Source organism: Astyanax mexicanus, chromosome 12, assembly GCF_023375975.1.
Source record: "Astyanax mexicanus isolate ESR-SI-001 chromosome 12, AstMex3_surface, whole genome shotgun sequence".
NCBI lineage: Eukaryota > Metazoa > Chordata > Actinopteri > Characiformes > Acestrorhamphidae > Astyanax > Astyanax mexicanus.
The window spans coordinates 22,478,446-22,529,836 of NC_064419.1; the positions used below are offsets into that span (position 1 = coordinate 22,478,446).

Sequence of the window (51,391 nt, forward strand, 5' to 3'; positions counted from 1 at the left end):
GCTGTATGGTATAATTTGTGCTGCTTAAAATGCTTGTCCTTAAAGTGTTATTGAAGAACCCCTGGCACAATATTTACACGGGGGGATTTAGCTTAATGCATTACATCTCATTCAGACTCACACTGGGGGGGCTTCCTGACACACGCTGCTGAATCTGTGTGATTTATAACTTTTTCAAACTTTAGTTATTTTTATATACTTTCTTTATTTAATGTATTGTAGATTCATATTAAATACATTAGAAACAATTAAGGGACACATATAGAATTACATAGGGGAAAAAAAAGTGTTTGTCCTCCACATTAATCCCCTGATCTAAACCTGATTAACTGAGATGGTGATTTGAGGTGATTTGGGATGAGCTGGAGCTTCACAGCTTCACAGCTATTGTTCAGCAGCTCCAGAAACTCTTTTCTTCAAGACGCTGAGAAAACTATTTCAGGTGATTCTCCCTCATGAAGAAACTGAGATTAAAATACCAAGAGTGTGCAGATCTGCCCTCAAAGATAAATGTGGTACTTAGAAAAATCTAAAACATATAAAATATATTCCTGTTACTGTATAGCTTTAATGTTGCCAATATTAAATTTACAATGTCAAAAATCTTAAAAAGAAAACAAAAAACACATTGAATGAGAAGAGGTCCAAGCTTATGACTGGTACTGTTTATAAGTATATACAGTTCTGGAAAACAAATAAGAGACCACTTAAAAATAATGAGTGTCTTTGATTTGATTAAACTGAAAACCTCTGGAATATAGTAAAGAGGAAGATGGATGATCACAAGCCATCAAACCAAACTGAACTGCTTGCATTTTGCACCAGGAATGGCATAAAGTTATCCAAAAGCAGTGTGTAAGACTGGTGGAGGAGAACATGCCAGTATGCATAAAAACTGTGATTAAAAAACAGGGCTATTTTAAAAAAAAATATTTCTGAACCATTAAAACATTATGAAAATGAACTTGTTTGTCAGTTGTTGTCAGTGGTTTACAGGATAAAACAACAATGTTAATTTTACTCAAACATAAACCTATAAATAGCAAAATCAGAGAAACTAATAAAAAAAAAATAATAATGTTTTTCCAGAGCTGGTTATGATACATTTAGCATAACATCTACACACTGTGATTATATAAATATTCTAATAATATTCTATACAGCTAATAAGTTAATTTATACTTAATTCCTAATTAAACATCCCTTATTTAATAAAATAATATTGAGAGTTTAAGTAAATTTGAACAACCACACCCTTTTCTAATATCAACATGGTAAAGACTGCAGTTTCAGGAAATGTCCTATTTTTTTCTTTACCTTTTATTTGACAAAGATAAAAGTTTTTGTTTCAGAATAAGGGTTCATCTAAAAATAATTATTATTTTTTAAGTTACTACATCTGCTGATACTTCAGTTATACTACTAATGATAATAACACAGATACAAGCAACATTTTGTACTTTTTTTTTATAAAGAAGACTTGCACATAACATAAATAACTAATCAATTTCACCCGATTTTCACACGGTTTTCTTTGTTACAAAGAGCTGAGATGTAATTATGATACAGGACGCTTTCACACGTTACAAATACGGGCTTTCATGCCAAACCGTGTGAAAATCGGTGTTGTGATTACTACACTTATGTGAAACACCTTCCACTAGGCGCCGGCTGCTACATCAAGAGGCAGGCTATGCAGAGTCTATGTACATATGTCTGTCATTATCAGTACAATGACGGCGGCTCCCTGAATTAAAGCTAGCACTATAAGATGTAAACAGTGTTTTTTTTTAAGATATTAATGGCTTGTTTTAAATGTCTGGGCTCTCGGAATTCTACAAAGGAAGTGTGGAGCTACTTTGAGCCTGGATAACGGTGTAAAAAGCAATTTAGCGGGACGAAATATACGCCCCAAAGCGGCCGTTGTAAAGAGTGCTGGGCAAAAAACACAAAATGTCTGGATCTTAGAAAGCTGCAGGAGAACGGCGTTGGGCTATTCAACAAAGATAAGGTACTTTTCATCACGTTTTACTACAACAAAAGTTCTCCTTTAAAGTAACTGACTGGCTGTGCTACTGTCCCTGCATACTTTAGGACATTAAGGGTCAGCTCATCTGATGTTATATTAACTAATGGTAGCAATTTATTTAAGCTCTATTTATTTATTCATGTTGTTGTAAATGCTTACGTTTTACAGATAATTAGCTTTACACTTTTACATTTACTCACAATACAGTTTCTGCACAGCACTGTATTGATAGTATTATATAAGAACTGTACACCTTCCTACTGAGCTCTTAAATGATGTTATTATATGGAATAAAGCAGAAAAGAAGAAGCAGGAGAGCATCAGATAGAATCAATGCTGGTAATTATCTGCTCTGCGTGACATCAGTCAGGTTCACAGTTGAGACGTCAGAGCCAGATGAATGGACTCGGCCACGTAGTCGAGATTACGACCGTTGACGGCACTTATGTTCAGGCAGCCCTCCGGCAGCAGGTAAACGTGTCTCCTCTTCACCAGAAATTGGACCTGTTGAGCTAATAGAAAAAATGAATTAAATGCTGACTAACATCCATTCAGCTGTCGACCACCCGTGAACTCATTTTCTAATTGCCATCGTCCCACATGATGGGCCACTGATGTGCGTCCGCGGTCATGATTTGGGAATATTAGGTCACAGCTTTCGCAACGATGTGTGTGTGTATTACAAAGCCAGATAGCGAGAGAGAGAGAAAGAGAGAGAGAGAGAGAAAATGAATTCAGTTCAATTATGTTTTCATTTTACGCTCAGTTACCCGAGTCAGATAGATACAATTTCCACACTCTTGCACGGAAGGGAACGTGACTGCTTTCAGACTCGTCCATTAGCAGAAGATCAAGATGTAAATCAGAAGTCAAGTGACATTTCATGTGGGGCCAAGTTCCGAGTAATAGGCAAGACTGAGAGGGTTATAAGAGGAATTTACTGAAGATGATGACAAGCTTTTAAAGGGCACTAATAGCCTGAGAACATAACCGGAGTTGTGCACATTCCAAAAATGTGCACAAAGTGTGTTTTTCCCCCTTTATAATGAAAGATATGGTATAAATAGTGAGCACAAAGCTGACCTCAGAGAGTGCATTAAAATGCCACAAACAACTCAGAACGCAAACAGGAATACATTACTATGTGTTATTACTATTTGTTATGTGATTTATTCTAAAAATAATACAATAGTGCATTACAGACTGTTCTGTCATTACAAATGTTCAGTTTCGCTAGCCACCCTACAAAGCCTTTCTACACAGATCAGAGTGAAATATTATTAGTGCTGTCTACATTTATGAGGTAACCAAGCTGATTGATCTGGAAACTTTAATGAATTCATTTGTTTTACAAAACTGAATAATTTTACCATGTTTGGCCAAACATCCTCCCATAATTCACTCTTTTCACAGATCCTAGTGACGTTTTATTTAGTGCTGTAAACACAGCGCCGCCACTGTTGAGTTTTAACTCCCACTCTTTTAGGCTTAATCCCATTTCTCGTTTGTACCCTTCCCCCGTTTTTTTTTTAGTACAACCCATTTCCTTTGGAACAGAGTTACAACCCCATAAAAACTGAATATGACGATTTGCAAATCCTTTTCAACCCACATTCAATTGAAAACACTACAAAGACAAGATAGTTAATATTTGTTGTTTAAACCGATCAACGTTTTTGTTTTTTTGCAAATATTAACTTGAAATTGATACTGCAACCCATTCTAAAGAAGTTGGAACAGGGGAATGTTTACCACTGTGTTACATCACCTTTTCTTTTAACAACACTCATTAAGCATTTAGGAACTGAGGACACTAACTGTTGAAGCTTTGTAGGTGGAATCCATTTTTGCTTGATGTACAACTTGCTCAACAGTCCGGGCTCTCCTTTGTTGTACAATGCGCCACACATTTTCAAAGGGAAACAGGTCTGCACTGCAGTCAGTCAGGCCAGTGTAGTATCAGCACTATTTTAACACGTGCAGAATGTGGCTCGGCATTGTCTTGCCAAAATTAGCAGGACGTCCCTGAAAAAGATGTTGCTTGGATTGCAGCATATGCTGGTTTTAGCATTAATGGTGCCTTCACAGATGTGTAAAATACCATGCCTATACCATCAGAGATGCTGCTTTGAACTTTGCTCTTGTAACAATCTGGACAGTCCTTTTCCTCTTTGGGCTGGAGGACACAACGTCCATGATTTCCAAAAACAATTTAAATTGTGGACTTGTCAGAACACAGAACAGAGGACCACAATGGAAATAAGCTTTAGTGCTTTATTGTGTTTTAAACCGCAATTATTTGAAGTGCATAATGTCTGTTGTCTGTGTGTACTTTTTCAATCATTAAATAAATTCAATTAATCAAAATACTTTTCCACTTTGCGTCCATCCATCTCAGATGAGCTCAGGCACAGGTACCCAGCGGAATTTCTGCAAAGCTAAAGCCAACGATATTTGGCTTTAGCTTTGCATGGCAGCGTGGAGCGTCAAATTGTAGTTTACTGATGATGGTTTCCTAAAGTCTTCTTAAGAGCCCAAGTGGTAATATCCGTTACAAAATGATGTGGATTTTTTATGCAGTTAAATTTCTTTCTGCCTTGCCGCTTCACTTGCAGATATTTCTCAAGATTCTTGACATCTTAAGATCTCATAGACTGTAGGTGATGAAATCAATAAACTCAATTGCACGTTGAGAAACGTTCTTAAACTCGCCATATCCTTGCTTGTGAACGACTGAGCCTTTCAGAGATGCTCTCCTCATACCCAATCATGACACTCACCTATTTCCAATTAACTTGTTCACCTGTGAAATGTTCCAAACAGGTGTTTTTTGAGAAATCCTCAACTTTTCCTCAGCTGTCTTTTGTTGCCTCTGTCGCAATTTCTTTGGAACATGTTGCAGCATCAGATTCGAAATGAGTGAATATTTGCAAAAAACAATAACATTTATCAGTTTAAACATTAAATATCTTGTCTTTGTAGTGTATTCAATTGAATATAGGTTGAAAAGGATTTGCAAATCATCATATTGTGTTTTAATTCATGTTTTACACAACTTCCCAACTTCATTGGAATTGGGGTTGTACAAGAAGAAGGGGTGAATTTCTCTCCATAAGATTTGGGACAACTATTCAGTTGGGAACCACTGCTATTTCAAAATGGCATTTGCCGAAGAACAATAAATAAATAACACTGCTTTATTACTAGGCTACTAGCGGTGGTCTGTACGTGACCCTGGCAGGCTGATGTGATAGCAATGGAGCATTTTAATATTTATTTTCTGTTCCAGCTTAAATGATACAGCCTCCACTGTCCGTTGTACCATTAAAGGTGGAATGGAAAATTAGCTAGTTAGCAAGCTAACTACTAAGATGATTTTTATTCTTGTTATGAAGAAAATGAACACAAATATTTAAACACCAAAAATGTTTAAATTATTCAACAGTTATAAGTGTCATGTAGCCCTAACACATCCTTCTACCCTCCAGCCAAACAAGAATCGGGACACCCTACCCCTTGACATGCACTCACAAAACAGTGGGGTAGGGCTAAATGGTAGGGCCAATGGGTGAAATGGGATTGGGCCATACTCTTTTCATTCTTTTCATTAATCTCTCTCTCACTCTCTCTCTCTTACAAACATACTCACACACACAGCTGCTGCTTCTGTGAAACATAAGATTGGCATGTTTCCTTTACTTGTTAAGGACAAGGAAGTTAAGCATTTTAACCTGTGCCATTTTTAGTTTAAGCACTAAAGCAACACAGCTAAAAAGAGGTGCAACTAATGATTATTATTGATAGCTGATTAATCTGATGATTATTTTTAGTAAATTAGTCAAAACCATTTTTTTTGCCATGCACACGCCATCGCTTTAAATTAAAAGAAACAGCTGATCATCGTATACAATGTTGTATAAAACACATAATATAGTTTACAGCTTCATAACATCTTTTGACAGCTATGACTGCATAAGCTTAATTAAGCAAGAAATGTATTTATACGATCATTTGCACAATATAGAACTCTCACCGGTCAGTCCAGTACAGCAGTAGAGTCCTCCTGGTTTAATCAAGTGCTCCCAGCTGCCTGGGCTTCCAAGCAGTCGCATCTTCTCTCTGAGTCGCTCCCGCATTAGCATGCATCTTTCCGCCATGCCCTTCAACCCCTCCTGCCTAAAAGGGCCAATTGGAAATCATGGATTTAATAAGGTATGACACCATTTCCACAAGAGAACAGATAGTGAATTAAAAAGCATGGAGTGCTACGCTGCTGAGGAGTAATATAAGCAATATACATACATTTATGTATATGTATTTATATGTATACACATGTTTGTTTCTTTAGTAGAAGCTACAATGATTTAAATAAATAGGAATTTTTACCCCAACAATGAACATAAAGAGCTACAGACCTTTACCACAGTCCCTGTGTTCTCATATCTGGCTGTTACTGGCTGTTATCTAGTACTGTTACTGAACTTGTGCCCACAGTGTTTACCAGAGTGCTTGCCAGATATTAGGCTCCCTTATATATCTTTATTGGGTTTAGCAAAGCCAACAGGAGGACAGTTATCATGCTGAATAGGGCCCCACAAATTAATAACGGCCCCAACTCTCCCCCTTTTGTCAAGTTAATGAGAGACAGTGCCACAGTAAACATACACTAATCAACTCTGAACCAGAAACATGAAAAGTGAACACATATTGATAGTTTTACACTGTATAGAACTCGTTTAAACTTCCCCAAACACATTTTAACCCTCTGAAATTTTCATAAAAGTGAAGTAGTTAGCACGTAGTGCTAGCTGAATTTTTGTTCTAGCTGAAAAGAGTCTGTTCCACCTTAAATGTTACAGTAATAAACAAAAACAAAACAAAAAACATTTTCTTTTAAAGTTAAACGAGCACTGGATGTTAATCTACACAGATTTCTCTCCTGAAAACTGTTTATTTGGGTGAGTAAAGCGCTTCCATTTACTTAGAGTAAGCTTAGATTTACAGATTTCCTCTAAGGGTAGCTACGGTTAGCGCCAGTAAATGTTGCCCGACAGCGCTACACTGAAGAACCCTGAGTTCTATGGTAAGCCAGGGCGATATACTCACCTCTGAACGGAGAAAGAGCTATCTATCACTTTGTGTGGTTTGCAGGTAATGCTAATGATGCTCCAACAGTGCTAGCCACGGTTAGCAGCAGGCTACAGGCCGATAATACTCACCTCTGAACGGCGTAAGAGCTTGCACTTAGCACGGTTAGCGGCTATAGCTAATACTGCTCCAGTCTCGAGTCTCTGTGCTGGAGAACTAAACTGAAACTCCTGTATAAAGCTGTACTTCAGCGAATTGGCAGCTACTTTCAGATGGTGAATTTCAGAGCATTTCTACGTGTTTAACACCACGTTACATCAATGAACCGACATAATAAAGAAGCCAGCATTCATTTTAAAGGAACAATTATAAATGTTCACAATGACAAGGTCACTTTCACAGGCTTGTGTACACTGTGTTGATTGAACACAAAAGCTTAAATTCAGTCCTAATTTTTGCATACACTCTCCTCAAAAATCAAACTGTTTAAAGTAATATTTGATGCAATTGTGCGTTTATAACATTTAGGGTAAAAATCACTGGCGTACCATTCAACCAGATGCGCAGGATTGGTCAGCACTGTTGTAACCACTCTGGCGCCTCCTGCTGGTGGACAGGACCAAAGCGTTCGGATTATCTTTTCTGCCTGCGACTGGAGAGCCAGAAGATTGGAATCGTCCTTAAGAACACAAAACAGGTGGCCGACTCTTTCACCTGAGGATGTTATAGGATACAGAGTGAGAAGAGGTACAGTAGATCCAGCATTATGGTACTTAAGTAATATTACAATGTACTTCAAACAGGCAAAGAACAATATAAATATTAGAGCTGGGCGATTCATCGATTTAGTTGATTAATTTACATTTACAGTTAAGGACGATGTGTTTATATGAAAAACATTTTAATTTCCACCACCTCCCCTGTGGGCTCCCGTAGTTCAGAGTGAGCATTTTCCAACTGTGTACCACGTTCTGTACGCACTACAGTTTATGATTTTTTGCATATTCAGGGAAAAAATATCATCTTATTGTTATATAAGACTGGCATTTATTCAAAAGCTTTGTTTTGCAAGTCAAGCTCAATGGGGGAACATCTTTACTTAATAGCATATTAAATTGTACTTGATTTCTATTTTGTCAGTTTTCTCAAAAAGGGCACCATTTTATTTATTTCTATTTGTTTTTTGAGGGTGGGTTTATTTATTTATGTTTTAAGTTTGAGGGTGCATTGTGTCAGTACCCAAACTATGTTGGAGAAAGCTTTTTAAAAGTTACTAGATGTTTTCACTGTTTACAATAGTTTTTTGCTTGTTTCTGGTTGCACTTTAACCACAAAGGGGAAATTCTGTGAACAAAATAAATAAAAACTTATTTTTAACCATTTCTTTTTCATCTGTAGTTTTATTTTCTAGTAGGCGAAAAAAACATTTAAAATAAAAAAATAGATTAAAAAAAAAATAATAAATAAATAAAATATTTTTTTGGGGGGCCATATCGCCCAGTTCTACTAAATATAAGAGCCAATCAACATCGAGACCCAAATTATTGGGTTTCTTTTTGACACCAAAACGAGTCTTTGCAACGAGTCTTTTACAGCACTGCTCTTCTTTATAGAATGATTGTAATTCCAACACATTGGAGGGTTTTCAAGCATGAACCTTTTTAAGGTCATGCCACAGCATCTCAATAGGATTCAGGTCAGGACTTTAACTAGACCACTCCAAATTACTCAGATCTCAGGGTGCCGGCCTCTTAGTAGATATTACATAATTTAGAATGAGTCAGCAGGAGGGAAAGCTTTCTATTTTTCAATTTTTCAAATCTGGGCTGGAAAATCATATTTTTAGTTTAGCTTTTGCTGATTATGGTTTCTCTTTAGATCAGCGTTTCTCAATTTTTGTCCTGGCAACCCAGCTGCCTTGCACATTTATTGTTCTCTGCTCTCCTAACGCACTGTTTTAAATATTCAGCACAATAACAGGCACTTTCTGAGCTGTGGGGCTATGGTACAGCAGGAAATCTGCTAAAATGTTGATAAACACTGATTTAGATAATATTTATAAATCCAGGGGTTCATGGACATTAGTAAGTGAGGTGAACTGAGATGCTGGTGCTGTCGTCCCTCTTGCTTGCTCAGATTTGTGGATGAAGGGATAGATGGATGTGTCTGTGTTACCTTCTCTTCTGTTATTCAGTCATTAGCCATACTCTGATAACGTTCCACATTCTCTGCTCTCCATAAATCCAATCAGAACTAATTTCAACTCTTTGCCTTTTTTTAGAGTTATTGACTGCACACCTGTTTGGTAAAGTAATGATGTTTTTTGACCAGCAGGGTTTCTGCTATCTGTTTCAGACCAGCTGCCCGCTATTCAGCCACTGCTACCTGCTATCTTGGACTAGCAGCTACTCTCCATTACAGACTACATTTACAAGGACTCTTGTTACATCACTGCTATGACTATATTAGGGCTCCAACAAATTATCATTTTGGTAGCTGAATAATCTTTCGATTATTTTGTTTGATTAGTCAATTAGCCAACAAATTTCTGCCATTTTCTGCCATCCCTCTACTCTGCTTTCTGTGGGTAAAGCTTCTATTCCTAGCTTCCTCTTGTAAGGGGAAAATAATTCTTAAATAATAAAATAAATCAGTCTCACTAATTAGTTAAAAATCAGTCTTGCATAAATAATCAAATCATTAATATCATTAATATCTTCATTAATATCTTTAATTTCTGATTAGAGAAAGCAATATTAATTATCTAAAGGTTCTAAAGGTTTTAATAAATGTGAATTCTTTTAGACAATTATTATATTGCCAGCAATATTTGTAGCATTTGGCTCATAAGGCACCGACACTGTGATATTTGTTGGCTTGGTATGGCTACTGCGCTTGCACATATCTCCTTGATACGCTGAATCCAGACACTCTTTCTGTTGAAGAACAAAACCTTACGCTGGGTTGAGCTGTATGACAACTTCCACCCTTAATCAAACCAGCAGCTGGTCTCCTAATTAATAAGAACTCTGGCTAGACATGGGCTAGGAGTAGAATATGTGTTGATTTAAAGCAGAAGCATAAATTGGCCTTAAGTGTGTAGAGTGTTAATGTCCAAACATGGCCCTGGAGACTTCAGATTCAACACACCTTTCTCTCTATATTCACTTCCCTATTCTAATTATTCAGAATGGCCAAGAATTGGGAGAACTTTCTGTTTTCCAACCCCAAACAATTGAGGTTATTTTCAAAACTAGGAGGCAAGAAGTTCTGGGTTGGAAAAAAAGGTCCAGTTCCCAATTGTCATAAATGCATTCTCAAATAGATTCTAGGTCTTGGTGTATATTTGATACTATATTCACAGCATGTGGCAGCTCTTACCATATAGGCTGAAGCTGTGGGAGAAAGACTGAGCACACATTATCTCCAACCCTAAAGACACACAATGTCTCAAAACCCAGGCATCCTGCTCCACGTCCCCACTGCACAAACCCAGAGCAGGGAGCAGGATGAATGGTAGGAGCTGGCGTCTCTGAGATGGAATAAAACAGAAAGAGAGAGAGGGTAAGGGGTAAAGCATCAATGATTAAAACAACTAATAAAACATTAATGGTAAAGCCTTAGGCGCTGTATTTGCCACAAGTCCTAGAGACAAGCATTACACACAGCTTTGTGTTTATCCTGCTCCAGTCAAATCTGATTCATATCATCAGCAAACAATCAAACAGCAAACAATGAAAACATTCTTTTGAGATCTGTGTCCAAGTTGACTTGCTTGTATTACCTAATGAGTTTAAAATAAATATAAAATTATTCCAAACCCACATCATCACTGCAAGATGCTCTGTACTGACGAGTCGCTTGTGTCGCCCCACGTTTGTCGCTCAACACTAGCATATATCATGGTCCAGCCTCCGACAAGAAAAAAAGCACAAAAAATGATTCGCTTGGACATTTTATTTTACAGCTATAACTCCCGAGCTAGCTAGACTCTTGGCCGTTTCTGTGATCTACCTGCGCTGGAAATGCAGCCGTTCCCACAGATCGACGTGAGTCCACCCCATTCAACAGAATGAACAGCGAAAGGAACCAAAAGTTCAGAGAGCAGAAGCTTAAGGACCTCAGACCCCCTTTTTTGTGATAGGTCTAACGAAAAGCTAGAAGCCAATCGGGTTAAAATGTCGCTTCACCGCATCCTAATTCATTTGCATAAAGTTGAGAAAATTTCAGCTCTGTGTCGCTTGTCGCTCTGCCGCTTTGTCGCGGCAACAAATCGCGCCCTGCCATAGGAAATGAATGGTCGCCTGTCGCGTTGTCGCTTTCCAGTGTGAACGCAGGGTAAGATGGAAGAACCAGAAACACCACCTTTAACACCTACAGATTGGTGGTGGTAAGGGGGAGGAAGGAGACCACCACCCCTGTAACATAGTTGGGATGGTTTTGTTTACAGAGAGCTAAGCTCACTGTTTAAGGTGCTCTGATCACTTGTTTTTACATTTTTAAAAATCTTGTGTGCTGCCTTTAGCTCTATTCGGACGGGATTAGCTTCTCAGGGGGTCATTGGGTAAGTTTTCTATTTTTTGGGGCTGTCCGGAACAACCATCTATGTGTTTTTCTCAGACATCCTCTGAGACAATTACAGGTTGAATTACCTACTGTTTTCCCTGAACTCCTTGGTCCTTTGGTAATTTTAGTACCGTCCAGATCCACATCTCTGAGTTCCTTCACTTTGTGTTTAATACAATAGCATTTTTGTCCACTGCCGTGCACCGTAATTACACTTTGGATGTGCATAAACACGTAATAACAATATTTTTCACAGACTAATAAACTAATCCCAACTGGATAGGGCTTTGACAGCTTGAGATGCTTTTACACTAGTGAGAGACCAACTAGTGACTATTTATGCCAAACTGGTTAAAATATCCTTGGACTATATGTCTTGCTGTCATTGCTGTCGATCTCTTTTGGGCTAAACTTTGTTTAGAGAGTTAGCTAATTGAAGACTTAACTTCTTACTTATAAATACTTATGTACAAACTCGTTCTTGCACATTCCTGTCCTTGTACTTCTGCTACAGCCAAAGGAACTGTGAATATTTTACATTTGAAATAATATCAACAAAAGGATATTTAAATTTGTCACTGTAATATCTACATAAAACAATACTTGTATTTTCACTTTTAGTACTTGAGTAGTACATTTTTTAAAAAACTACTTGCAATACTTAAGTACAAATGTGTTGAGTACTTTAGTATTTTCAATTAAGTGTTGTGCTTAAAGAACACTAACTTCTACCCAAGTCACTTTTTTGATAGAGTACTTGTACTTTTACTCCAGTTTGGGTCTCTAGTACTTTATACATGTCTGATGTTTGCTTTGCAACATGGAGCACCATCATGCTGGAACTAGCCACTAAGTGTCTGGCCAATTGTGACCATGAAGGGATGCACAGGGTCAGCAACAAATTCAATACTCAAACAGGACATGGCTTGATGACTTGAGCAATGATTTACTGGTATCAGTGGGTTCAAAGTGTGCCAACATTACCTATGGCATTACATCACCTAGCCTGGACTGTTGACACAAAGCAGATTGGGTTCATACTTTTGGCATCAAATTCTAACCCTATGATCTGTGTGCTTTAGTAGAAATTCATCAGAGACAGTTAACTATCAGGCTCAACCACAGAACCCAAGCCTACATGTGCTCAAGCTTATATGTCAGTGTTCTATATAGGCTTCATATGGAAATACAAAATGTATGTTCATGTTAAGTTTATCTTTTTAACAGTTTGAAAATTCAGTAATTATTTTGAATTAATGCTCTAAAATTGGCATTTAAAATCACAGAAATTCTTATGATTGACACAAAATTCTAAGCCTAGAGTGTGTGAAATTAAACAAAACAAAAGTTAACTGCTTAAAGCAATCCAACAGACATCAGTATTGAGCAGAATGCCTCGATTTTCCTGCTTCTTCCTCTCTGTGTATGTTAGACAGTGATACATTACCACCAGGACGTCAATCACTCGTCTCCAGTCCTCTTGAGAAAGATCTGCTCCAGTGGGAAAGTGTCCTGAGGCAGACAGGACCACCACGCTCTGCTCTGGAGCTTTCTCCAAGTCCTCCAGCATCTTCTCCACACACACCCCTCGAAGATCACTATCCCAGTACCGGTAGTGCTGGACATTCCCAATCCCTGCTGCTTCAAAGACGCTTGGTAATGACTCTGAGAAAAAATGACATCAGCTCTGTACCAATATACTGTATTTCACTATTTAAACTATATACTGTACCGTTTCCACAGTTACTATATAGAGACAAAAGATGAACAAATAAAGCTTGTTGTGAAGGGCACTTTACCAATGTATAAGATATATATTTCACATTCCAAATTTCAGAAGAAAATGGCATAAAATAAGAAATTTTTGTATAAATAAAGATGTATTTTTTGCGACAGAGATGCATGAAGAAGAATCGTTATGTGACAGAATAGGCTTCTATTTCGTGCTTCTCTTCCTGGTTGTCCTCCTGCTGCTGTTTTTCCCCCCTTCTTGCATTTTCCAATAAGTAAAATGGTTTCTTTCATGTTCTTATAGGCTCAGGGCCTGTAAGTGACCCAATGTCTTTTTAAAAAGGAGGCATTGGACATGCATGCACAGCTGATTTGGGTTGTCTCTAGCTACCTTAAAATCCTCTGCTGGTAATTCAAGTGTGTGAGGGATGTTAAGACAACGTTTAACATGTGGTTGGCGTGGGGCAGTGGATAACATCACCACATCACGTGGGAGATTGGGGTTCAATTCCCAGTCTGGGAATTCCCAGAACTAACCTTGTAAGTCACTCTGGATAAGAGTGTCAGTTAAATGCTGTAAATGTAATGGAATGTTTAAATTTAATGATTCAGTCAGTAGATCTAAAAGTGATGTTCCCAATTCCAATTCTGGCTACGATTAATGTATGTTTTTCTTTTTTTTATATGATCAGATCTTGGTTCCAATGCAGAGTATTTGCATTGTCTTGTGTGTGGTAGGCCCATGTGCTCAGTTTTAAGGTAAGGATCAAGTTTTTACAAACTGTTCCAAAAAATAAAAAAGAAAACTTCAAGTTCACTTCTTAAACTTTTGAAAGTTTTATCGGATATATCCAGTATGTTAGCTTGCTATGCTAACTGGCTTGTATTAGCTAGTGAGCTCTGCCAGTGTGCTTCTTTGGTGGTGCAGTTCTACACGGCTCTACAACATCTCTAACGGTAAGGTGGTATGTGAAATATGCATACCTGTTTTAATTTCCCCTTCCAATATATTAGATGAAAGGGTATACCGCCCAGCACTACTTGTAATGTGAGGCTTATTATTTAGGAGTATAGCCACACAAGTGTTTAAAACCCACCATCACATGGAGAGGAGAGAAGAACTGGGCCAGTCCAGGAGGAGCTGGTGCAGTAGCAGTGCTTTAGTAACTCTGCTCCCAAACGCACAGCTCCAGACAAGCCTACCGTCTGCACTCCTACAACCTTTAAACAGTGAAATTAAATTAATCACAACTCTCTATACACACACTCTCAGTGAATTATACATCTGCTGCGTGATGGATTAGTAACATATTGATCATTTTTCTGGAAGTTTCTAAGCTCAGCATTCAATAAAAGGTCAGATTTGGATTAAATGAAAAATGTTTCATTGATTTTCTGTCTGAATAGTGAATACCTCCTGGATTTCTATTAGGTGGACTGCAAAAGTCATAAAAATACATCTACAACCAGATACCACTAGATTTCACATTGCAACACTGATGTGAATCAATGTTAATAAATACTGTTCTAATAGAGGTACATAAAGGACGGAGTCTTACAGCTTACCCTGTCCCCAACACACCTGATCCAGCTAATCAGCCAATTATCAAGCTTTTTTGGGGGGGGGGGGGGGGGTCGAAAATGTGATAATGTGACACCTGTCTAACTGCAATATTTTCTAAGGTTTCAATGTCTTTGCATTTCTTGAGGTCTGAAAGCTCTGCATCTTTTTTGTTATTTCAGCCATTCCTTATTTTCTGCAAATAAATGCTTTAAATGACAATATTTTTATTTGGAATTTGGGAGAAATGTTCTCTGTATTTTATGGAATCTGAATCTTATTTTTTTTTCAGAGCTGTATGTAGTACCTCTTCATATGTACTCCTCTGAACTTTTCACATACTGAGTTGTGGTTCAGAGAATATTAACATCTGCATGCTTGTCTCCTGTCTCCTCAGTCTTTTTTTGGCCAGTTCTCGTTTAAAAAATAAGTCAACAGATTTCATCAGAGCTTCCTGCATAAAGAAAGATTCTAGTAAAAAATGATAACTTCACAAAAATAGGCGCAGACTTGGTGAATGGCCTGTCTGAATAGAGAGATTTAATTGCAGGTTGCTTAAACAAGCGTCTCTGACTGGCAGAAGTGAAAACCCAGGTGTTAAAACAATGTTTTGCCTGAAGCCGGCTTCAGGGCTCTCCGGCTCACCAGTAGTCATGTTGTGAATGTAAAATGCCTTGCTCAGTGCGAGACCAATATAGCATGCAAACAAAGAGATTTTCACCAAAGCTTTCTTGAATGAGGTATGCCTTTTCTCAATCTGAAAATCATGACTGACAGATGCATGACAGTTAAGCATCCATAAATTGACATGGACTTTAAAAAGAGCCTTTTTAGCAGCACTATCTGTCTTCTTTGGTGATTCAGAGTTTGGCATCATTAGGACACTTTTCCAGACATTTAACATTTCGAAAGCGACATTTCAAAGAGACATTTAACGTCAGAGGCGAAGGCGCATGACGTTCACCCCCTGTGCAAACAGACTACAGGTTATATGTGATGCATCTGCGGCGTGTTATCAGTGTGTTCAGCTGCTCAGCCACTGCCAGTGACAGGCCAGCCTGTGGATTAACAAGCAGTTTTAACAAACAAGGCGATATACACCATTCAGACAGACTGTGCCTACTGGATTACATGTGGTTACTGGAAGAAGGAATATAAAGATTCACTCTGTTCTCCACCAGGGCACGGCTCTCCCTGCCTAACGCCAGCTCCACTGCTTTCCTGGTGAATTCTGGGAGGCCTGACGTAGGTTGATACTCTGGGTAAAGGGTTGGGTCGGTGCCAATCTGCTGCTTGATTTTCCAGATTACAGGAAGCTCTGTGGTCTTCCCATCTTCCCCAACATACTCTAGACACAGAAAGAGATGGCACATGAACAAACAATATGAATGAATGTTAGTCTGGCTGGCTAATTGAGACAGCATTTTACAAAGTGTTACATATATATACACATTGACCTGCCAGATTTCAAGAAACAGGAGCTAGGATTATATCCCAGAGTTTTGCCATATTTCCCATCCACATTTAAGGAAGAAATAGACTTGGGTTGTAGTGAAACATGCTCATGCAAAGAAATCACCATTTTTACACCATTACCAACCTCAAAGCAGCTCCACACTTGAATTCTGAGGGGTAGTTATTCTGATGCCACTATCAAAGTTTAGAGCTACTTTGAGCTTGTTAATGTTTTCAAAAGAGAGATTTTGCAAGCCTGTTTGGAGCGTCAGCTAAAAGTGTTGAATGCTAAAGGAGAATTGAGATAGGCTACTCGACAAAAGTTTGTACTTGTTATCATGTTTTACTGCGCCCCAAGTCCATTTCACACTGGATTTCTCCTCATGCATTAAATGTGGATGTGATTTCTACCAACAGCGCTAGTTTGTTTTTTTCCTGACAATTTTAGTTAGATACCAAAGGTACAATCATTACCACTCACTGCACTGTCCACTGATGACTAACCACAGCTGGTAGTGCTGCTAACCGTGGCTGGCTAACACTGCTAACCTTGGCTGACTAACACTGCTAACTGGGGCTGGCTAGGACTGATAACCGGGGCTGGCTAACACTGCTAACCGTGGCTGACTAACACTGCTAACTGGGGCTGAGTAACACTGCTAACTGGGGCTGGCTAGCACTGATAACCGGGGCTGGCTAGCACTGATAACCGGGGCTGACTAACAATGCTAACTGGGGCTGGCTAGCACTGATAACCGGGGCTGGCTAGCACTCATAACCGGGGCTGACTAACAATGCTAACTGGGGCTGGCTAGCACTGATAACCGGGGCTGGTTAAGCACTGCTAAATGGGGCTGGCTAGCACTGATAACCGGGGGTGACTAACACTGATAACCGGGGCTGACTTACACTGCTAACTGGGGCTGGCTAGCACTGATAACCGGGGCTGACTAACACTGCTAACTGGGGCTGACTTACACTGCTAACTGGGGCTGGCTAGCACTGATAACCGGGGCTGACTAACACTGCTAACTGGGGCTGGCTAGCACTGATAACCGGGGCTGGCTAGCACTAATACCGGGGCTGGTTAAGCACTGCTAAATGGGGCTGGCTAGCACTGATAACCGGGGGTGACTAACACTGATAACCGGGGCTGACTTACACTGCTAACTGGGGCTGGCTAGCACTGATAACCGGGGCTGACTAACACTGCTAACTGGGGCTGGCTAGCACTGATAACCGGGGCTGGCTAGCACTAATACCGGGGCTGACTAACACTGCTAACTGGGGCTGGCTAGCACTGATAACCGGGGCTGGCTAGCACTAATACTGGGGCTGACTAACACTGCTAACTGGGGCTGGCTAGCACTGATAACCGGGGCTGACTAACAATGCTAACTGGGGCTGACTAACACTGATAACCGGGGCTGGTTAAGCGCCGCTAACTGGGGCTGGCTAGTACTGATAACCAGGGCTGTTTGAAAAAATACGGTATATTGTTTCCAGTCCTCTGAAAAATCTAAATTCACATGAATTTCTAAAATCAAAGAAACAAGTCCCTTGTTTTACGAACAATTCTCATTTAAGAATCCCCCAGCACTCGTATCATAGTGTTAATGAGTCCTTACTAGTGGGTAGGAAATTTCTCTGTGGATTAGATGAAAGGCACAATTAGTCACCCATAGAGCTCTGCTGACCTCTTCATTAATAAGTATGTGAAGTCTGTGAGTCTGATAGCTGCAGAGTAGTCTGATTATTAGTGCTGATCACTGCAGCAGATGGTGCTCTGTTTTATCTATTTGGCAGAGGGCTGCTGCTTTGATCAGTCAGACATGGCCTGATTTCCTCTAACAAGGTGTCATTTCAGAGTCTCTGGTGCTGATTGAAATTCACACCTTTTGTTATTTACTTTTTATATGACTTGGAAATCTTCTGACATTCAGATATTATAGACTCTCCTGATCTGTGCTTTGGTTTGAAAAATCTGTTTCTGAGGTCTGAAGTTTGGCAGGTGTGATGGTCCTGCATTTCATATTGTTATTTATTATCTACAGGTATGTGCTATATGCTGTATTGCCGTTTTTCTACTGAATGGCATAATGGTTACTAAGGCTTTGATGTACTGTTACAGGCTGGATCAGACTTGATAGACTGGGTTATGGTTTCTTTTTCCAAGTGCTGTGTTGCTAAATCAGGACCTGGAAGTGCACATCAATTGAATATAAGTATAGAAGGACATTAAGCTGCTCCAGAATGCTCTTTTTCTCACTATTTCTCAAACACACAGTTTCGGGCAAGGTTTGGTTGAGTGGGCCGTGACACACTGACACATTCACACTTTCTCTGTCTGTGGACCTCGGGGTGTTACTCACAGCATTAAAAAGTCTGCTCACGCTGATTTACAAATAACACCGGACATCCTTACAGTGTGCACAGGAAACCTCAATCTGCACCAGCCTTCTGAGAAGAATACCGGTTTATGTATTTAGGGATGGGAATACTTAGTGAATCTTAATTTATGTTAGCACCAAGCCAGCAGTGATTTATGTTTGTTTGTGATAGTAGTTAAAGTTCCTGCAGAAACTGCAAGTGTGGTTGCAGTGGTGTTGCTAAGGTATTACTAAGCAGTTGCTAAGTGGTTGCTAAAGTGTTGCTATGGTATCCGTGTTGGTTGCTAAGGTGTTGCTATATGGATGCTTGGTGGTTGATAAGGTGTTGCTATGTTATCATCGGTGGTTGCTTTTTGTGTGTCGATCTGTATAGCCCATTTTTGGAAAGAAAGCTCTATTGGCATATGCAAATTTTCCCCCAATTATTCCTAATGGGCAAAAAACAGGTTAACCAAGTTTTTATGAAATTCGTACGTCTGATCAAAAAGCCATACACAAGCCCATCATTACCGATAATTACACACATTTTAGAGTTGGAACGGAGTCGATATCTCGAAGTTAACTGGACAAAAAAGGAGGAATAATAATAAAAGGAAAAAGAATAAGACAATACACTTCCAAGTACCAACCAAGCACCTGCAGTTTGAATCATTGAGGGAGTCAGTTCTTTTTAATGAAGCTTTGGAACTGATTCAGGGTACACATAAGTGAATCCTAAAATCACCCCTGTTGTTGTTATGTTGCTATATGGTGTGCTAAGTGATTCACTTGGTTTAGTGAATCGGTTCGACTGAACGAATCATCTCCTTCTCGAGTCCTCGCGCGTCGCTGCTACTCACCCCTCCCCGCGAGGAACACCTTCTTCTCCCGGTGAGAATCTCTCCTAAACTCCGCCAGCAGCTTCAGCTCCGCGCTCAGAGCGCCCACAGCCCCGCTGAACACGGACATGCCTTACCTTCTTCACTTATTCACCCCCAAATTATAACAGTTCTAAAGAAAGCGCGCTGTTTTCATTCTCACGAGACTTCCGCTACCTCTCACCACTGTTTACTGCTGCTGTTGCTAAGAAGCTTCCAGACGCGCTGTCGTTTCCTGGCAACACGTGTTACTGCAGCACATCATCTTATGTATTTTAATAACATAGATTTTTATTATTTTTAAAGATATAAGATACCACTTACAAATTATACGTTTCTTTGATTTTACCAAATTATAAACCTCTGGAATATAATCAAGAGGAAGATGGATGATTACAAGCCATCAAACCAAGCTCAACCGCTTTGATTTTTGCACCAGGAGTGGTATAAAGTTATCCAAAAGCAGTGTGTAAGACTGGTGGAGGAGAATATGCCAAGATGCATAAAAACTGTGATCAAAAAACAGTTATTCCATATTGATTTCTGAACTTTTAAAACTTTAGAATATCAGCAACTTCTCATTTCTCATTCTCAAAAAAAAGTTTATTTGGAATTCAGGAGAAATGTTGTCTGTAGTTCATAGAATAAAACAACAATGTTCATTTTACTCAAACATATACCTATAAATTGCAAAATAAGTGAAACTGATGTAGCTTACACTAGAATATTTCTAGCTAAATGCCAAATTACAATTTTATTTTGTATATTTTACATAGAAAATTTGAACAACACACACGCAAATGCCTATTAGCTTTCTTTAAAGCCATTAAAGCAGAAAAAAGCAATTATGACAAATATAAAATGTAGGATGTATGATTATTTTAAATGTACAGGTGACACTAACAGTGAAATTCTACCAAATTCAATACAAGCCAGATCACATTATGGCTTGTAAAGCTCCAAATACCACACACAACCCTTTAGGGCAGTTTTTATTGTTGCAATACGTTAATTTAAAAGTTAAAAGGTAACATATACTTTTATTATTATTATTAGTTAGTCTTCATGTAGAATTAGCTTTATATACTGCAAATGCTGCAGGTAAGTAGCTTTTCCACTGAAACTTTTGCATTAGTCCTATGATTGTTACGGTACAGAGAAAACACACCTTAAATCTGACTTAGAGAGAAAATGAGACATTAAAGGTGATATTAAAATTGTTTTATTATACATGATTCTTTGATTCGTTGTACGTTTAGCTGGCAATGAATGTTATTTAACAAAGATTCTGATGTGCATTACCATTAAAATCATGAAATCAAATGCACATTTTCCCCCCACAGGAAAACAGAGTAATTATTGCATAAACAAAACAGATTACAAAACTGTTGGCTCAGATTCAGACACTGAGGCAAATCTGGTTGTTCTCATGTATTCTAACTTGTCATGGAAATCTAAATAACAAAAAAACTAGTCAGCTTTGTGAGGTTCTCATTTGCATTACATTCATTTCTGCAAACAATTATTTGACTGCATGCTTGCCATCTGAATCTGCTCAGCTGAATAGGAAGAGAGACAAATCTGATTCCAGCATTTGGGTCTGGTGGATACATACAGCCAAGAGCTTTGTTTAGACAGACAGGATTGGATTCTTCCCCTGATATGCGTTATGCATCTGATCTCAGCCTATCAAGTCTAAACAAATCCATCTATCTGGACAAAAACTGCTAATTGGAGTACTGGAGTTTACACCACAATCATACAGCCATATTACCTTAAGTAAACTATCACAAATGTAATCTCCAAAGCCACAAATCCAATCAGACAAAGAAAAACAAAGCAGATTGTTTCATTACAGACAAAGGACATGGTCTGCCTTATGCCATTGTTGATGGAAATAAACCCAGCGGGCTTCAGTCAGTCCAAGCCACCTTCTTCCTCTTCCACTGTGACTTCAGCAGGACTCACTGAAAGACAAGAGCAGGACTTGTAATCAATGACACAAAATCAGATGGGAATTTATGTGTAAAACACTGTTTTTCCTCACATGTGATGTGTTGACCTGAGATAAACACTGGTCCTTTGCCTGAACACAGCTGGAAGGTGACAGGAGGCAAGAGCTCCAAACCAGGAAAACTGACCTGCAGAAGATAAAAGTGTCTATTATTCATGTTTGATCAAGTTTCTGCTTTGTAACATACAGTATTATTATTTTAAAATGTTCTGCTTTGTAGATTAATACTAAAGTCATCCAAACTATGAAGAAATACAAAGTGTTAAACAACCCAGAATGTTTTATATTTTAGATTATTCAAAGTAGCACCTCTTGCTTAGATGACAGTTTTGCACATTTTGGCTGGATTTTCTCAGTCAGTTTTATGAAGTAGTCACCTGGAATGGCTTTCAGTTAACAGCTGTGCTGAACTCAAGAGTTCATTACTTCCTTCCATTACTTTCTTGCTATCTTAATGTGTTTAAGAGCATCAGTTGCGTTGTGAAGAGGTAGAGTTACAGGTACACAGTGAATAGTCCTATTTGAGTATGTTCTAATCCATATGACAAGAACAACTCAACTAATTAAAGAAACAAAATACTTAAGGTCAGCCAATCTGAATAATTTCGGCAACCCCTTAAAAACGCTATGATGAAACTGGCTCTCATCAGGACTGCCCCAGGAAAGGAAGAGCAAGAGTTACCTCTTTTGCACAGGATAAGTTTATCAGAATTACCAGCCACAGACACTGCAAGTTAACAGCACTCCAGATAAGAGCATCTAAATGCTTTACAGAGTATTTTGGTTTAACACTTTTACATTTACTACAATTTAACACAATGATTTCTTGTGTGTTCCTTTTTAACTTTTAATGTGTGTTCAAACTTTTGACAGGTACTGTAATTTATTATGACCAAACTTGTCTAGATCAATAAGACCAATAAAACCAATAAACTACAAGGAGGTCCTTAATGTTGTAGCTTATTCATTTTTTTAATCAATAAAAAATAAAATCAGACACCACTCATTGGAGAGTAAAAAAGAAGAAACCACTAAAGGCATTTTCTCACCTGATCTGGACCAGAGTTTGTTACATTGTACACATTTGGTTCAGTTAGTTTTGGTTTCACACTGCAATTTAGCGAGCCCATAAAAAGAACCTGTCCTGTCTTCATCACCTAATGCTGTCTATATACTAAACAACTCTGAAATATACTTAACAGACTGAAGTCTCACACCCTCTTACATCTAAAGACTGGGGAACTTGCAGGGTAACAATTTGCAAGAATGCAACTAGATTCTTTCTGAGATTATTTCCCATCATTCTTCTGGTGGAGTTTACATACAATACACATTACATATTAAGTTACCAATAATGTGTTCATCAATACTGTGATTCATCAGAAACTCACAAATGTTGTCCCATCAACAGTTTATTTTTCTGCCACACTGTTTGTTCTTGACATTTTTTAATAGAATACATTTTGTGTTCAACTCTGCCTATAAGCTTCTTTCCCCCCCTGCTACAACCTTGTATAGCAAAAAATCTGTTTCACTGCTATACATTTGCCTTTGTTTTATATAGAAGGAATGCAATAAAGAACATCATTGTTGCAAAATGTGTATTTATTAAACTTGTTTGTATCAAAAATAATACTGAACAAATAAATAACTGTGCAAAATAAAATAATTTTTAAAATCGTTTAAGATTCTGACGTTTTCAGGGTATATCACAGTATATTTATTATTAATATTTATTTATATATGTGTGTATGACTGGCCTTTTATATAGGTATGTGACTTACTGTACTGTTAGGAGTATATATATATATATAACATAACATTAACATAACATTAAAGCTTTAAATTAAGGCTCTGATTATTATTGGGTTTATTTTGCCCCACAAAATTACACAATATATGAAGAAATCAGAATTCATTAGCAGAAAAACAGCTGAAGAATGTAAACAATAGACTCCTAGAAAAATAGATTACTTTTATTTCTAGATTTTGGAAGCAAATAATGACAACACATTCATATATTGATTTCTGGACTCTGGGGTGGACGGTTCATCGGTCTGAGAGCATCTGTAGCTTCGGCAGTTTGAGTTGCAAATGTTCAGTTTCTCAGTAATAGTATCGTGGTAAGCTCCACATTGAAGCATTAAGTCTTCTTCTCACAGTGAACGGATGGACAGAAACGCCTGTGGGTGTTTGCAGATCTGAGGCAAAAGTGGAGCTGTTTTTCTCTCAAGGAAGAAAGCTTTAAGTGGTGGTTATCTCAAGAAAACTTTTGGTGGTCTAGCACATTATGCATGGTTGTTAGGGGTCACACTTTCTTTAATCCCTTTTTAAACTGCAGGCTTGGAAACTCCTAGAAATTTCTCACTTAATTTACTTTGATGTTTCATTTTCTCAGAAATATATCTTCTGGAAATGAATAACCAGTCCTTAATAGCCAATTTGACTGGGAATGCAATACATTGAGGATGCTCTGTGATGTTTGCAGAATACATCAGTGAAGGGCTGGGTGATCTCAATATTCTTCACTCATATTTTTAGTGTTTTATATAACAAATGCAAAAAAACTGCTTTAACTGTAGATGTGCTACAATGATGTAGATGTCACAAACAGCACCATTTATATCTATTAAATATGCCAATTTTCTTTGACATTTATTTTCAAGAGAATCAGGCACAATAAATCATCAATTTAAAAACAATAATTTACATTTATTATACCTAAGATTAGAATAGCAAGCAGCTCCTTTCAACCTTACAAGAAGGTGGGCAATATGGTTCTAAAATAAGATTACAATATTTCTAGGTATTTTTGTGACAGTGATTTAATTTTATTAAATTTCAGGAATATTACAATATACTATGCAAAAAAATAAATGTTTTATATTAGTATTACCATTTCAAAAAGCAGTAACACATAGCTCTATTTTGTAAACAGTAATTTACCAATATGCTGATTTTAAGGTAACAAAATAAATTTCCAACATAAAAACGAAATGCAAAAAAAAACTAAAAATCCACCACAACACTAAAGTGCAGAATATTAGGTGCATGCATATAAGCTGCTAACATTCATAAGAATACAAAAAAAACTTAAGTTTTTTGGTTGATACGACTACTGTATTTTTTGCACTACAAGGCGCACTTTAAATTTTCCCAAAAATCAACAGTGTGCCTTATGTATGAATTTTACCAGTCAGGTTGTAAGGAGCAGAAAAGCCACTCCGCTGAAGTACAGCTTTATACAGGAGTTTTAGTATAGTGTGAAAAATACAGTAATAATAAAACAGAATACTGCTTTTGCTCACAATATGGATTTTTAAAAAAAATCAATATTACTGTCTTACTACATACTGTGTACAATACAATATGGCATACTCCTAGAAGCTTGTATATTCAACTTGCGTGTATATTAAAAAAAAACAAAAAACAAACTAATTCTTAAATTTCAGTTAAGGAAAAAAAGCAAAATATAAAAATCTCTGCCACACAAGAGTGTTCTTATAGAAACAAAGAGCTTATCTATTAAGATCACATCACACTGCTTAATCTTGCTGCTGTACATCAGCAATTCAATTATTTAAAAATACATACAATTCTTAATCAAAATTCAATATTCAAAATTATCCATTTTACTGAGTATTATAGTTGTAAAAAAACTATGGGGAATTAGCTTTCTCTTTGCTGGTGTAAAAGTGAAAAAAACAATGAAACACCACAGAGGGTTTGTGAGAGTTCGTTCAGCCAGGAGAGCATTAGTGAGGTCACCCACTGATGGTGGATGATTTGATTCTGCATTCTGCACCACAAGCATCACTCCAACTCCCACTAAAGGTATTCAATGATGCTCCTGCTCTCAATTCCTTCACTCCAAAGCCCAGAGCTGGAAAATCTTTCACCTCTAATGATTCACACTGTGACGTCAAGCTCATATGCGGCTGCTCTGAAACCTGCTATTCTACCAATGCTGTGGAAATTGCACAGCTGTGTGCCCATCTGCCTGAAAGATGGATGCATTTTGAAGCACTAATTGGGAGGTGCGTCTGCACACTTTTGGACATAATTATATAAAATATAATGGAAAGATGCTTTTCTTTAGCTCATCCATTTACAGATAGGATGTATGCAGCAGAGTGACTCACCATGGGCATACAGTGACGGAGGGTGGCAATTGGAACAGGCTTGGATCCGCCAACGCCGTCAGATACCGCCACTACGTGCATCTCGTCGCTTGCCTCCGCACTCAGGCATATCTGCACGAGGAAAAAGGGAAAGAAAATTCAAATGCTGTTTATCCACTCTGAACTTGGATGAGGCCTCTGTCAAAAGCTCTCTTGTTTTTCAAGCACCTCCAGTCTGGTGCATGCCAAGCTCGCCGGCGTAAGCGCATTTAAAGCTATGAACCGTGCAACTCGGCCTACGTGAGGCAGCAAGTCTCCCAATGCTTAGCGAAAGGTGAGGAGAGGCCCTCTGCCAGCGGAAAACTGAAGGACACCCACTTACTCACAGCTTAGTCACAATTTACAAGCTCCTCTGTGGTGCATATTCAGTCGCCCTGTCAGTGACTTATTCAGTACTGAACTCATTAATATACGGAACTAATTAAGTTTATACATAATAAAGTAGTCCATGACTATTCAACGGCTACTCCATGACTTTTGGCAAGTCAGTAAATAGTAATGAATTAACAACAATATGATTGGGTTATGCTTAAGCACTGCAAAAGACAGAGACTAGAGTTGTACTGAAGTCACACTAAATCACATCTAGGTCCAATCCCATTTCACCCCTTGGCCGTACCACTTACCCCTGTCCCTACATTTTGAGCGTATCCTACTGCATTTTAGCTAGTTAGCTTTAGGGCTTTATTGTATGTCTTCAGAAAATGAGGAGATGGTGCAGAAATACATTATTATTGTCCATTCTTAAATTCCTAAATCACTCTGTGATGGGGAGTTGAAATTAGTTTTGATTAGCTTTTATTTTATTTTCGCGTCTGCTGCATCATTTAAGCTGGAACAGGAAAGTTAGCTAGCAGCTAGCTACTGAGACAAACTACTAGCAATCTTTTTTATGCTTGTTAAGAAGAATTCGGCTATAAAATACTGAAACTATGCATTAAACTATTGTAATATAGTGCTAAACAGAGAGAGGGAACAGAGGGAAAAATGGGATTGGGCCCTAGACTTTCACTCCTTTGCCCTACCACTTAGTATGGTGTTCCAATTCTTGTTAAGTTGGAGGGGGAGTGATAGGTCTATATGACTCTTTAAACAGGAACACTCCAAACAGAGGGATGTGAGAATCATTGCCAAGACCGAAGAACCTCACAAATTTCAGTATTTTCCTTGTTAAAAACTACAATTCCACTCGAATACCATAGTTTAATAAGTAGTGTCAATGTTTTATGGCCACAGTAGTTCATCTCAGTAGCTAGCTAGCTTACTTGTTGTATCACAGAGGCTGCAGTATCTAAGATGGAATTGAAAATAAAATACAAGCTATTAAAAGCTAATTTCAGCTCCCTATCACAGATGAATCAAGGAAGACATACAATGCTCTAAAGTTAACTAGTTAACCAGCAGCTAGGTGGCTGAACTTTTGCACTCCACTGCTATAACTATATCTGTATCAGGTGCTTGAAGGGTTGTTCCAATTCTTAGGCGGAGGATATCACCCCTTCACCTCGCAACTCTGGGATGGGTTACACTTGAATACAAGGGGTAGTGGTAACCAGAAATGGGATTGGGATGTAGCACTTAACCCTTTCCCCTTTCCTCAGATAGTTTAGAAATGCTAAACAGTAGTTTGTACTGTAGTGCCATTGTCTAACAGCTAAAAACCACTGTTTACAATCCGTAGCGTATCTTTTAGCCGCCATCTTTTACCTTTATCTTAAGATGGTGGCGCCCGGAGATTAGGTTACACTAAGGGATGTAAACAGTGTTTTTTAAAAAGCTTCTTGTGCAGTTTTAAAGTTATTAATGCCTCCAGATTTTATCAATGAGGTGTGGAGCTACATTGAGCCTGGATAACAGTGTAAAAAGCAATTTATCTGCAGGGGAAAAATATGCCCCATATTCATTCTAATGCATGTTTGGAAAACTGCTTTAGAAAAAAAAAAAAAATAGACTGGATCTCAGAAAGCTGCGGGAGAATGGAGGAGGGCTATTCAACAAAGTTTAGTACTCTTTATCATGTTTTACTACACTAAAAATCAATTTTACACCCAAGTACTCCTTTAACTGGTTTTCATATTAGTCCCACGCCAAACACTTTACTACTGATTCTGTGAGACTTGAATAAAGCAACTTCATACAAAGGAATAAATTCTATACAATGCAGACTTGGTCTTCCTTGATGGTAAATATCCAGAAGAGGGGGACAAAATATAAACAGCTTCCTAACTTCCTAACTCAAAGTGCCTCCAGTACTGTCTTCTGATTGAGCTGCTTTAATCTATTAATCTATTAAATTCCTTATGTAAGGTCCGTAGCTAAATCGAACTTTTCTCAGAAAGTTCAAGGTTGATGAATTAAAGTAATTCATTCTCTTAATAGAGGTTGCAGAATGTTCTAAAGGGGTAACCTTATCTAATTAAATTTGTTAATCAGACGGGAGCTGCTGAGAAAGGCCTTGCGTAGGCTGTTGATCGCTGTAAATTAAATCAGCAAACTACAGAAAATGTAGTCCCAACATTACATTCCCTTACCTGTGTGACAATATTCAAGTGCAAAGTGCTTTAGATAAAAGTGTCAGTCAAATAAATGCACTAAGTCCGTTAGACTAGACAAGTTTTCCATTAAAGTTCTCTTTGTTTTCATATGCGAGATGCTTCCAGTATCACGGTCTTCACTTGTACACTGACACTCGTACAACACTGACGGTAGGAATGCCAACAATAATCCATTATTAAACGGACAGGTCATCCTTGTAAATCCCTACTGACTACAGAGTCCCAATATTCACACAGATCACGTTATCACAGAGCTGGTGAGTACAGACTGTTCCTTCCATGTTCAGTATTTCCACAAAGTGCTTACACAACCTATGCCATTCCATTTGCCTCAGGAAAAGTCTGGTCCTTCTCTAGCCTGAACCCCAGAGTTTCATCTATTAGTCATGAGGAAGTGATCTTACTGTTTTGATGAAGAACTGGTTCTCCAGAAGGTCGTCCTCTACCTCAAACACAGCCGTGGTCTGGGCAGCACTGAGCTCACATCCTGGCAGGAGAAGCATTTAGTAAACAGTGACAAACCAAATATCTTACGCACCAATACACCAAGGAAAGGAACACAAGAAGAGAGAGGCCTACCCCATTGAACACAGGCTCTATCTGAAACTGACGAAGAGCTGGTTAAATCCGACAGGCTGACCGAAGCTATGGAAACATCTTGAGGAACACAGGTGGTCATTTCAGCCAGCCCAGTTCAGGCTAGACAAAAGGAAAGAAAGAGAGAAAGAAAGGTGTCTGCAATAAAAAAGGCCATAAACAGAGGTGGGTAGAGAGGCTTAACCACATTTAAATATTTAGTGTTTAGCTACAGTTAAATGGTATTTTCAGTAAAAGTAACTACCAAAAGTTAATAATAAATAGACTAGTCTTATTAATTGTCAAGACACACAAGTAAGCACAATAGCTATACAGCCGTGGAAAAAAGAAACCACTTCAGTTTCTGAATAAGTTTCTCTAATTTTGCAATGTATATGTTTGAGTAAAATAAACATTGCTGTTTTATTCCACAAACTACAGACAACATGTCTCCATAGTTCTAAATAAAATATTGTCATTTAGAACATTTATTTGCAGAAAATGAGAAATGGAAGAAATAAAAACGATGCAGAGCTTTCAGACCTCAAATAACACAAAAAAAACAAGTTTATATTCATAAAGTTTTAAGAGTTCAGAAATCAGTATTTGTTCATAATGAATCCATAATATTAAAGTTAAAATACACATTTCAGTTGTGTCCCTGGGTTTCACTCATTCCTGTTACCTTAACACATTAACCCATCTGAAGATTCTACAAGTTACATCTACAACAGGAAGTGACATCACTTGTTTTTTCTGAAGACCATGGGAAGACCAAAAATAAATCTCCTCATTTGTTTTTTTTCTATATATTTGATCGTATAACTATAAACTATGTAACTGTAACTATAACTGAGGAGGCCAATCTCTCAACACTCACTCCTGTTACCTAAATTCAATTTTAGATATTATTTGTTTATTTTCAAAATACACATTTTGGGAAAATCACTAGAAAGTGCTCAGTGTCCTCCTCATGCCATTAGCATAGCCACCATTTAGCTAATTTTTTATGCTTTGCTTATTCTATGCTAAAATCTTATTCCTGTTACTCAAAACATAAAAAAGTAACAGGAATGAGAGCCAGGAACAGGATTTTTTTTTTGTCATAAACATCAATTATTTGAACATGCAGTCACAACCATTTCTTTAAAATCAAAGGAATTAGTGGACTTGCTTTTAAATATGCCTTTTAAATGTGACATAAGTTTTGTAACCATCTTCGGCTTAGAAACCTTGTAAAAACAATTCAGTAAAGCTGACCAGTTGGACCAGTACATGTTGACCAGAGTTGCACCAGTACAAGTTTTTGAATAGTTAAATACATGTGTTATTAGATTCAGAGCTGAAAAAAGATAATTTGGAAGAATTACAACAAGCCCATATATAGGTTAGAGGTAAGCAAGGTAAACTAAGAGTGTTATATACACAGTAAGGGGCAGTTTCTCAGGCAGGAATTTAACTCTTTAGACTCTCTAAAGACTCTTTAGCTTTAGACGATATTTTCCTTTCAAGGGAATATCTTCATTTAAAACGGTGTGTAGTCCAAACGTGGCATATTGAGGGGATTGAGGGGAACTCAAATGCCCCTATGTGTTGCTGTATTACTTACCTCTAGTGGAGAAAAATACATTTAACTGCTACTACGACTTGAAAACTTTAAGCTTCAGAATGTAGCTAATGTTTCAGTGTCACTACCTTCACCTGGTGCAAGCTAAAACGATTTGTATCCATTAAAAATGGCCAGAATTGAATTTAAACGACGTAGGATAATGTAAATAATGTATCAGACCCATGAGCAAGGTAATGACTAACGGAATGTGTGTATTGTGCCGTTAACTTACAAAAAACGACCCAAAATTAAACCCCAGACGCTGTTTGTAGGCAAACCGTGTCGGTTGGTTGATGCACATCAGCTGAAGACTGAAGAACTCAGCTCGGAGAACTGAAGACTGATAGACTCTCCTGAACACTAGAGGGAGCTGCAGGCCTGTTTTTACACAACATGGATTTCCTTTAAAGAGACTCTATAGATTTGTCCTAAGATATACAATATACAGCTCTGGAAAAAATGAAGAGACGACTTCAGTTTCTCTGGTTTTGCTATTTATAGGTATAAGTGTGAGTGAAATGAACATTGTTGTTTTATTCTATAAACTACGGACAACATTTCTCTCAAATTCCACATAAAAATATTGTAATTAAGAGCATTTATTTGCAGAAAATAAGAAATGGCTGAAATAACCAAAAAGATGCAGAGCTTTCGGACTTCAAATAATGCAAAGAAAACAAGTTCATATTCATAAAGTTTTAAGAGTTCAGAAATTTAAATTTGGTGGAATAACCCTGGTTTTTAATCACAGTTTTCATGCATTCTTGGCATGTTCTCCTCCACCAGTCTAACACATTGCTTTTGGATAACATTATGCCATTCCTTGTGCAAAAATTCAAGCAGTTCAGCTTGGTTTGATGGCTTGTGATCATCCATCTTCCTCTTAATTATATTTCAGAGTTTTCAATTGGCTAAAATCAAATAAACTCATGTTTTTTTGTGTAGTCTCGTTTATTTCCAGAGGTACATACATTTAATATATAATGCACAGTTTTTTAATAGCTAATAATGATTGTTACATGTTTTATACACAAAATATTGACTAAATGACTCCCACCCCACACATGAAACTATTCACTCTAATTATCAGGGTTTTTGTGTTTTTTTGTTAAAAGCCTTCTCATTCAATGTTTATTTTTTTCCTACATTGTAAATAAATATTAAAGTCATTCATTATGAACTATTAAAGGTGTGCAAAGCTGTCTACTTTTAATAATCTAAAATATAAAACATATTCTGTTTTTTTTTCACACTTTCTCTTTATTAAATAATTCCATATATATTTTTTTTCATAGTTTGGATGAATAGTATTAACTTACAATGCAGAATTTTTTTTAGAAAACTCAAAAACACTGAATTTAAGGTGCCTTCAAACTTTTGACTGGTACTGTATAGTTTTTGTCTCTCCCAGGATTTTTTTTTACGTCCTTTAATATATCTACTTTTGCTCTGATAGACTTCTAATAATATATTATAATGTAAATATTAAAAGATTTTTACAAACTGTTTCAAAGGTGGCTGTAATTATGCCAGCATTTGCTATGAGGGTCAGCAATAAATTTAAAGTAGACCTAAAATCAGAACAGCATGCTGTTGCATGTCAAAAAAAAAAAAAAAGAATTTGAGTTAGCATAGGGTAGATTGTTGTCATTGTGTCTTGTAGTTGGTTTGGATTTTGATTTCTTACTCTTACACAGGTAACTACCCAAGACATGTATTTGGTATATGAAAGCGGTATATTTAATTTTTGCACTAAAAATCTGGCGAAAATAACACAGAATTTTTTTTTTAAGTGAAGTAAAACTCGGTGACTTGTTAGCTCCATTGGCCCCATAGCTCAAGTGCTAAACAACAATTGACCCAGCATCAGAAACAAAACAAAAGAAAACATGAAAAAGAAAAAGCCCTGAGATAATTTTTTCCTCATTTGTTGTGCCCTTTATGAAGTCAGAGACACATTTCTTCAGCTAGCTACATAAACTCAGAGAACCCCATTACCTGACAAAAAACGAATTCATTACAAACAAAGAACAATTTCCAACCACAAATCTGTCTGTTTCCTTTAACCAAACACATAACCTTGTGATGACTTGCTTCTGGGGGAAGAACTGAGTTCTAAATCATTGGAATTGACTTTTATCGATGTTAGATATCACAGCGACACAAAAAGACTGCACACATGACCGTCCTCAGGGGTTTTGAGGCTGTGATATGCCGCCACACTGATTAGTATCAGCGGTAAGCCTTTGATAAATGCTTCCTTCAGGTTGTAAGGACTTGTACTTCTTTCTACAATGTTGTGCAAACATTCAGATATGAGGGGACAACAGTTTAAAATCAAAGTCTGGTTACTTTAATTACCTTATAGAGCATATTTTACTGGTAACTACTGTTGAATGGTCTTAGCTGGTTTTTGATGGTTAAGGTGGTTGACCAGCATATCATGTGTTTCATTTGATTTGGGTCATGTTTAGACATCCTGGTCAACCATTGTGGTCTTGTTGGTCAACCAGTATGGTCAAGCCTGCTCATAATAGTTGTTTATCTTAGTCAGGTTGATCATGCTAATTCAGGATTCCTGAAAAAGAGACCATTTCAGTTTCTGAATCAGTTTTTCTGGTTTTGCTTTTTATAGATATATGTTTGAGTAAAATGAACATTGTTGTTTTATTCTATAAACTACGGACAACATTTCTTGCCAATTTCCAAAGAAAATACTGTAATTTAGAGCATTTATTTGCAGAAAATGAGAAATGGCTGAAATAACAAAAAAGATGCAGAGCTTTCAGACCTCAAATAATGCAAAGAAAATAAGTTCAGAAATCAATATTTGGTGCAAAAAAATCAAGCAGTTCAGCCTGGTTTGATGGCATCATCCTCTTGATTATATTCCAGAGGTTTTCAATTTGGTAAAATCAAAGAAACTCATTATTTTTAAGAGATCTCTTATTATTTTTCCAGAGCTGTGTATAATATTAAACACATTCCTAAAGTACCTAGTAACATAGGAATTTTAGGGGTTCTGGAGGAACCCACTGAGGTGCTTTGAGGAACATCTAACAAAGCTTAAGGTGTTTCAATGAACATTTTCTTCTAAAAATCTTTTCATAAAGTACTTTAAGGCATTGAAGGACCTTTAAAAGTTTCTCAAGGAACTTTAACTTTTAACAGTGTGAGGTCCTTATAAACTGCTTATAGAAAGAAACTACCTCACCATAGCCTAGTAGGTCCTGCATAATGAAAATGATCCTTTTAGACAGCTGTTTAAGCGGAAAGAGGCCAAGAGGAACGAGCAGGTATGGAAAGAGTGTGAGCGCTATTTGATTAGTTTTTATTTTTTGTTGAAAAAATGAGACCTAATCTTCAGTTGGCTTCTCTCTGAAAGTTAAGTGGCCAACATTCTTTTCATATTTCCTGTTTTGTTAAAAAAAAAAAAAAAAGCTATTCCATCTTTTCAGGTCAGCACTTTTTTTAATAGTCACGAATTGCACGTACATGAAAACTTCATACTTAAAAGACTAAAAAATGCTCTTATTGTGACAAAAAACATTAATATAAATCGTACAGTTGTGGAAGTACTGTACATTTTGCACTGTACAAACTGAAGTGCTACAAATGATCCTTTTTAACCACTTTTGGTTCCATAAGTGGTGTGTAATAGAGGACTGTGAGAGTGAATTACCCTTTAATGGCTTTAAGGACATTAGACTTAATGTATAGGTTCTTTACCAATTTTCCACCCACTAGCAGACTCTGATTTGCTGATTGGAGGGCGGGGTGAAGAAATAAAAAGGCCACCTACTTCACAACATGGTTCCTCGCCAGTGTATGAAAGCTATAATGCTTATAATGTCATGTATGTTAAAATAGTTTTTATCTATGATTAAGATTAACATAATGTTATTAGGCTAAACTCTTTCTTTATCATTTAAAATAAAGCTTCTGATCGGACCTCCTCACATACTGCAGTAGAATTACTGCAGTAGAACTAAGCCCCTTCTGATATCTGAACATTCTACAGGAGGAGTGTCTAAAACCGACAAAAATAAATAATTCAAACCATAAATAGACGCATATTAAGATACTTTTTAAAATGTGTTGATCTAGAAGGCACATCCTTATAAATGGTTCGAATACTGTTCACGTAGCTTGCCATCAGCTGCCGGAGCCCTGAGAAAGCACAATTGGCCTTGCTCTCTCTTTGGATGGGGAGATGGTGCTCTTTCCCCACATCACTCCAAAGGGTGATGTTGCTCAGCACAAGGCATCTGTGGGCTGATGTATCAGAACCGAGTCGCTGCGCTTTCCTGCGAGTGCGCTGTGATGCTTCTCAGCAATGCTGCATCAGCAGTCATTCAAAAAGAGGCGGTGGCTGACTTCACATGTATCGTAAGAGGCATGAGCTGGTCTTCACCCTACTGATAATGTCATCTGGATCACCCCTCTCAGTTGGGTTTAGATCAGGTGATTATGGAGGACAAACACTTTTAAGTTTACTACATAATTTTACTTGATTGTTTTGATGTGTTTAATATTAATCTACAATGTAGAAATTTTATTAAATAAAGAATAACATTGATCGAGAAGGTGTGTCCAAACTTTGGACTGGTACTGTATAAGCACTCTATCCTTGGCCAACAACCAACATATGAAAATCTTTTAGGCTATGCTTCAAATCAATACATAGTGAAATCTGACTCCATGTGAATGCGATCAGGTTCCACATATACTGTTGATGAACCCGAGTCTTTAGGTTACACATCAGTGTTTACATATGGTTCTAACTAGGTCACTGCACATTGTTTACCTCCTCTTCCCATATACTGAATATGCACATTTCTTTACATCCGTTATCCACTTTTTCGCTCATGGGCCTTTTGTTATGCTGAAAATCCAATCCTTCTTTTAGCATGTTGGAAGCCAAGCTGCAGGTTTTCATTAAAGATTTTTTTATATCCACACACACTGATATATACACACACATATACACTGATATACACACAAACACACACTCCTGTATATTTTACCCTCCAAGCAAGAACTCGATCCTTGCCATTGGGGGAAATCCCCGTAGCATAACGCCGCTCCCACATTGCTCCATACTACAGATGAGGTTGTTGATGTTGCCAAATCATGGCCTCCTAGATTAGTGTCCGTCATTTGACTGATCCAGTTTGGAGGAACAGGCTGTTCTAGACAGGATGAGGGTGATGGCATATACCTTTCACTTCTTAATGATTGTTTTAACAAGTGTTCAAAAGGATAGCCAAGAACTCCTTCAAATCCACCACCCAGCCTGTGTGTTTTTACAGTGACCTCTGGAATGCTCTATTGTATTTATGAGTCATTAAAAAGGTTAACCAACAGAAAGTGCAGATAATTTGTTTTTCTCATTGCAATTTGTATATAATTGTGATTAATTGAAGAACTTTGTGTTGTTCGTTGCAATAAATCACTTTTTTGCTTTTTCTCTTATTCGTACAGCAGTGTATTTTGTGCGAGCACTGGCTGCATGTTGTAACCAAAGCATGCGTATATATAAATATACAAACACAGTCATATTAAAATATTATAAACTACTTCTTTGTTCCTAAACTCACTGTCCATCTAATCTGCTCCACTTTCCGTCTTGTGGGGAGCATCTTGTGGGTAGCGTCTTGTGGGGAGCATCTTGTGGGTAGCGTCTTGTGGACAGCATCTTGTGGGGAGCGTCTTGTGAGTAGCATCTTGTGGGCTGTGTCCTGACAGAAGCATCCTGTGAAGAGCATCTTGGGGGTAGCGTCCTGTGGGTAGCGTCCTGTGGGTAGTGTCCTGTGGGTAGCGCTTTGTGGGTAGTGTCCTCTGGGTAGCGCTTTGTGGGTACTGTCCTGTGGGTAGCGCTATGTGGGTAGCGTCTTGTGAGCAGCATCCTGTCGGTAGCTCAGATCTGTTCAGTTGCCCAAATTTTTGCGTGGAACTTTTTTCCATTCAAGAATTGCATGAAGCAAAATAATCATCATAAAAGTTAGATTTTGCTTAAAAGTTATATTTTTTACATTTTTAATATCATGCTTGTTGATAATGTCATATTCCATTCAGTATTAATAGTGACACAAACTTTCACTGGGGTGCCCAAACCTCACAAACATACATACATATAATATACATTTAAATATGATGCTGTCAGAACACACAGTGCTGTATCTCCTTTTTTGCTGTTTTTCACATTTTTTGGCATAATATAAATCTTTTTGCATTCATTATTTTATTCATTTTCTTTTTTGTCTGTTAAGCTGATATTTTGGAGATACATGACAGTGACGATACTGTAGGTGTGTGTGTGTCCATAAAAAATACTTTATATTTCTACTGTGTGTTGAACAAATAGCTAAACTCACTGCTGAATATTAAGAAACAGATACATCACTGGAATGTGGAGCGCGAGTTTGATTTCTTTTCTATATCATTTCATATGTTTGCTTTTGATTGCTTTATGGTGTAATGTGTCAGAGAAATATGCAGGCTAATATTGTACCGCCTGTTCGCTGCAGGCCGGGAGGTAACAAAAGGCAGAAATGTTGGAATTGAAAGCAATGTCTGAATCCAGAGTAGCTGAAGGCTATAAAAGCTTTTAGTTTGAAAAGGTTAGAGATCAGTCTCGAATGTACTGAGACTGAGGCCAGTTTTGATTGCTTTAACATTTGAGCTGGAGAAACAGGAGGACGAGCTTTGTTTTGTTTAACGGGTCCTTTACACTAGCAAACCTTCATTCCTGCTTTAAGCTGATGCTCACATGACTCTGCAACTTTCGGCTGAGTGAGGGTTCTCAAACTTTTATAGCAATGTACCACCCATGACCCATGTTTCACCAAAACGTTTAATTACCACCTACTAGAGCTGCTGTATGGGCCTTAACGACTTTGCAATCAGCTACCGTATTTTTCGGACTATAAGGCGCACCGTATTATAAGGCGCACGATGAGTGAACGGTCTATTTTTAGTGTTAGTCCATACACAAGGCGCACTGGATTATAAGGCGCACTAAATGAAACTTTATTTATATCAGTAACAATAACTCTGAGCAATAAATCCTTCACAATATCTGTGAAAAATAACAACATCTCTGAGCGTGTTGTGCCGAATTGGGTGAATAAAACGGTTTTAAAACAGAGATAAAGATTGGATAAGTTTCATTTCTGGATGAAGTGATTTCCAGCGCTGTTTGGATATAACTGTGGATTACAGGAGACTGGATTGATGGATTCTCTTTAGTCTAGACGCGTTTTGAAGGTAGGACCTGTGGCTGAGCGCGGGTGTGTGTTCGGGGGGTGGCGGCAGTGACCGGAGGTTACCCCAGGACAAAAGGAGAGCCTTTTATTACTGGAAACATGCGCTCTGACGCAGCTCTAATTCATGAAACATACATCCTACAGTAAAAGCACAGTTCTGGAATCCGGAGAGCCAGACGGTTCGAATGGGGTATGACATGACCGCATTCGATGAAATATGGACGAACGATAAACGCAAATATGAGAGTTATGAATTATTAAAATCATAACCAAGGCATATTTCGCCCTAAATGTTTATTTTCTGAAAGGATATTCCGCTAAATAGGCTAAATAGCTCAAAAGCAGAGATTCTAAGCTTTAAAATGGTATATTGGATGTCTATATTGAACCTGTAACTGTTCATAACTATTCAGAAACACAGCCAGTTATGAAATATTAAATATTTCTGGCCCGCCGGTGGGCCAGCGCGTGTTAAGAGGTTAACTTTACTTAGAAGTGGGCGCTAAAAAGAAACAGTTTGTGCTATTACCCCAGAACGGGTGGAAAGGAAAGTTTACCGGCACCTTGTTCTGGCCACGGAGCTACAGTGGAAACTAGCTACCCTGAACCACAGCCGAGAGGCAGTACGGCAGTCAAAGGTAACCGCGCGCTAGCCCAAGAGGGGGATCTTTTTCTGGCGTGGGTGAGGAATTCTGCACAACAGAGCGCCGTGTACCACATAAAAATCGAGGTCAGTAAACACAAGCAAAATCCATACACAAGGCGCACTGCATTATAAGGCGCAATGACGATTTTTGGGAAAAAATAAGTATTTTAAGTGCGCCTTATAGCCCGAAAAATACGGTAATTATTAATTCTTGAATTGATGTTTCTGGTAAATGCAATATGGCTACTGAGACATGTCGGAAAGTGTGAGACAGAGGGAAATAACAGGAGTGTGAGACAGTGTAATAGAGTACTATAGTAGTAGATTAAAGTATACTAAGAATTATTATGCTATAGTGCATATATTGTATAAAAATAGTACAAAATTCTTACTTAAATAGTGCTAAGTGTACTTAACTGTACTAAACTAGAACTATTTTAGTATACTTAAGTAACATTTAAACACACTACTATATGTATTAAACCCCATATTATGAATGTGCTTACAGTAAAATTATAATACATTTAAAGAATATCACAACTGTATCACTTTTCAGGAGCAGCGCTTTCACGCAAGTTTAGTATTAAATTTCGGTCATCAGTTTATGCTAATTACAGCACAGCTGATCCAAATAATCAACTAACATCTAACTAATCAACTAACTATCTGCTCTCACCAAGGCGAGCTGTGTGATACAGCTGGAAAACTAGCATTACAGTGTAACTCCAAAACCACCGAGCTAATCCAGCTAACTGAAGAACCACCGAGCTAACCCAGATAACTGAAGAACCACAGAGCTAACCCAGCTAACTGAAGAACCACACAGCTAACCCAGCTAACTGAAGAACCACAGAGCTAACCCAGCTAACTGAAGAACCACAGAGCTAACCCAGCTAACTGAAGAACCACAGAGCTAACCCAGCTAACTGAAGAACCACCGAGCTAACCCAGCTAACTGAAGAACCTCAGAGCTAACACAGTTAACTTAAGAGCCACAGAGCCAACCCAGCTAACTGAAGAACCACCGAGCTAACCCAGCTAACTGAAGAACCACACAGCTAACCCAGCTAACTGAAGAACCACAGAGCTAACCCAGCTAACTGAAGAACCACAGAGCTAACCCAGCTAACTGAAGAACCACAGAGCTAACCCAGCTAACTGAAGAACCACCGAGCTAACCCAGCTAACTGAAGAACCTCAGAGCTAACACAGTTAACTTAAGAGCCACAGAGCCAACCCAGCTAACTGAAGAACCACAGTGCTAACCCAGCTAACTGAAGAACCACAGAGCTAACCCAGCTAACTGAAGAACCACAGAGACTAACCCAGCTAACTGAAGAACCACAGAGCTAACCCAGCTAACTGAAGAACCACAGAGCTAACCCAGCTAACTGAAGAACCACAGAGCTAACCCAGCTAACTGAAGAACCACCGAGCTAACCCAGCTAACTGAAGAACCTCAGAGCTAACACAGTTAACTTAAGAGCCACAGAGCCAACCCAGCTAACTGAAGAACCACAGTGCTAACCCAGCTAACTGAAGAACCACAGAGCTAACCCAGCTAACTGAAGAACCACAGAGACTAACCCAGCTAACTGAAGAACCACAGAGCTAACCCAGCTAACTGAAGAACCACAGAGCTAACCCTGCTAACCGAAGAACCACAGAGCTAACCCAGTTAACTTAAGAACCACAGAGCTAACCCAGCTAACTGAAGAACCACAGAGCTAACCCAGTTAACTGAAGAACCACAGAGCTAACCCAGCTAACTGAAGAACCACAGAGCTAACAAAGCTAACTGAAGAATCACAGAGACTAACCCAGCTAACAGAAGAACCACAGAGCTAACCCTGCTAACCGAAGAACCACATAGCTAACCCAGTTAACTTAAGAACGACAGAGCTAAACCAGCTAACTGAGAACCACAGAGCTAACCCTGCTAACCGAAGAACCACAGAGCTAACCCAGCTAACTGAAGAACCACAGAGCTAACCCAGCTAACTGAAGAACCACAGAGCTAACCCAGCTAACTGAAGAACCACAGAGACTAACCCAGCTAACTGAAGAACCACAGAGACTAACCCAGCTAACTTAAGAACCACAGAGCTAACCCAGCTAACTTAAGAACCACAGAGCTAACCCAACTAATTGAAGAACCATAGAGACTAACCCAGTTAACTTAAGAACCACAGAGCTAACCCAGCTAACCGAAGAACCACAGAGACTAAACCAGCTAACTGAAGAACCACAGAGCTAACCCAGCTAACTTAAGAACCACCGAGCTAACCCAGCGAACTTAAGAACCACCGAGCTAACCCAGCTAACCAAAGAACCACAGAGCTAACCCAGGTAGCTGAAGAACCACCGACCTAACCCAGCTAACTGAAGAACCACAGAGCTAACCCAGCTAACTTAAGAACCACCAAGCTAACCCAGCAAACTTAAGAACCACCGAGCTAACTCAGCTAACCGAAGAACCACACAGCTAACCCAGCTAACTGAAGAACCACCGAGCTAACCCAGCTAACTTAAGAACCACAGAGCTAACCCAGCTAACTGAAGAACCACTGAGCTAACCCAGCTAACCGAAGAACCACAGAGCTAACCCAGCTAACTGAAGAACCACAGAGCTAACCCAGCTAACTGAAGAACCACAGAGCTAACACAGTTAACTTAAGAGCCACAGAGCCAACCCAGCTAACTGAAGAACCACAGTGCTAACCCAGCTAATTAAGATCCACCGAGCTAACCCAGCTAACTGAAGAACCACAGAGCTAACCCAGTTAACTTAAAAAACACAGAGCTAACCCAGCTAACTTAAGAGCCACAGAGCCAACCCAGTTAACCGAAGAACCACAGAGCTAACCCAGCTAACTGAAGAACCACAGAGCCAACCCAGCTAACTGAAGAACCACAGAGCTAACCCAGCTAACTGAAGAACCACAGAGCTAACCCAGCTAACTGAAGAACCACAGAGCTAACCCAGTTAACTTAAGAACCACAGAGCCAACCCAGCTAACTGAAGAACCACAGAGCTAACCCAGCTAACTGAAGAACCACAGAGCTAACCCAGCTAACTGAAGAACCACAGAGCTAACCCAGTTAACTTAAGAACCACAGAGCCAACCCAGCTAACTGAAGAACCACAGAGCTAACCCAGCTAACTGAAGAACCACAGAGCTAACCCAGCTAACTGAAGAACCACAGAGCTAACCCAGTTAACTTAAGAACCACAGAGCCAACCCAGCTAACTGAAGAACCACAGAGCTAACCCAGCTAACTGAAGAACCACAGAGCTAACCCAGCTAACTGAAGAACCACAGAGCTAACCCAGCTAACTTAAGAACCACAGAGACTAACCCAGCTAACTGAAGGACCACAGAGCTAACCCAGCTAACTGAAGAACCACAGAGCTAACCCAGCTAACTGAAGAACCACAGAGCTAACCCAGCTAACTGAAGAACCACAGAGACTAACCCAGCTAACTGAAGGACCACAGAGCTAACCCAGCTAACTGAAGGACCACAGAGCTAACCCAGCTAACTGAAGAACCACAGAGCTAACCCAGCTAACTTAAGAACCACAGAGACTAACCCAGCTAACTGAAGAACCACAGAGGTAACCCAGCTAACTGAAGAACCACAGAGCTAACCCAGCTAACTGAAGGACCACAGAGCTAACCCAGCTAACTGAAGAACCACAGAGACTAAAATACTTTGTTATAAGGAAAAATCTAAACGTGGCTTAATGTACTAAAACAAAGAGCCAGAAACACCAAACACCTCTATTATTTATTTCACTGCATAAAAAACACTACAGCGTTTAAAGCTGGTTCTGGAGTATCACTGTCCTGTTTTAGTGATTTTATGCTGTAACACAGTTCTCAGTTCTCCTCAGAGAGGGCAGTTAGTTCATTAGTTGGATCATGCTGTAAACTTATGGCCAGAGTTCACTGGTGTTGTGCCAAAAAGAGTCCCCTGCCGATCTCTGCAGCTGCTCTGAGACATTAGTTCACTCCGCTGTAGCATTAGCTTAAAGCTAGCATTTTTCTCTATACGACTCTTAAGTGTTGTTTAGGAGTAAAATGTACACAGAATAAAACGTACAAGGGTCCGAACAGATTTATTTACCACAGAATGTGATAAAGGTGAGTTTTTGAAAAGTCTATTTATTTTCCTCATAGGGACAAAAACACTTAGACACGGAAGCCTTACGAAGACTACAGAATGACGCACGACTTCAGTAGTCTATGGCTGGCCACGTGCTTGTTAACGCAGCGTCAGACAGCCTTTGGAAAGCTGTGCACCTCAGTCCAGCACAGTTTTGCGCAGATATTTTCAGTTACATCCAATATCATGCTTTTAATCCCCCAAAAAGCTCTTATTTACCTTTTAAAAGACCATTTAAAGAGCTTGTTGCTGTTGTTTTGCTGTTTTGCTGTCAGGTTTTGAGTGCTCCACTGACTCTAAAGCACTGACTCGGTTTTTGGTCCGTCCAGATCTCTGACGCGAGACAGCGCGTGTGAGTGGGGGCGGGGCTGGTAATGCCACGGTCCTGCTTTGTTTAATATTAAGATATATATTGTCGAAAAAAACATTGCAATGTCATTTTTTTTTTCAAAACCGTGCAGCCATAGTTGCAATGCTATTGGAATGACGACCAGTTCAGCACCCCAAGTGAATTCTTAAACTTCTGGTGGCCTCCTGATGCATACTTGACCTGCAGACGACTTTCAGTTTGACCCGGCGTCTGTTGCAGGGTGACATTCCTTTAAGCATTGTTTCAGAGGGTGAGTCCAACTGTCTACAATGTTGCTCTCTAGATAGCCGACTCATCCCGCCAGCTCAATGGCTTTTTATCTCGATGCTGAAGAAGAATTCCCTCATTCTCGTCTTGAGTGAGTTCCAGAAAGGTGCACACACGACTCACGCTATCCTTGTTATTGCCTGCCTCCTCTTATCTGCTGTTCACTCACTGTGATCTGAGAAGGATATAGTGAGAAATATGTGTGCTCAGAAGTTTTTTATTTAGCTTGTATAAAAATCCAATCGAGTATTTCAAATCAAGCTTGCTTGACTGTAACAATGCAAATCCATGCTTCACATTGTTTTTCTTCTAAATAACACTCAAATCTTTAAAGTCCCTGTGAGTTTTCTTCATAATTAAGTCTCTATTTAACTTGGGGCCCGCATTGAAACCACCCTCTCCCTAGTACCCCATAATGTAAATAATGTAAAATATACAGCTTTGGAGAAAAAAGATAATAGACCATTTCCATTTCTCAATCAGTTTCTCTGATTTTGCTATTTATAGGTATATGTTTGAGTAAAATGAACATTGTTGTTTTATTTTATAAACTACACAAACATTTCTCCCAAATTCCAAATAAAAATATTGTCATTTAGAGCATTTATCTGCAGAAAATGAGAAATGGCTAAAATGAAAAAAGATGCAGAGCTTTCAGAGATCAAATAATGCAAAGAAAACAAGATCCTATTGATAAAGTTTTAAGAGTTCAGAAATCAATATTTGGTGGAAAACCCTGGTTTTTAATCATAGTTTTTTCATGCATCTTGACATGTTCTCCTCCACCAGTCTTACACACTGCTTTTGGATATCTTTTTGTCACTCCTGGTGCAAAAATTTAAGTAGTTCAGCTTGGTTTGATGGCTTGTGATCATCCATCTTCCTCTTAATTATATTCCAGAGGTTTTCAATTTGGTAAAATCAAAAAATTTTAAGTGATCTCTTTTTTCAGAGCTGTATATACCTAATACAATGTATACTATTATAATATACTAAAGTTTCTATTTCTTTGGATATTTGTATGGTTTATAGCCGTTGAGTATCATTTGGTCTACTTCACTTTGTCAGGCAGGTTCTGTTTAAGTGATTTCTTAATTGAGAACAGGTGTGGCCGTAATCAAGCCTGGGTGTGGCTAGAGGAATTAAACTCACAGTTATTTTATGTTTTAACTGGGAGGGAGGGGGGTGGGTAAAAAAACTCTTTTTTTATACAAGGTTATGGTTAGTTTGGATATTTTTCTCCATTAATAATAATAAACCTGCACTTGCAAAAAATAAGAACTCATGAAGGAGGTAAACACTTTTTCTATGGTAGCCCATTCCCACCACCTAAAATAAAATAAAAAAACACACACATTTTTTCAAATTATTACGTAACCTGCTATATCATTATTTTGAGAGACTCTCTCATTGTTTTGGGTTAATAAGTCATTATTTTGAAATAGTATGTCATTTTGAGATATGTCACTATTTTGAGATACTTTCTCATTATTTTGAGATACTATCATTTTTACTATCATATAATTTTACTGTCATTTTTAATTATATTAAATCATTATTTTGAAAGAAAAATATTTTTTTCCAAAAAAAAAAAAAACACTCTTGCTATCTCAAAATAATGAGATAGTATCTCAAAACAATGACTTAGTAACTCAAAATAATAAAATAGTATCTCAAAATAATGATTTAGTAACTCAAAGTAATGACTTAATAACTCAAAATAATGAGATAGTATCTCAAAATAATGACTTAGTATCTCAAAATAATGAGATAGCAGTTCACTTAATAAGAAGAAAACGTGCTAAATTTTCTTTTTTCTTTTTAGGTGGCGGATATGGGCTTCCATACTTTTTCACACCACTGTATATGTGTATGGATATATATATATATATTTTGTTTGTTTGTTTATTTGTTTTCTTTTAGTTTTTTTTTTGTTTGTTCCCATTCTATTCTTCTTCTTCTTCTTTTTCTTCTTCTTCTTCTTTTTCCCTTGTTCTGGTTATGCATCAGGTCAGGTTCAGGCTGGGACTTGGACAGAAAATCGAACAGTGGACCGTGCAGTTTGTGGTAAAGATTGTGACGGGAGACATGGGAGACAAGATTAGTTTATAATTTAAACATTCTGTAAGGGATTTACTTACAAACACACATAGCATTATATAGCATTAGTTATGTGGTTCCATTCACCACCACTGTGAACAATTCTGACCCTTCACACTGACTATTTCTAAATTATTTTGTTTACATCTGCACCATTTCATAATGCAGAATTGTTGACAAATATGCAAAATTCCCATTTCAGACTGCTATATTTATAACTGACTATCTCTTCTGACTGGATGTCTTGTACTGTGTCTTGTTCTGAAGGTAGTCCAGGGTGAAACATTACTCATTAAATGAATCTGAATAGGTAGGGTTAATAATAGGGATCATTCTAATTAAATTTTTTTTCATTGGCGGAATTTCTCTTTAATATCATTCCACTGATCTTTTACATTTTCCTTTTTTAATTACTTATTTTAAGAGCACTGTCAACACTTGCAATTGAAAGGCCTTTTTGATAGCAGGATTAAGCGTAGTCTAAAAAACAGTTTAAAGCATATTAGATTTGGTTTGAGTTAGATCGTATCAGAGGATGGCTTTGAAGCTGTGGACAGTGTTTTTAAAGCCGCAGAGCTTTCTGTCAGCTCCATTCTCATGTGCTGCTGCACACTGATATACTTTCCCAGTCAAGCATTGTGTTTGCTTTGGAGAATCTGGATGTAATCTGCTGTTACTCAGTGCTCAACTATAATCTGATACACTGTTCCAGGAAACCTGTTCTTCTGCCGCGAACATCTGTCTGAGGGTGGATGGAGCTGAGCAGAAGTTAAATATAGAGGTGAGGAGGAGAGCAGTGTTAATGGTGGACGGGTAACTAACCCAGATAGCAAAAATTACCTGGGCCATATAGGGGCAAAAACCCTAAACTGAGCCTGAGTTGCATCGGCCCGACTTTGGTTTGAATATAGGCTCGATTCAGGCCCAAATGCTCAGCTCCTATATAAGCCGAGACTGTGCCAACATGCCTGTTAGAAAAGTATAACATGCATAACCGGATGCTGAGTATAATATGGGAGGTGTCTCTGTCAGAGCAGCAACTAAAGGATTATTTAAGCTCATTACAGTTCTGAAAATAAAGATAAAATGCAATGTAAAAAAATAGCCAAATATTTTTCGATTTCTATATTTCTACTGTGCAAATAAGTTCATGGGAACTGTGGAAGTCAGGCTGGGATCTGTAAGACTAGGAGAAGTTTTGAAGTAAAATGCTCATATGCTGCTCTTATACTGGTAAGACAGGCAAAGCTAATTCATTAACCACATTTTCTTTTAATATTCTTATGTATAAACTTGTGCAGTATATATATTATATCTTACCTTTATTGTCAGAACTGTTCTGAGCACAGATATAACAGCAACTATAGGGTTCTCTAAGCTCTGTAAAGTTCTCAACATATAAGTAAAATACATTTTAAATAATAGATTTCTCTGATTTCTCCGTTTCTACTGTGTGAATAAGTTTATGAGATCTGTGGAAGTCAGGCTGAGATCTGGAAGACTAGAAAAGCTCTTGAAAAGAATTGCTCATATGCTGATAAGGCAGGAAAAGCTAATTAATTAACAACCCTTTCTGTCAGCATACTGACGTATACACTTGTGCATTACAGTAGTTATATTTTATCTTTACTGAGAACTTTACTAAGCTTAGAGAAGCATATAGTTGCTGCCCAGATAGCATAAACTTGGCTGGCCTATGGTAGCAACTATAAGCTTCTCTAAGCTCTGTAAAGATAAAGATAAAATAAATTAACCAAACACTTCCAGATTGTTACATTTCCACTGTGTGAATATGTTCATGGGAACTGTGGAAGTCAGGCTGAAATCTGGAAGACTATGGAAGCTTATAATGTATTAACTTGTGTAGTCCAGATATTATATTTTACCTTTATTTTCAGAAGCGCAAAGAAGCCTACAGCTGCTGCCCAGATAGCAGGAAGAATCTTCCCGAGCTTGGCTGGCATATGGCAGCCAACTATAGGCTTCTGTAAGCTCTGTAAAGTTCTCAAAAAATAGGTAAAATATTATTTTGTAAGAAATTAGCCAAAGATTTTTAGATTACTATGTTCCTACTAGGTGGATAGGTTCATGGGAATTGTGGAAGTCTAGGAGACCTCTAAAAGAGTAAGGCTCATATTCCGGCAAGACAGGCAAAGCTGTCAATATACTTACTATACAACTCTGAAGTCATCCATGCTACCACCTGGAACCAGGGCCTTGTAGTTGCAGCTTTGGCATTGATCCCACAACCCTCTTACCAACAACCCAGTGCTCTAACCACTGCCCCACTGCTACACTAGCTGTCCTCCCGAGGAGTTCGTTTTTACCCGCTAAGCTCTGGAAGGCTGTGGTTGTGTTGACGGTAAGTCTTGAGGTTCTATAACCATAAAGTGAAACCTGAAGCGAAATGGTTGGTTTTCTTTTCTCAATTTCCAAATCAGTCACACCATAATTCGAACCGCAAACCAACCCTACTGAGACCACCTCAGGAGGGGTCTGAGCTCATTGGACATGTTCACACATGCAAAAGAAAGAAAAGAAAAAGCATGACTCAGTGCTCTGAGACCACCTGAAGCCTGGAAACAGTCCAAATGAGTGTAACCCTATAACCCTATAACCCCAACACTCAACATTGACCTTGACCCACTGATTTAGCCTAGTGGAGGATCTGTTACATTACACCTGCTCATATGCTAGCAATTGGTTTGTTATAAGGAGAAAAGAGGGGTCATGAAAATAAACCCTGACCCTAGACGTTTTTTTCACATGTCTTATTTTCCCTGTTGAGGTTTTAAGATGGTTTCTCCAGCTTGGTTTGCTGGCTGTTGTTTGTTGAGGAGCAGAACGAGGCCTTAACTGATAGGAATCAGGCTGAACCCCTACCCCAGCCCCCACTGGGGTTTTGGTTAATTGTTTCCATCCAGAACGGCTGAGGAGGAGATAAGCATGTTGTTGTTAGTTGGGCAGTTCCACTGGCACACTCATGCACACTGGCCTTGTGTGCAGAATCAAGCACCGCACAGCCACGTGGTATTTTAACACAGGGCCATGACCACGGCTAAGAAACAAACATTGAGTTTCTCCCGTTTGGATCACCCAATGGTCAATCATAGCTTTAGTCAGCCTGGTCGAATCTTCTTTCATTTGCATCCGTTTGTAACGTCACAGCTAATACAGAATGTTATAAGAACATTTAAAAATGTTTCGAAATGGTTCCGGGATGGTTAGCCTGTAACATTACAGAAACAATGTTCAAGGAACATGTCACAAATGTGATTAGAACATTTCTTAAGTCAAGTCAAGTAGTTTTATTGTCAATACTGCATACAGTTGCAAGAAAAAATGTTAGTGAACTCTTCGGGATTATTTGGATCTCTGCATGAATTGGTCTTTAAATGTGTTCTGATCTTCATTTAATTCACAACAATCGACAAACACAGTCTGCTTAAACTATTACCACACAAAAATGACTTTTCTAAGAGCTAATAGGAGTCAGGATGTGATGAGATTGGATTTGTTGGTTAAAGCTTCCCTGCCCTGTAAAAAACACACATCACTTTTGAGTTTGCTTTGCTTTTGAGCATTGCTTGATGTGAATCATGCCTCACACAAAAGAGCTCTTAAAAGACCTACTTTCAAGAATTGGTGATTTTCATGAAGCTTGAAAGGGTTACAAAAGTATCTCTAAAAGCCTTGGTGTTCATGTGTCCAAAGTAAGACAGACGGTCTAGATGGAGAAAGTTCAACACTATTACTACTCTCCGTAGACGTGGTCGTCTTGTAAAGATGACTGCAAGTGTACAGCGCAGAATGATCAATGAGGTGAGGTAGAATCCTAGAGTGTCAGCTAAAGACTTACAGAAATCTCTGCCACATGCTAACATTTTTGTGGACAAATCTACAATAAGAAAAACATAAAACAAGAATGCAAACCATGCAAACATATGTAACGGTGTACAATAGTTACCTACTTTTATTGAGTGAAATTCCTGCTAAATTGGTATGGCGCCACCTGCTGCGGTCAGCGTATAATAGCTCAGAGAAATATATACACTAGACCAGGGATGGGCAACTTCCATGATGGAGAGGGCCACATTTTTTTCAGCATGACCATTGGAGGGCCACATGACCTCGCACTTCAAATAATTGAATATGAAAAACGCTACAAATGATTTTCAATAAGAACAAATTTTATATGAATTTATATCTGTATGTTTACTGCACCAACATTTATCAACAACTATTTTCTGCATATTAATGCATTTTAATACGGCAAAAGACAAACCGTTTGCTTAAAAAAAGTGCAAAAAGGAAGTCCTTCATATCAAAGAACAAAAAGCTGGTTAAAAAACTGATTGCAAATACAGTAGTTCCTCTGTGTAAAATAAGTTCATTATAACAAGTCCTTCATAAGCAACAAGGACAAAACATTTGCTTATAAAAGTGCAAAAGGCATTTGAACTCATTTATAACAAAGAGATTAAAAAGATTTAAAAACTGATTGCAAATAGCTCATTCAATAATAGCAGAAAACTAGACCACAGAGGCCCAACATTTATTGAAGCTAATGAGAGAGCTGTGGTTTGGCCTGCTGGCTCACAATGGACTGGATGTCAATGTCAATTTTCGTGGTTGTTTGGCAGCGCCCTCTAGCAGTCAAAAGTAGAAATACGTTTTTTTTTTTTTTTTTTTTTTTTATGAAATTATTTTTGATCTATTCGCGGGCCGCACTGAGTGATGACGAGGGCCGTGTGCGGCCCCCGGGCCGCCAGTTGCCCATCCCTGCACTAGACTCTGTGCACCCTCCTCAGTAGAGTGTGTGCACATTGCTGTGGTGAGTACAGCTCTGCTTAGCTCAGCTAAATAAAGCTGCTAATAATGCTGTATAGTGTTTTAATACTGCTTTATGCTGATATTATCTCTAAATACATATCATAGAAACTAGTGGACCCATTGGGCTGTCGTAAAAAGTGCTGTAAATAATTATAAATCTAATTCTAATCTGAGCTAGTAATATGCTAACTCTAGCCTTTCTCTCTAGCTTGTAAGCTGACCGAAGCACATGTAAATGATCTGTCCTGTGGCTGCCTTATTCATTACAGGTATGTTCTAAGTTGTATTATATATATTTTTTTGTGCTTTACTTAGTTAATTCTTAGGATTTTGAACACTTGAGTCTAATTGTGAATCTCTGCTAGCTAGGTTAGCTAGTTAGCTGCACCATGTGGCCTAGATTTCATGTTTTTTCTTTGCCACCGGATGGCGCTAAATGATCTGTCCTGTGGCTGCCTTATTCATTACAGGCAATAAAAACCTGCATTATCCCAGCCTGTGTCGTATCCTTCCCAACGAGGGCAGAGGAACATAAGGGGTCCGCATCAGAGGGGTCACACATATAATTTTTGTGTGGTATTAGTTTAAGCAGACTGTGTTTGTCTATTGCTGTGGCTTAGATGAAGATTAGAACACAATTAATGACCAATTTATGCAAAAATCCAAGTAATACCAAATGGTTCACATACTTTTTTTTGCAACTGTATGTACAGGACATACAGAGGATTTAAATTACGCTACTCTTATTTCCAAAGTTACAAGTACAGCAAAATAAGATTATACATATTAAATGACTGAGACACACTAAAAGTACAACACAACAAGGTCACAGATATAGTCATATGTGAGACAAGAGACACAAGACAATAGTGCAAGTACAAGTATAAACAGAAGTGAAGTGGGTGGGTGGGGTCTCCTGCCAGGCGGAGGGCTTTCCATGTGAGACGGGAACTGAAGGGAGGGGAGAGAGGTACCAAAGGTCTTCTCAACTGCTCTTACAATGCGCAGGAGGATGCTGTGCAGGGGTCCAGATGCTACAAGACCTGGGCCAATGATGGAGCCTAAACCAAAGACTTTTACTTAAAATCAAAGACTTTTACTTCACATCAAAGACTTTTACCTCAGA

General features: G+C 38.3%; 2 protein-coding genes across 4 annotated transcripts; both read right to left on the reverse strand.

The window, feature by feature from the left end:
- Positions 1 to 2,354: 2,354 nt before the first annotated feature.
- got1l1 (glutamic-oxaloacetic transaminase 1 like 1) lies at positions 2,355 to 19,899 on the reverse strand. Its single transcript, XM_007260141.4, has 8 exons — positions 19,660 to 19,899; positions 16,142 to 16,323; positions 14,512 to 14,635; positions 13,131 to 13,348; positions 10,499 to 10,649; positions 7,666 to 7,831; positions 6,063 to 6,205; positions 2,355 to 2,541 (listed from the first exon to the last, which is right to left on the reverse strand). Exons 1-8 carry the CDS (start codon positions 19,766 to 19,768, stop codon positions 2,402 to 2,404), a joined length of 1,233 nt encoding a protein of 410 aa, XP_007260203.2. The 5' UTR covers positions 19,769 to 19,899; the 3' UTR covers positions 2,355 to 2,401.
- Positions 19,900 to 20,883: 984 nt separating this feature from the next.
- Positions 20,884 to 30,996, reverse strand: npm2a (nucleophosmin/nucleoplasmin, 2a). Of its 3 annotated transcripts, none has more exons than XM_049486201.1 (6): positions 30,845 to 30,996; positions 29,007 to 29,126; positions 28,832 to 28,914; positions 25,834 to 25,944; positions 21,725 to 21,818; positions 20,884 to 21,644 (listed from the first exon to the last, which is right to left on the reverse strand). In XM_049486201.1, exons 2-6 carry the CDS (start codon positions 29,104 to 29,106, stop codon positions 21,595 to 21,597), a joined length of 438 nt encoding a protein of 145 aa, XP_049342158.1. In that variant the 5' UTR covers positions 29,107 to 29,126; positions 30,845 to 30,996; the 3' UTR covers positions 20,884 to 21,594. The 3 variants fall into 3 exon arrangements, with proteins under 3 accessions (XP_049342158.1, XP_022520214.2, XP_049342159.1); XM_022664493.2 differs by lacking the exon at positions 30,845 to 30,996 and adding an exon at positions 30,613 to 30,828; XM_049486202.1 differs by lacking the exon at positions 30,845 to 30,996 and having other exon boundaries at positions 29,007 to 29,145.
- Positions 30,997 to 51,391: the final 20,395 nt, after the last annotated feature.

Coding starts and splice junctions, on each gene's coding strand:
- got1l1 (XM_007260141.4), bottom strand. CDS start 19,768: ATGTCCGTGTTCAGCGGGGCTGTGGGCGCTCTGAGCGCGGAGCTGAAG. Junction 16,324..19,659: donor GGTGTTCCTCGCGGGGAGGG/GTGAGTAGCAGC, acceptor TTCTGTGTCTAG/AGTATGTTGGGGAAGATGGG. Junction 6,206..7,665: donor CCTGCGCATCTGGTTGAATG/GTACGCCAGTGA, acceptor TGGCCCTTTTAG/GCAGGAGGGGTTGAAGGGCA.
- npm2a (XM_049486201.1), bottom strand. CDS start 29,106: ATGACCACCTGTGTTCCTCAAGATGTTTCCATAGCTTCGGTCAGCCTG. Junction 28,915..29,006: donor TAGAGCCTGTGTTCAATGGG/GTAGGCCTCTCT, acceptor TTCTCCTGCCAG/GATGTGAGCTCAGTGCTGCC. Junction 21,645..21,724: donor CTCAGGTCAACACATCACAT/GTGAGGAAAAAC, acceptor CTTGTCTTTCAG/TGAGTCCTGCTGAAGTCACA.